General features: G+C 32.2%; 2 protein-coding genes across 3 annotated transcripts; both read left to right on the forward strand.

Annotated features, from left to right (window-relative positions):
• Window positions 1-35654: 35654 nt before the first annotated feature.
• On the forward strand, window positions 35655-43893 carry LOC132752534 (uncharacterized). 2 transcript variants are annotated; one of them, XM_060742864.1, is made up of 5 exons: window positions 35655-35814; window positions 39721-40131; window positions 40907-41028; window positions 41578-41765; window positions 42706-43893. In XM_060742864.1, exons 1-5 carry the CDS (start codon window positions 35766-35768, stop codon window positions 43082-43084), a joined length of 1149 nt encoding a protein of 382 aa, XP_060598847.1. In that variant the 5' UTR covers window positions 35655-35765; the 3' UTR covers window positions 43085-43893. The 2 variants fall into 2 exon arrangements, with proteins under 2 accessions (XP_060598847.1, XP_060598848.1); XM_060742865.1 differs by having other exon boundaries at window positions 39721-40110.
• A 9058-nt stretch (window positions 43894-52951) lies between these two features.
• On the forward strand, window positions 52952-57959 carry LOC132752536 (uncharacterized). Its single transcript, XM_060742869.1, has 6 exons — window positions 52952-53025; window positions 53402-53471; window positions 55080-55112; window positions 55527-55670; window positions 55905-56048; window positions 57951-57959. Exons 2-6 carry the CDS (start codon window positions 53430-53432, stop codon window positions 57957-57959), a joined length of 372 nt encoding a protein of 123 aa, XP_060598852.1. The 5' UTR covers window positions 52952-53025; window positions 53402-53429.
• Window positions 57960-72089: the final 14130 nt, after the last annotated feature.

Below are 72089 nucleotides of genomic sequence, written 5' to 3' on the forward strand. Positions count from 1 at the left end.
CCAAAATGTCGAGATTACAAGTCCCGCACTTTAACCGACTGAGTGGCAACGCGTTTTTATAAATAAGTCAACCAGTGCAAAATTCTTAGTAGAGTCCTTCAAAATATTCACTATAGACCTCTATAAGGTGTTACAATCTGCATATGTCTTCTTTAAATAAAGTTATAATAATAATAATAATAATAATAATAATAATAATAATAATAATAATAATAATAATAATAATAATAATAATTTTCAATGTTTACAACCAGTATACAAAAGCACAAGTAGTACAGTGTATTTAAATGATCTGCTAAAATTGTATTGCACGTGCAAATCGTGCGAAAATAGACTGTTGGTTAGAAAAATCGATAATCTTTCTAACGGAATATTATACATGTACTTTCACGTGCATATCATGGTTTAATTGGGTTCATGTCACTAATTAAGAAATGCCCCTCGTAGCTGTTGGGGGCTTTTATTTTCGGATATGAAAAAAAAATCATTATCTTAAAATATTTCTATTTCCAGCTTCTTAATGAGGTGTAAGAATGCGAGATCTGTAATGTAATAAATCACGAATAATTAATCTTTAACTTATTGCCTGGACATATTGTTTAGATAATGCTTATTTAACGACGAAGAAACGTAATTAAATTGACAAATTGACATAGTTATATCTTTTTTTGTCATAATTATAGTCATATAAATAAATAAACATGTTTTGATATAAATTTATCATTTATTATTATAAAATATGAGCTGCCACGATTTGAATGAAATATAAACTTTATACTTTTCAATTCCCATCAAAACCATGTTATTTTTAATTTGTTTTTTGAATTAAGAAAAAAATGAGAACAGATACCAATAAGGCAAGGCGATGCTCACAGAACGCAGTTACCGACACAATCCAGTCACACCAGTATGGCACTCAGAAGGTACAGAACCAAACATGGGAGAGGACACAAGGGCGGTGAAAGGAGGAAAAGGAGAACTATTTTAATAAATAACCATAATTTATGCTGCAACAAGATATGTTCTTTTCAGTCGAAGATGATACCAAAAATCCTATGTTTGAATATAAAATATTAGATATATACATAAACATTTTTGTTGGCCGAAAAAAACTGGTTTGATGTCTGTTAACTAGTTCACAGTATCATGTATAACAGTAAAGGTCACGCTCGTTTTTCATGACTTTCTTCAACGCGACATAAGTATAATATGCATCTGCAAGCCTTATTTAGCAATTATAGTTTATCATGAGAGAAAAATGACCTACAAAGACGTATGAAATATAAAACAGAACCATTAATCACCACACAGTCAATTGTGTATGTACTTCAGGGACTTACATTACCTAAATAATTGAAATAGTTCTTAAAAACAACCACTTTGCCGTCTGGTAATTAGACACCAGATTAAAATAACAAGGCGGTCAAAATTTAAGATAAAGGCTTAGATTCCAGGAAGCATACTTGTACGTAAAACACAGATAATTCATGTTTTTGTACTGTTTGTTTTAGCTTGTTTACTTGATATCAATTTATTTAAGATGATTTTAAATAAACGCAACAGGTCTAGTACAACCAATTACTTTTGTCTACTTAACATATCCAACCGTATAAATCTAGTTTGATTAAAAGTTAATCAGTCAAAACTTTGATAATTTAACCTCATTTTTTTCGGTTATTGTTCCCATTTTCTGTTGCTTTTACCCTTGTAACAGCAGTAAATCAAAGTGCTGCAGCACTTAATGCGACGGACATGCAACCGGGGAGACATTTAGGGTTATTTAGAAAAAAAATAAAACACAAAATATAGGAATCTATAACAGAGAAAATTTGTTCCATACAAGGAGCAATATATTTTGTGTCCCAATCTGATATAATCCAGATTTTCTACTTTCAAGCAGAATGAAATATATGCCTAAAACCCTGGTCAAACTTGTAAATCAGTGTCATTATCGATTTATTCCAAGAAATGATATGTAAATGGAAAAAAAAATTTCAACGACATATTTCTAAAATAAAACCATGCAAATAGACTTCAAGCATAGGAAGAAGCAATGATGTGTCCGACTTACGATCACACTTTACCCTAATACATTATACCACGGATAAATCCGTGATTATACATGTGTGAATGTTATTTAGAATTGCTTCGTGTTTTAACATAGTGGACATATAGACAATAAAATATAAGTCATTTGTATTTTTATTTCTTTTGGATATGTACGTCTCATTAAAAACATCTTTGGTTAAAATCATCAGCAATTAATAGTCACCGTATTTTTTAGATTTCTTTTATTTGCAAGGGCCAGAGCACATCGTTTTTATTTTAATCTAAATGTCACAATTTTTTTTTAAAAGCACTATAGTGTTTAGTTGTCCTTTTCATTTTCACACTAAATTACATTTTCAACTTGTTTGCTTCTTACAATTGTATAGAATTTCTAAAAGTATTGCATGTGAACAAAGTAAGTATCCGCTGGTTTATAACATGTATAATGTGTACTCCCTACTGTCCGAAAATCAGCACAGGTAAAGCAGAATCTATTTTTAGAATAGCGAAGGTTAACTCATATCGTGACCTAGAAAATGTATCTAATTTATTAATAACTGCTGAATATTCAGCTAAACCCGCGGTATGAGTCACGAAAATAGTTCTTCTTTTATTAATGCGCGAGTTATTCTAGAGTCCAAAAAACTTTTGATTTGTTAATAATAATGTTTTGTATAATGTAGAAATATTTATTTCCTACTAATAATTTCTTGGAACTCAGAGCTTACACCTTTTTTATAGTATAATTTGCTGTCCTACTTTTTCGACAGCGGTAAATCGTTTCGGCAGTAATTTGCATAATTGCGCAATAATACTACGGGACTACAACGTTTTTATCAATCATATACGTCCATATTTTAACTTGGATAACTTAATTTGAAATTGAAAAGGCTAAATATGGAAGATTTTAAGATATCCCGACATAGTATGGGAGTTTTAAAGGATCAAATTCATGTACTTTTTCTTGGGCTGTTAATCGGTTGAGGACACTTTGCGCGAGTGTAGCAGACGAAATCCCATGTAGATGACTTAGCTCTGAACGCGCCTGAGGGCGCGTCCGTCGCAAAAATACCGTTAATCGTCATTATGCACATGTTAGTGTTCATTAGTAAACATTTACAACGATCGTTTTATTTAATGGAGTAAATGCTTACAGATAACTCTTGTTAAGTTTTTGAAATTATTTTTTTCCATAAAACTGTCGAATTACTAGACCGACTAAATTTAGCCGATTTACTAAAGTAATTGTGTTAGAATTTATTTAAAATACTGCAATTCTTTTGGACAAACATTTATTTCTAACATTGCTGGGTTATCATCATTGTCTTTTAAAACGCTACGTGATAAAAGTCATATAAACTTATGAAAACACAACATGTACTAGGGTAATAAGCATGACGCAGCCGTCAGAAAAAAACTGGCAGCAGGTAAAACTATTATAGTGAAATATTAAATAAGTTGCCTTCCCAATGCGACAGGAGACCAAAACATAGAATAAGATGGGTTTTTTTATATTTGAAAGTATGTCAAATAAAGGTAATTAAAAATCTGGAAGGAGGTTATCCCTGGAGAAGTATTGAAAAATAGAAACAAAAGTTAAAAAATTGCAGATTCGGTTTTAATGAATCATGAGAGAAAATGGAAAGTGCAATTTCTTTCAACCCCCCTTGCACCTTCTTAAACGGTATTCAACCCTCATCATTGAAAGAAGTTAACACTTAACTTTACAAGGTCCTTTTGGATTTTAACATATCATAATTATATAATTAACAAAAGTCTTTGAGGTTTATTTTTTAGCAGGTTAGAAACATTTATAAATATGACGATTCTTAATATTTATAAAGAAAGAAGTCTATTGTTTGAATAAGCAAGTTATACAAATTGCCAAGTTATTGCTATGTTTCTATTTAAAACTTTGTGTGTCATGCATGCATTGTTTTGACTGCAAATATATTATGGTACTAAATGTAAATTTAACATTTATTTCGTGTACAGTGTTCTTTCTTGCATAATAGCAAGTTCATGACTTGACTTTAATTTATTCTTAAAAATTAAAATAGAACATGTCTTATATGTGAGTAACCACAGGCGAAGGTCTATGCTGACAGACAGACAAATACCCAGTTAATTTTACAGCACTCCAATACAGATGTCAAAGGCAAAATGTCAATCAAACAGACATATGCCAACAAGTAAATACACAGTTATTTTTACAGCACTCCAACACAGATGTCAAAGGCAAAAGTCAATCGAACATAACATAATGTAATTAATTCTCTTACATTATGTTATACATTATAAAGTAAGCTGGTATATTGTTTCACATTGCAATCAATCGTCGACAACAGAATTTAAATTTAATTATGTATGCAATCCATGACCATTGTTCAAGTAAGCCAGAGTTATCTCAGCACTGCGCAATGATGCAATATGGCAATTTTACAACACTTATCTCATCCCTAACATGTTGATCGACCTACTTCATTTTAAACTGGGTTGGTATGTAATTTGAAATTGTGACCAATTGTCAATAGCAAATCTTCATAATGTAAATATCCATAATAAAGAAGTGTATGTTTGGTGGTGGTGGTGGTGGTTTTCACTCCGGATCACGACATATTGAATTTACCGGAGTGCAGTTCAGCCACTGCATTGTTCCTGGGCAGCTTGTCAAGTAGTTAACCAGTACTAGTTGCGTTATCTTTCGAAAAGAACTGATAACTTAAACTTACTTCTGTTTGTACCAGAGTTGAGGTACAGTAGAAAGGATTTCATGATCAATCACAACGAAATTGACATACAGCGTCCGGAAATCGAACCAGGATCGCCCGATTTACAGTCCAACGCTCTACAAATTGAGCTAACCGGAAAATACATTCTTGTTTGACCGATTGGTTTCAGACAAATCTAAATCGTTGCTTCACAATGTATCAGACATAAAGTATTATGTTTGTTACAAGGGAACATTTGGGCTTTAAAAACTATATAGTGACTATTTTTTTAGAATTGAAATGACGTTGGTTCAGTTAACATATAGTTCAGCATGGGACAAGACTTGCATTATGATCTTTTGAAATATACAATATTGATAATTTTATGAAGTGGTGTTTATAAGTAAGCATTTACAAATTTAATTTTGTAAATGCTTACTAATAAACGCTAATCAATTTACTGAGTAGTGTTTGATATTATTTTAGTAAACAGTCGATTTATTAGATTGTTTAACAGTTTGCCGATTTGACAAAATAAATGTGTTGCGATTCCTTTGAAATACTGCAAACATATTGGACAAAAAAAATAATTTAAAAAAATTAATTAAAAAAAAATCCAACAATAATTTCTACGAGGATTTTAATAAGTGGCAACAATTTGATTTAACCATGATTTGCACGTGAAAGTACAAGTATAATAAACCGTTGGAAAGATTATTGATTTTTCTTTTACCAACACTCTTTTTTCGCACGATTTGCACGTGTACTTAATATTTGAGCAGGTCATTTAAATACATGTGGTTTTATATACTGGTTGTAAACATGACTAAGATTTACTAGCCTGATTATTTACCAAAGTAAATGTGTTACGATTCATCTGAAATACTGCAATCCTCTTGGACAAAAATAATTCCAAACACTAATTTCTTAATAAAGCAGCAACCATATTTGACATTTTACGACAACTGCAGTCTGAATATGAAATATATTCAACCACAACTTGCAATTAAATTGTTTACTTCGTTCATTTATTTTCTTCGTGATGAAATATGCTTTCATCTCACCACGTTTTCGGTATGCTTACTGTCCAAGTGTATGTTATTTTTTGACATTTAACAGTAAAGAATTTCTTTAAAACACGTCGCAATGTTTATTACCCCGCCGTTAACGTTTTTATTCACTCACGATTCTACTTTGTTAACTTTTTGCATTAAATAATAATTATTCTAACAATAAGGACGTGCCTCTCTAAAAATTTAATGTCAGTAAAACGTGATGTATAGTCCAGACAATTTTTTATATATTTTATATACATTGTTCATTATACTATTTTGTCCGTTCAGTGGCAATTATCTTTGTTTATGGGAGTTTATTATCAATAACAGGATCAACAAAAAATAGGTCACTGAAATAAAACATTTTAGGCGGTTAAGCCTAGAAAAAATTGTTAAAAGCAATATACACATTCAAATCTTCTTTGCATTTTATGATTGATTGGGCTTTGATTTTTAATATGCTTAATAGAGCTTAAAACAAAGCACAGTAGTTTAGGAAGCATTTTGTTTAACACGAAACTTAAATCATTAACATTATTTCAGATAAATTCAGATAAATTCATCTTTTCTTATTCTGTTTCTTTGTTATTTTTTCAAATACTGACTTGTATATTCTAAGAGGTACACCTGGTACGGAATATAAATTTTTCTGCAAAAGTAATTTTATGCTGCTTTATTAATTAAAAAAACGAGTGATTAAAGACAAATGGAGAAATCCTGAACAAGCACTTGTTATGTACAAAAGTATACTTAGATTCTGCCGTACAAAATGATTCTGATTAGCCTTTTTTGACAATATACAAAGATTTCATTTACGAGCCTGCAGCAACAAATGCGAATGCAGCAACAAAGAGATTAACATTTAACGATAATCTGCTAACTGTGACAATAAAGTTGCAATAATATTAAGGTGAAACATAATATACTTTGAGTAATTGTATTGAAAATACTTGTTTCATATCGTTATCTTTACTAAAGTTTAGGTTTGCCCATCTGTGTGTTCTACCTGAAACATGACTTATAATGTTATTATCCAGAATTTATACTGTAAAAAGTTGCCCCTTACTTCACTTTGCTGTTGTTATATTTTTCTAGTCCTTTGGGATCATTTATTCCAGCATGTAAGTTTTAAAGATTGAAGAATGTTAAGCCGGTGCTAGGAGCGTGAGGGATGTTGCGCTTTTTCAACACCCCTCATGAACAGACTCGATCAAACCTAGTCTCCAATTTTCATATAATACTGTTGTTTTACAGCTCTCGGGGGATCACCCCTTCTCCAGATCTTTATAACAATTTTAAGCTAATACCGATAATCTTATGATATTACTATATTGATTAAACATATTTCATAATATTCGCATAACTTTAGTGCGATTTAAAATATGCAAGGGTCGGTCAGGGAGCTATGACAGCTTATAATTGCCCTTTCCAAGCAATTGTGTGCTTATGGCGATAATTCTTTCATATTGCTTTATTGACTAAAATATATTTCATAAATCTTTGAATAACTTTAGTGCAATTTAAAAGATATAAAGATTTACAGCTTAAAATTGCCCTTTCCTTTGATCATATTTTGTTTATTCTTATGTTTAAGACTGTGAATCTATGACATTATTTAAATACATAAACATTTTGACAATATCTCACATTTGATGCTGCCAAGTACTTGTAGGTGCAAATTAAGAAATAATGAAGTTATGTTATTATTTAAATGTGTGCTTAATAACATTGCAACCAAAAACAAGTGTTTTTCTATTGTTTTGCTGTTTAGTATAACCATCAGTTTCTATTTACATAAAAATGTTAATTTTATTCTAACTTACACACACGGATTTGTTGTTAAATTCATACAATTAAGAATAATGGTTAAAGTGCGTAAGTTAAAACTGACGTTTCCGTCATGGAGGACATCATGTCATGTTATAAATAAAGAACGTCACACGAAAAAACATAACGTGAATTCTACATATTCACATTATTTTTCAACGACTTTCCGTTGCTTTATTGAAACAGTTTTCCTTCAAGACGATATTTGCAAAATTGTTTTTACAGCCACAAACATGTATCCCCTTTTACATTAAGTTAAAGTATGACATGATGAAATATACCGTTTTAGACATTTGGTATTCACAACAACAACAACAACAACAACAACAACAACAACAACAACAACAACAACAACAACAACAACAAACTAGCGCTTGCTCGTTGATTGGCTACATTTTTTTTTGGGGGGGGGGGGGGGGGAGAGGGTGGTGGAGGAAAGGGGTGAGCCCTCATATCACGATACTCTATCTAGTACAAAACAAATGGGATAAAATAAAATAAAATAAAAAAAATATCTATGTCCACAATACAATTTTCTTTCTAGTGAAAAAAAATGTGGCAGACTTAAGAATATCAATATACGAGGTTCACAGCTTAGAATTGTAAGATGTTTTCTCATTCACTCGCTTGATACCTTAAATATTCAAGAATTAAAGGTAAAGCATGCAAGTATCTATTATTTCAAAGTTATACATTGTATTGCATTTCGGTAAAATTAAACATGTTAATCAGAATCATGAATTTATATTTATGCCTAGGTTACACCTAAATTTAGCAACACAGTTTATTTAAGGTCACACTATTAAACATAGCATAACAATGTTATTCGAACAGATATAATGTCTTTGTTTCATTGCAAAAGTTATACAATAAACTAACTCAATAGGCCATTGTATTACCTGCTTGATAATGTGTTTGTACTGTCTTTTATCGAACTTTTTTTTTTAAATGTTTAATGTTTTCCTTTCTTTGATCCAATTATTTTTTGAAACGCTAAATTATGTGTAGGAGTTACAACGAGGAGAATGTAAACAAGTTTATTTTCAGACTTTAAATCCTATATGGACCAGATTTCTTTATTAATTTAATAGTTGCATGTATTTTGTGACAAACTATACTGGCGAGATAATCGTCCCTTGGTGGTTAACTAATTAACATTATTTAAAATGTTTACCTTAGAGATATAAATTAATGTCAGAAGTCGGATGTAGTCATCATGCAAATTTCTAAACTACATGTACGAGTATATGTTATATACATGCTACGTTGAGACAGTTTCAGGTAGTATTTTGTTTTCAAACGACATTCTTAAAGCTGAAGCACTTTTCTCCCAATTGTGTAATAAAACACACTTTAGATGAAGACAAAATCTTATTTCAAAATGTCCAAAAAATTCAATAGAAGCGCTTTTTGTAAGAATTATTTTCAGTAGAATGAACTTGGCCGGTACGTACACTCATATTCCTGTTCGTGTTTGTCGGAAGTATTTGATATAATATAATGAAAGTTCATATCTATTTAAGAAAATATTTTTTATAATAAAAAGAAGACGTGAATATTTGTACAACAAATTGATAAGTCAAATGAATAGCTTTTATATGGTTTATCAATTATGCCTCTGAATGCAACGAAAATCGACATGTCTATAGTTTGTTAGTTTTCCAAAGCTTTGTAAGAACGCAAATGGACGCTAAATTCTTAATATTCATAAAAATAAGTAAAAAAGACACCAGCGATAATTGTTTAGTTTGGCTTTTATACGTTTTGTTAACGTTTCTTCGGAATTAAAACAACAAACCGGGTGTAACATCAAAACATATCCTTGTAAACTTTGTCGGATTTCCAAGGTTTGTTAAATAAGGTTAATTTTAGTCGAAACCATTTTTACGAGTAGTTTCCATTATATCAGTGAACGTCATAACTATAACGACATCATTACATGTATGGTTGAGTGGCATATTTGAAAATGTAAACTGAAAACTTGAAAAAAAATAGTAATGTGAATGTCCTCTTTCTACGTCTAAGGCAAAGCTCCTGACAGTGTGATGTGCTTAGCTTAGAGACGGGAAGTTGATATACTGACAGTGTGATGTAATTTTTTTCAGAGACGAGAAGTTAATATGTTAACATAGTAAATAAATTAGTGACTAGTTTTTGACATTAAGAAGAAAAATGTATGTCATATTTCGAGAAGCCCATTCATGTTTACATCTTGTTTTGGCAACACTACAACTGTGTTTACTTTTTAAAACGTTGTGGTTCATGGCAAAGGACGACTTATGTCGATAGACTGATAGCAAATTTTCTTTAATTTTACCAATTAAATACTTGTAACACCCGAGGTTAGCAAAAACCATCTTTCATGTTTTGGCGCCATTTGACATAAACTGTGCTGGCTCGCCGTAAAACCAAACCAAACCAGATAAACAAATATCTAATGAATATGAAAGGCTTTGAAAGCAATTCATATTTCACAAGTGCCTTCTTTATCTTGTTATTTACACTGATAGTTTGAATAAATGAATTGCTATTATTCAACGCAAAACCTGTTTTATGGAACAACAACATCAACAAATGTAGTGCAAATACACATTAGTGCAACTGTTTGTTCGACACTGTGTAATAGCCAACTGAAATATCGATGCTTTAGTTATGGTACAAATAAGTCTTGTAGATATTGCGTTGAAAAAGTTGAAAAGGAGAACGTTTTTCTTTACGTTACTTATGTCTCTATTTTAGTAAGCAAAATATCTTAAGTTTAATTGGAAACCGAGCAAGTGTTTACCAACTGTTGATATATTCCTATTATATATACATTTTTATTCTTATAATAAAAAAAGAAATATTTGTATTTGTATAAATGTAATAATTTGTCGATTTATTTTACAACATATGTGTTGATCTTACATAAAAAAACTGATTAAACAATACCCGCTTCCAAGTTAAATATCCTCAATCAAAGATACCCATATCAAATCCATATTGTTTTTCTCAATAAAAGTGTTGGTGGTGTCATATAAAAAGGTGAATATACATTGCTGGGTACAATAATGAATCTTTCTGATTTGTAAAAGCTGAACAACCTGTATAACACTCGGCTTGCGCATTTATCAGCTATTCATTCGGCCCATACAATTCAGTGCTGTACACAACAATGTGCAATTACCTCTGAGCATGAACAAATACAAAGCAATTGGATTACCACTTATCTTAATCTCACTCACTGTTTATTTTTGAAAGATGCCATTATCTAAAAAAGTTAATAAATACAAATATATGACAAAATTTTTGTTTTATTTTGGTTTTTTTGGGGTTTTAAAGGGTTACTTTATACCCCGGGAAAAGGGTTCCCTTTTATTTGGGTATGTTATCAGAGGACGGTTTGAATAGTCAAGGTATTATAGAAATTTAAAACATTCTTTCTTGAAATATTTACAACATATAATGTCACTATGTTCCATGTATTTAGACACTGCGTAACGAAAACGTGAGTAAATGAAAATATATTTAGAAAATATGACAAACTAAGTTGTGGACATAAACAATTTTACAACCAGTTGTCGTTGAAGATGTTTAGTATTTTGACTTTAATCATCACAGCACGTCAGATATGAGTGTTTTTATCAAGGAATAACAGTAAACGACTTTTGTCATATAAATACCATATAGTATTTCAATAAATCATGTTATATAATTATAAAGCAATCTTTAGTTAAATACCAATTTGGATGATTATTGACACTTAATTTACATTCTTTAAAAAAATATATGACCAAACTATTTTCTGTTGTTTCGAAACATGCGACGTTATAAAATTTTGGAAAAAGTGTGATCCATCGAAAGCATTAACCACAACAAAAGTACACGAAAATTGCAGACTCGGTTTGATTGAGTCGGTACATGAGTGATAAGCCTGTTTAAAAAAATGAAACAGGACAAAAGCTGTTTTGTTCAGTGTGTTGATAATATCCGTTGCCTGCAATGTCTGCATCTACTTTGTACGTAGTTTTCATTGCTCTCTAGGATTTTCAGAATGTTTTATTTTCAGAATGTTTTATGGCATGATTAAATGCGTTGTTGCAACTGAACATGTTGTTCTATTCTTCATCTCATCCTTGCTATACCTTAAGGCCTTCAACTGGAACAAGGTGGGGGCGATAGAAATGTCACCATACACTCGATAAATCATCAAAGAGTATTTTGATTTTTTTTATGTTTTGGAAGTTCCCCTTTACCCCTGAAGAGCAATGTTATCGAAATCAAATAGTCAAAAATCAATAACATCTCTAATGCACCCTAGCACCGATTTAGGCGGAAAAGGAGATCTTCAAAAGCGGTATTTATACATGTATTCAACACAGATTTCGAGTATTGGAACAAATGATCCAGAAGGATCGAAATATAAAGCAAAACAAAAAATAATAAAAAAAAAAATAAAAAAAAATGGAAAAATAAAAATAAAAGAAAATAAATACATAACTAAACACTAGTGAGACAAAGTAATGACTTGTTGTTGTAAGTAAACATTTCATCTGCGTAAACAAAAAGTCCTATCCGAGAACACTAGTGTCAGGTATGTCTTTGTTTGAAATTGTTCGCATCAATTAAAGACGCCTTAGACAAATCGTTCAAAGATTTAAGCTATTTCCTGACGTTTTAAATATACCTTGTCACTGATGTAATTGTTAAATGATATAAATCTATCATATCATGTTAAAAACGTTCATAAATATACCTTATAAATAGTTCATAAATCATTCAGTTAACAGGATAATTGTAATCGTTACAAAAACAACAATTTTTACCCTTCAAATTGCTTTGTAATGTCATGTTTTAATTAAAAGTTTACTCTATACTGTCATTTTGAAAGAGATATTTTAAAATTAATTGATACGTCTCAAGGCTGCCACACTGATTTAGTGAATTAATATGTCGGCTAAGCAATATGATAATATTTTAAAATCATCGCATTTTGGTTTGCTCGAGCAAAATGCTTTTAACATTGTAGGTAATTTCAGTTCTTATACAGTACTTCACTAAACATTATGATAACTTTACCCACTTTTCATAGCTACTGTAGACTGTATCATTAATAAAATTAATGATAAGTCTGTCAGCATCAATTTTGTTTATGTCATTTACCTTAGCAACAAAAATGTAACGGTTCAGCAAACATGAATTAAAGCCGTAATGTATGTAGCCAAAATAAGACAAAAACATGAATGGTTTTCACGATTTTATTCTCAATTGCTTTGCTGTGCAGTTATTAATGTGAAGTGCTAGACATTCATTTACTTCACTTGATTACTATGGTGGCTGATTCCTGCCATTTCACATCTTCTTGTTCTCGCCCCCAAAAAGCGAAGCCAAAGACACGAAGACACGATTTTTAGCTCACTTTTATTCGGAGCTTCGCCTTCGAACTTTTGTGGGGGCCGAACAATAAATGAGCCCGGCACAAAAACGACAACCAACATAAGGGTTTGCGACCAGCAATGGATCCAGACCAAGCCTGTGCATCCGCGCAGTCTGATCAGGATCCATGCTGTTCGCTTACAAACCCTATAACAAGTAGAGAACAGCATGGATCCTGATCAGACTGCGCGGATGCAAACCCATTATGTTGGTTTTATCGTGACGCGGCTCAAATAAATGCGCAAAACTAGTCTAGCAAGCTTAGGTTCGATAGTGTTTGGTAATAAAGCTTATACAAACATATTTGTAAAACATTTGAACAAAATGTAAAGTAAAACGTTCATGTTCAAGTTCCCTCTAATCTTATTTTTTTAAACGTTTGTAGGTTTACGATACAGTAGTATAAAGAACATGTTTAATGAGAAAAGCTTTACAACTTAATAATTTACAGGAATGACACACTTAATTATTATATAAATGAAACAGATAAAAAACATGGACCCAATTTTTCATTCTGATCTCTACTTATATGTTATTATGTGATATAATGCTTTCATGCCGGAAAAAAGTAAAGTCATAATTTATATCAAAAAATCTTTAAGATTTATTTTATATTTCATACTATTTAGCGATCACCTTCTGTCTTACTGTAATTATCTCATGTTTTTCCTTTTTTCAGCCGTACATCGTGATCATGATTTTTATAAATTGTGTCCACAACTTTAGGACGGAAAAAGATTAGAATAATTTATATAATATAATGATTTGAAGAAATTCTAAGTAGGGGGGCCTCGAAACCTGTAGGCAACCTTTGAATACTTTCCGGGGTATTTATCGGGCGGATTTTAAATACATGTAAGGTTCCTCTTTAAAAAGTGAAATTTAATAAATTAATTCAAAAGGTTTCACTTTGCCCAAATTTCCTGATTTTTTTTAGTTAGGGTTAAGTTTTTAACGAAAACCCTTTTATAAACCTAACGATTCCAAATCAAAGTCCCCGGCAATTTTTTAGGGGAAATTTTTGTTGTTAAAAAAAATGTTCCGAGGTTTTCATCATTTTCCCAATTTTTTTATTTTAATAATTTTTTTTCAATTTTTCTCTCAAAATTTTTAGGGCAGCCCATTCAAAAAAGAAGTGTAAAAAAAGTATCCATTCCTAAAAGAATGATTAAACCGGTATTCCTTTTAAGAATTAAATTTTTTAAATCCCCATCTATTGGCCTGTTCTTAATTTTTCCTTTTCAATAATTTTTTTGGGTTTGTATCTTTCAATTTTTCCCGCATTTGGGATTAAAACTTTTTTTATTAAAACTTCAAAAGGGGGAAAACCGCAAATGCTGTTGCGCACCGTTTGCATTTACACATAGACACGTTTACAAGACTCCTATTGTTCGAGATAATTTGACCTCTGATTGAAGACAATTGGAAATTTGCAATTTATGCAAATAAAATTTAATTTAATCGACATTTGGCATCGGATACGGTACAACAAATGTATATATTAACGTTTCTTCTAATTTATTCCAGATGTCAAATGGTATACTTAAAAGCGTCTGATTGAAACGTTTTACATGTATTTCATAACATGAATGGCAACGTTTAATATGAACAATATCGTTGATATCCAACAACACAATGAAAGGCATTAAAAAAAAAACAATAACAAAAAACAACAACGTTAACCAGTGGGGCACCGCACAGCAACACCTATTCGTACTGAATAGAACGTGTAAAAACTGATCATACTTAACAGGACAATTATTTTTTTTTATACTTTTTTAACATAAAAGAATAAGTAGGTTAGAATTTTTATGCTTTAAAATAAACAAAAGCTTTCTTATTTCTTAGTTTTTTGTACTGGTACAATTTGTAACAAGTTTGACAACATCAATTGCTATTATTACATGTGACAATCAATTCTGTAAAAATGAAATAAAACAGTAATGTATAGTGCCAAAATAAACCAAAGTCATGATTGTTTCTCACGAATGGGTTTCATATCTTTGTACTAAGTATATCCTTGTACTTAATACAAATTAAATGTAAAAGCCCAGAACCCTAAATTTTTATAGTTGCTTAAATTTAAAAATTTTTTTGTTACGGGAGAATGAAATAAAATAAAATTTGGGGGAAATTTAGCAATTTAAAGGGACAGGAAAACATTTTCCTTTTTTATAATTAAAATTTTTTCCTTTTAAGTTTTTTAAAATTTTTTAATGTCAAAAGTTAAGAAACTAAAAACACTTTAAAAGTTTGGGGATGGAAAATTTGTTTTTTAAATATAAAAATTTTTTTTTCCTTCCAAACTGAAAAAATAAACATTTTAAAATTTTAACTTATGGTTAACCCTTGTTTTTAATTTTTGACCATTCACACTTTTTAACCTTTATTATAAATTAGGGGAGGGTTTTTAAAATTTAAAATGGGGTAATTTTGGGGACCAGGGCGCCCCAAAAAAGCAAAACACGACCGAAGGGAAAAAGGGAAGGCTTCGTGTTTTTGTTTGTTAAACATTTTTGTTTCACAAGTTGGATTTTATTAAGCTTGAAACAGTTTTTCCCTTTTTAAAGAACCTTTTTTTCGGGGGGTTTTTTTTTGTCACGAAAGAAGTTTTTAGTTTCTTTTAAAAAGGCCCTTTTTTCCGGGGTTAATGAAATTTTCAATTTTTTTGGTTAATTTGTATTTAATGGAATATAAAATTTGGCATTGGGCTTCTAAAAAAAATACCAAAAAATTACATATAAAAATTTATTTTTGTTTTTGTAAATTTCCTTTTTTAAATTTTGAAGGGGGCCCCAAAAGTTTTTTTAATAAAAATTTTTTTTCTTCCCCAAAAAAAACCGGGGAATTAAAATCAAAAGGGATTTTTTTTAAAATTTAAAAAAGTTTGAAAACGATTTCAAATTTTTTAATATTTTCCTTTTTCCTTCAGAATCCCCTTGTTTAAAACATCGCCAGTTTATTTTTTGTTTTAAAAATATACTCTTGTTAAAGGGAAACCCCGTGTTTTTTAATTTTTTCAAAGTAAACCTTTTTGGGGTTGTTCATTAAAATAAGTATAATTTAAAAAGAATTTTTAAGAGATTTTGGGAAAAAAAGCGGTTTTTATTTTAAAATAGAGTTTTCCGCTAAAACCCACAGTCTTTTGTTTATAATAGCAAAAAAAACCAATTGGTTGGTTTTTATTCATGGGGTTTTCCAAAAAAACCCCAAAAAAGGGGGAATCCCGGGGGGTTTTTTGCCTTTGGGGAAAAACCCTTTGGAAACTTTTGGGAAAATAATTCCCTTTAAAAATTTAAAATTTTGGGGTAAACTGGAGGATTTGCCATAGGGAACCCGGTGGCAAAATATAAAAAACTCAAAAAAAAGCCACACACCTATGTCATGAAGAAAACGTCATGTGTGCATGTATATTTTGCACGATTTTACAAGAAAAAAGTACGTCTAACGATTTAACATGAATAGCCAGCGTTCAAGATTTGAAGTGACGAATTTTTGTACTTATACTTGTACGGAAGCTGTATATAACTAACGTTATAAAACTGACGTGTATGGGTTGACAACTGTCTGACATGGTAAGTTGCTTTTAACCTTTCATGATTCAGTTATATCCATAGTAACCCTTTTGAAATATGATAAATTCAGATACATGTGGTTTTGACCCCATGTGTTGCTTTAAGTTTGTGCAGCTCCCAAGGTTAGCCAAAATTGTCTTTTTTGTTTCGGCGCCATATGACCCAAATTGTGTTAGTGCTCCGTAAATGCAAACAAAACAAAATAAAAATTCGGACCATTATCTAAATTTGTCTGGTGACAATGGATCGTAAATTGAAATATTCGAAATGCTTTGGGTTTTCAAAACATAAAGTTTGTATATTTTTAATAAAATTAAACGTCAACGATTTTCCCTTTGAAAGCAACGTAAAAAACGCAGAAATATAATGATTATATAAATATTACTATACTGAATTTTGCCTTTTCCAAAAGTGAAAAATTTGGGAACAATGTCCCTAATCCAAATGTAAGCCATTTAAGAAGGGTATGTCATTAAGCCATATACATTCACACAACAGAATTGTGCGTTTTATATCTAGTTAGAAAATATATACTTGTACTGAATCAATTTTTGATACCTGTATAATCAACAACATTTATTTATTTAGCAATTAAACATAACAATGTTTTTAGCCATATACATGTATACAATTGACATAAACTGAAAACAATGACACGAAACATCATTATATCTGTACATATACAATCATTCTACTGTGCAGAAATGGCCAATGAACACCCAAATATATCATATACAATTAGACAGTGTCAACAAACACATAATACAGATGGCGTTTCACACAAAAAATGAACTATTTGATACGTCAAATTAGTCACGTGGAGATATCACCCCGTAAATGAAAAACGTTGATGACGCATAAACAACCTCTTGTTAAGTACATTAACTCGGATAAAAAATTACAATTGTCGAAATGTATCGGAAATATGATCGAAGCATACAAAAAGGAAGTATTGATAATTTAATTGAAATAGAATGTGTAATAAAATTCATCAAATTAGTAAAACCATGAAAATGAAATAAAGTTATTGTATTTTGTAGTGAAATAATTTATTGAATAACTATACAACTTTAAGAGAAATACATTATAGTTACAATTGTCCCTTTTGAATAAAAATTAAAATATTATCATAGAACATGTGCCAAAATAACTTTATTTTTGAAATTTAAAATGAACTGAAGACCTCATGACCTCCGAATATTAAAGTAAAATAGAAGTATTGGCTGAAGCCAATTTCTGTGAATTTAACTCAATATACCGTAACATATATCCTATTCTTTCAGTCAATGTATGTAGAGGAAAAACATAACATAACACAACATAATAACAATATTAAAGTGAATAAGTCTATAATGAAAGATCAGTTATAGAAGGTAGATTATGTAACACTCCAGGGGATGAATTTCATTTCTTATTCGAATGTCCCCTGTATCAATATAGAAGTCTTCATCTACTCATAAATTTTCAAAGTCGACATATGACCTCTATTGTGTGTGCGTGACATAAAACCCAACCAAAATGCCTATATTTGTCTTAGACAATTTATTAGTAGAATAAGATTGTCAGCGCATCTATTACTTATACAATTTTGTAGTTGTAGTTCAAACAGTATACCAAGAAATAAACGTTTTTGTATATACTGTAGTTTAAATGTATTGAAGATGAATACCATTGTGTTTTAGTATGCCCTTGTTACAATGGCCTTAATATGCTTTAAGAGATTTAACTACATCAGACCTAGCATTTACAATTTTTTATTATTATTAAAAAATTATGATAAGTTGGTTATTAAATACTTATAATAAGATGATGATGATAATGTAACCCAGTTCTTATATTCGAGAAGCATTTGACAACAACAGTTGCACATCGTTGAATTTTCACGGTTAAACCTCTGCATAAATATTGTGTAGAAAAATATTATGATGGCAAAAATTGGTTAAGTTAAAGAAAAAAAAAAAAAAAAAAAAAAAAAAAAAAAAAAAAAAAAAATATTGAAAACCTTTTACTTTGCTAATATTTGACTATAATATTGTTACGGTCTAGTGGGTCGGGGGACTCTTAAGTATGCTGGAACTGTATATTGGCACTCAGGCTTTCAAGGTATTAATGCAATCAGATACAGAACTGATGTGCTGTGTAGCTCTCCAACTCATCTGATAGTAATCAGGCAACACCGTTGTAAACAGTTATAAAATTTATTCAACAGTTTAATACTTTAAATAACAATTGTCAAACAATCATTAACCATTAATATAGTAAACAGCTCTCATAATAAGTCAAGACAGCTCACAAATAAATAATTTAGTACTGTTACGCCTTCAAAATAATATTTAGTACTGATGAACTAAAAAATCTCCATGTTACGTGTATCAGTTTTACTCCGCGGTGACAATAGTTACCAGATTTTCTTCAATAAACAGTGTAGTAAAAATACTAAAAATACTTAAATGTTATATCATGTAAAAGTTATATAAAATTCTAATATCAGATGTATAAAAATATCTAAGCTCTGTATTCAAGTCAACTAGATATAATTCTAGTATTTAAAATAAACTTGACTTGTTTGTTACTTAAATTTAACATAAAATTTAAGATTTCAGCAGACAAATTAACGTACGTCTACTACCAAGAATTTCTAGATCTGAACTTTTTTTGTGACCAAGAATCTGCTGCTTTTATACTAGGCAGTGGTAGAAATGACCAAAAATGGGTAAAATACCAAGAATTGGTAGAACCGACCCTGAATTGGTAGAATGGTAGCTACCCAAAAATGGCCGATACCAAAAACTGGTAGAAAAACTCTACCAAAATCGGGTAGAAAGCTAAAAATTTAACAAGACAAAATGGCTTAATATCCAAAGAAAACATCAAGACTCATGAAGTTTAACATTGAATATTACAATAAATATGGTACTTCACTCTACCTCACTACGAACATAGCAACGTTTAAGGTTTAATACACAGGTTTAAGATGAGTCATCAATATTTGCAGTGAACTTAATCCCAGAATGCACAGTAAACATGGCGTATCGAGTGCAAAGTTTACAACTTTCTACAACAAAATTAAGTGATTTAAAGTGTTTTAACAACGGAATTAAATATTCAGACTTGTCTTAAATGCTGCAGTAACATCCAGTTTTAGGATGACATAAATGGATTTAACAGACATTACGGAATAAACACGTTATTACATATAAATACAAGGAAAAATAAAGAGGCATGTGGAAAGCCTCCGTAAACAACATAAACAATGGATAAAATCTGGAAAGATGAATGGCAAGCACCATTTGTTTTATATGCAGGCTGGCTGGTCAATAATTATCAGATCGGAATGTATATTTAATGTATGGTACATTGCCAAATACTTCACATGTTCACCGAAATCTTGTCAAACTATGATTAAGTCTACAATGTTGAATGATCAGAAAATAACCAGAAAACCAGCAAAATATACTGGTGGTACACAACAAATGTGCAGGTAATTTATCTTTAACATGTTAAAAGTTATAACACAATTGAATTGTTTATGTTTGCGGTAACCGCACATATGTTAAAATAAATAATTAACTTTCCATAAAACTGGAAAAACATTTAAGTGTCACATAATACCGGGGTATTACACTACCCCCACGAACATGTGGCTAAACTCCTGTTGCCACACATAATCTATGTAACATCAACGTTACACTCCAAAATGTCATTAAGTTTGTTTATAACAAAAATTCTATGGTGTCGTGTAACGACACATAACTGTTAATGTAAAACACACTTTGAAATCATATCAAAGTTCTTATAAGTTCACTTAAAAGAGTTTCATCACTTTCCAGAACTGTTCAATGGAATTCGCGTACGAATTTAAAGTAAGTATAACACCAGTTTATCGACTTGTTTTAGCACTTTAAATAATTATTAAATATCACTATATTTTAAAACTTTATGTGAAGAAATGTCCTATTAATGTTTCTTTTATTTCAATTGTTGAATTTAGATATTCATATATTCGGTAGATCCGATTGAAAAGAACCATAAAATTTCCTACCCGTTTTGTGTCCTCCTACCATTGACAGACACAGAACGGACCTGTCGAAACATTATGACAGGCGAAATACCCTCTCATTGCCATATAACGCACCGGCAATGAGAGGACCTGTGAAACAGGCGTAATATAAAATTTGACTTATATGTCGTTAAACACATTAATTCCTCTTTACTTTCTTGACAACACTTTTTATGTTTTCTTTTTCAGCAGACGAGTTACGTTTCCTGTTGTTAGGGGACCTAGACCTTGCTGGTAGAGGAGGTGGTCTATCATAGTTGTTACGTCTGGCACATGTTCTCTCGAGGGAAGCAAATGCACCATGGATGTTCCTCAACTCCTCTAATACAGACCTCAAATTTCTGTTGACTGCATGGAGTTCTCTCCCATTAGAGTGGATAGCCATTAAGATGTTGTTCAGTTTGTCATCAGATGGAGGAGTCTTGACTGTCTGAGATGAAGTTGAACAAGATGTGGTGGGTTTTTCCTTCTGTGGGCTTGAGCTCAACCTGCGACCCTCTTGGAAAAGAGGATCAGACGTATAGGACCCATCTAACAAGTCACTAAGAACATAGACAGTTTCATCCTGGAGAGGTGTATTCTTAGCTGACGACACAGTTATACGGTGATCGGGTGTTGAGTTTTGCGGGAATGTTGCAGGTTCAATAGCAGCTGGTGCTTGTGCCAGATTTGGTAAAGTAGGCAACAAGGTTGTATTGCTGACAAATGGAGGCAGGATGGAAGTTGTTGAAGAAGTTGTTAAGTTATTTGACGGCAATTTGTTACAAGCTGGTATGTGCAACTGTGTGTCGAATGTCAATACAGGAGGAGTTATATGTTGAGAGGAAGTTGCACTTGCTGCAAATCCTTGAGTCCAACTAGCTAATGGTAAGGTTGACTGGGTTGAGGCTACTACGGTGGCTGAAGAGGCACACTTCTGAGGCTTCATCAGGAATGGGCTCTGAGCATTCCTTGCAGTATTTACAGGTGTTGATATCACTGCCGGAGGTGTTAACATTTTCTGAACTGAAAGGAATCCCCTATTTGAGTTTTGGTTTGGCGTATGCAACTGTCCAGGTGGAGAAGGCATATCAGTTGTTGCCAACCAATCAGGGAGCACAGGTTCCTCCGGGTCCTGCGGATCGAAAATGGAAGAATCAATGTCACCAAAATCCAGGTCTGGCAGATCTGTCCCCAGTAAGACAGGCACTATCATTGCCTCTGCATTTACGGGATTCTCAGCCCTGTTTAAGACTGAAGCCAAATTTGTTACTCCAGATTTAAGAACTTCATCTTTATGCCTCTGGTAACTATTTAAATGGTTTACTAGGGTCTTCTTGTCTGTACAACGGAAGTTACACAAGCTACACGAGAAAGGTACCCGGTCCATAGGAATATGGTACTTCAGTACATGCCCAATTAGCCGACCCTTTCGATCTTCTTTACCACACACCTGGCACCGGTATCTGCGATGTCTCATCTCTGGCTTTCTTCCAAGCATATTTCTGCAAAAGAACCACCAACATAAGTACATGTATGATATATTGAGTTACATTAATCTGGCACCATTGTCACTGTGTCGCACGAACTGCTTCGAATATCGAACACCACGAACAGAAGAATACATCGAAATGCTTTGATATGTCACACAACATGTCGATTAATAAATGTTTGTACTGTTATATATTTTTGTTTCCTTTTGCGCAAAGTTTGTGATAATTACTTACTATTTATTACCAGATTTTACTATTAATTTAAGAGCATTTATTTTTATTGTTTATACCCATTGTTAAAGTAAATCTACATAGTATGCTGGCATACAAGTTTATTCATCACATGTTTTACACAATATACCTTAGCAACAACTTCTTAACTTACTGGATCTCTTCGCACTGACTTCATAACATGAAGTTTCGATTATTAATGATAACACTTTCAAAAATTGTCTTATTTCAGCCATGCTGCTCGTTTGCTTAAACATAGTTAAAATAGTCTTTTATACACAGAACATTTACATAATTTCAAAATTAATACACTTTTGTTTATTTTACATAGTTTAACAATGTATCGAACAAAATTAACTAAATTATAACACATTGTTGTCATTTCAGAAAGGACTTCTGTCATTACTTCTGCCTCTTAAGACGTTTTGAAACATTTACGGTCCATTTTGGAGGTGTCGTTCCCTCGTATGGCTTTAGTTTGTTGTGATGAACGACCTTCGAATAGCCATCTCTGTCCATCTGTATCTCGAAATTCAAGGTAGATATCTTCTGCTTGATAACGAAAGGCCCTTCATATCTCTTTTCAAGCTTTGGGCATATCCCGACTTTTTTATTCTCATGGAGTAACCAAACTAAATCTCCTTTGGAATAATTATTTAAAACTACCCGCGTATCGTATACCTCCTTACTACGCTTTGCACTAGACTGCAAATATTTTCGGGCTAACGCGTGTGATTGTAACATGCGATTCCTGAGGCGTTCAACATGGTCACATAGCAAAGGTACATCTGTGTCTTTGGTGTCTTGTTTGTGACCGTAAACTATATCTGCTGGAAGGCGTATTTCTCTACCTAAACTTAGAAAATTTGGACTGAAATGTGTCGACTCGTTTGGTGTTGACCTATATGCACCAGCCAGACAACCAAGATACAAGTCCCAATCCTCATGTTCTTCAGTCAGATAGGCCTTAATCATTTTAAGAAGGGTTCTATTGTATTGCTCAGTTTGACCATTGCAGCGGGCGTTTCGAGGGCTGGTACGAGTCTTCCTAATTGACAACAAGTGGCACAACTCTTGAAAAATTCTACTCTCAAACGTTGCACCTTGGTCACTATGGATCCTCAAAGGGGCTCCCCATCTTGAGATAAAATCATTTGCGATTCGTGCTGCACAGTCCTCTGCTTTTTGGTTTGGAACTGCCGCAACTTCAACATACTTGGTGAATGCATCAGTCATTACAAGTATATACCTATTGCCTCTAGGTGTTAGCGGCAAAGGTCCCATATAATCTAATGCAAGTGTGTCCCAAGGAGCACCACTTTTGATGTGACCCATAGGAGCTTTAGGGGTTTGAGCCGGGGGCTTGTCGGAAGCACATGTATCACACTTTGCTATAAACCATCGAACGTCTTGCTTTAGGTTGTACCAATAATATCGCTGTGATATCTTTTCTTTAGTCTTTCGAACTCCGAGGTGCCCTGAAAGAATACTACTATGCATCTGGGCGAGGATATCTTCCTTAAGCTGTTTTGGTAGTATAATCTGATTAAATAATTCTGTATTATTCCGTTTTCTGAATGTCTTGCATAACATGCCGTCTCTTAAAAGGAGATCCTCCCAAAGCACCCAGTAATGCCGACAAGCTGGACTTTCAGACTCCATGTCCTCTCGACGTGGCCTGTTATTGTCAATTTTTGCGGACGGGATAGGTCCTATGTCGCTATCCAGTAGCTGTTTAGCGGAGATGTCTTTCGGTTCCTCGTGCCAGCACCAAGTTTTCCCAACTTCATCACTAGAGCCGGGAGTCTTCGACGTTCCTGGCTGGGGCTCTTCTTCTCCACTAGTTGTGTTTCGTACAGTGTATACTTCGCACTGTGGAAATCTTATACCAGTATTTGACTTGGAGCTTTCGCGACTGTGATTAGGGTTTTGTAAAGACATCAACTCAGCGCGTCGCATACATCTAGGACAAGGACCGCATTTCAATGGCTCACTCATGTCCACTTGTTCGCATGTACAATCTCTAGGTGTTTGGCACCTGGACAACGCGTCGCAATGATTCATCTTACTTCCTGGACGGTACTCGATTTCAAAATCATATGGCGAGAGAATCTCAATCCACCGGGCTATTTTACCGCTAGGCTCTTTTAACCTAAATAGCCACACCAGCGCTTGGTGGTCAGTACGTACAACAAAATGCCGACCCAATAAATACTGGCGAAAATATTGCACGAAATAAACTACCGCAAGTAGTTCTTGTTCGGTAATACAGTAATTTCTCTCGGCCTTGTTTAAACCACGACTCGCATATGCGATTACGCGTTCTCGACCTGATTGCATCTGTTGTAGGACGGACCCTATCCCAGTACCCGACGCATCTGTATCAAGATAAAAACTACCAGCCTCGTTTAAGGGATAACCCATAATTTCAGGACCCATTAAAATGTTCTTAATTAAATTAAAAGCAACTTCACAGCTCTCGGACAAAACAAACGATACATCTTTCTTTGTAATGTCAATCAGTGGGCGGGCGATTTTTGCAAAATCTTTTACAAAACGAACCAGTTGCCACAAACTGTTTTACTTGCTTGGCATTATTTGGACGAGGCCACTCTGCAATTTTTAATACATTAGAGGGATCAGCTAATACACCTTCGCTAGAAACCACATGACCTAAAAATACAACTTTTGTCTGTAAAAGGTGACACTTATCAGGCTTAAGCTTTAACCCTGCTAATTTAATACGTTCAAGCACTTGATCTACTCTTGAAATATGTTGTTCAAAACTGGAGCCATAAACAATAATATCATCTATATAGACAAGACAGGTTTCCCATTGCAGCCCTTGGAGTGCAATTTCCATAGTACGTTGGAATGTACTAGCTGCATTACTCAATCCAAACGGCATACGGGTCATCTCAAAATGGCCATATTTGCAACAGAACGCGCTTTTTGGTATATCATCCTCCTTTAAAGGAATCTGAAAGTAACCGCTGGTCAAATCAAAACTACTAAATAATGAAGCTCCAGCAACTGCATCCAGACAGTCTTGAACACGCGGAAGTGGGAACCCATCTGGTTTGACAAGCGCGTTGACCCTTCGATAGTCAACGCAAGGTCTTACAGCTCCTGATTTCTTTTTCACAAGGACGATCGGAGAAGCCCAAGGTGAGGTGCTTTTACGTATGACACCCTTTTGTAACAGGTCTTCTATCGCCCTTTTCTCGTCTTCGGCATAGGCCAAAGGGACCCTTCGAGGGCGTTGTTTTACTGGAGGAGAGCCTTCTGTATTTATCGGATGTTCTGCCAAATCAGTCAGGCCTATATCCCATTCGGATTTTGAAAAGGTGTCTTGATATTTTGAAAGAAGTCCTGCAATGACCTGCTTCTCATGGTCTGACCTACCTTCAATTGCCTTACAATACAAATCTTTAAGATGTTCAGGTACATCTTTTTCTGTGCCTAACTCAGATTGTGACGCCGCGATGTCGCCAGCTGGATTGACTATTTGAACTCTTCGCGCGCTTTCAAAATTCATTTTCTCTTCAGCATGTTCAGCTTCAGTTATTCTGCTGACTACTCTTACTATACGCTCTGCTCGACCGATTTCTGAATCTTGCCTTAGCGTATGTTCGTTATGAAACGGATTTAGGATACGAACCTTACAAGTGGGACCACGATTGATATTTACTAGGGTTCCTGCCATATGCAGTGGATAACTTTCTTTGAAATGTGCTGTAGGTTCTATAATAAAGTCCGCATCGAGCCTATCATCTTCTTCAAAACGTTCAACGTAGACGCTGACTAACGCTTCAGCTTGGCCTGGTAACTTCACATCGTCCGCCACAACAACTCGCCTTGCTCGTTTTTCATTTCCTACTTGAAAAACAGGTATTTCTACTCCATTTAATACTATTTTATTTTTAGACAAAAGTATATCGGCAGGCTCCCCGTTACTTCCCCTCAGAATGTCATACCCAAGCAAAGCATCGTCTTCGATCTCTGCAACCAAGACATTCTCAAGTAACCTCAGTGAGCCGAGAGTTAACTCAAACTCTGCTCTACCGATACCTCGAATAAGTGCACCTCCGGCACCAACTATATTTACGGAGTGATCCAACACTGGGCGTTTGGCCTTTGGAAGTTTATCGTACACCCTCATGGAGATGATTGTCTTAGACGCCCCGGTATCTGCCGTATATACCACATCTTCTCCATTTATGGTGCCCCTCAAATAAATCCCCTCTGAAAGCCCTTTTCTCTTCCCAGTATTTATCTTGTTTGCTTGTTGTTGCTCTTCTTGTAGCGGACTCTGTAAGCGTTCAGTCAGCTGGCCCTCACCACTTACTGGGACCTCCCTTTGGCCGCAAGGGCAGGTCCTTTCATGTTTAAAGGCTGCTGCATGTTTATTTCTTCCTTTTTACTGATATTAGCCCTATAAACTTGATCTGGGCATTCTCTGGCATAATGGCCTAAATTGTGGCACTTATAGCACTCAACTTCTTTCTTGCTGTATGTTTTCTTATTATTTTGCTGTCTGCTTTCAAGTTTGTCAATTCTTTTAATCAGGCCCTGTATGAGATCATTATTTGGATCTCTAGATACCTGATGTTTGGGCCTATCACCTTGGTCAGCCTTATGATTTCTGTATTTACTGTGGGGCTTACTCGTATCGTCCTCATTAGTATCTGGCTGTACAGCTCTGCGGGCTTGAAAACGTCCTCTACGCTCTCTTGATATGCCTTTTATCTGCATGTAGCTCACTGCAAAATACACCGCTTCGTCAATATTACTTGGTTCTTTGTTAAATTCTATCTCAAATTTTACTTCTTCATCCACAAGGCCATCCAGGAATTTCTGCACAAGGTCTTCTTCTCTTGCTCTTTTACTGCGGTAGCTATGTGCCTTATCATAGAGTCGTTTTAAGTCTGCCGCATAGTCTTCAAATGTTTCATTTGGTTTCTGCGTTCTTCGACTGAACTGGGCAGCATAGTAGCGAGGTGTTTCTATCGTTCTAAATCTGCTGTCCATCTCTGCTTTAAGCTCTCTATAGCTGTCGGTGACACTTTGATGCAGCTGGGTGAAAACGAACTGCGCTGCTACGCCTTCCAATCTTGGCAAGAGCTGATTTAGCATCTCATCTTCAGACCAACAGTTTCTTCTAGCTATTGCTTCGAATTGGGCTATCCATGTTTGCCAATCATTCGTGCCATTAAAAGGCGACATCTTTATGACTGGTTTATGAACTTGACTATTTAAATACTGTTGCCTATAATAATTTGTACGCTCCGCTTGATACGGATTTTGATACTCAATGCACTCTGGATTAGGAACATTACTGGAAAAACCCTCATTAGATGTGTAATTGTTACTTATATTGTTACTATGGTAACCGTTATTTGGACCCTGGTAGTTGTCATTAACTATACCTTGACTATGTCTTACATTTTGACCCTGCAAATCATTATCTGACCTTTGCCCTATATGTTGTCTGTGATATTGTACATTTTGACCTTGATGGTTACCTGGTGTACTATTGTATACTTTATCTTGGCCCTGGTGGTCTGCCTTTATAGATTTTAATTCTTTAACAACATCTTTAAGTATAGTAGCCATACTCTCAATTTGATCATGAATACCTGCTTCACTTATATTAGATGTATTAATAGCCTCATCCACCATACTTACATCAGTAGACCCACAATCAGAGACCGCATCAATATTTGCCATGCAAATATCATCTTGCCCTTGTCCATTTGGAACATGAAAGGTAATCTCACCCGAACTATCAACAGGTAAAGGACTGCTCATCTTTGCTGATGTTTTGTTAAACAACAAATATTCCAACTAAAGTGTGTTGACCTTCTAAAATTTTACCGGTAAAGATGAAATGAAGTTTCTCTTCTAAGACTAAGTTCGAATCGCTGGACCTGCTTATAGAATAGCAGATCCCACCGCTGCCACCATAAAATTGTGTTACGGTCTAGTGGGTCGGGGGACTCTTAAGTATGCTGGAACTGTATATTGGCACTCAGGCTTTCAAGGTATTAATGCAATCAGATACAGAACTGATGTGCTGTGTAGCTCTCCAACTCATCTGATAGTAATCAGGTAACACCGTTGTAAACAGTTATAAAATTTATTCAACAGTTAATACTTTAAATAACAATTGTCAAACAATCATGAACCATTGATATCAGTAAACAGCTCTTATAATAAGTCAAGACAGCTCACAAAATTACAAATAAATAATTTAGTACTGTTACGCCTTCAAAATAATATTTAGTACTGATGAACCAAAAAAATCTCCGTGTTACGTGTATCAGTTTAACTCCGCGGTGACAATAGTTACCAGATTTACTTCAATAAACAGTGTAAAAATACTTAAATGTTATATTATGTAAAGTTATATAAAATTGTAATATCAGATGTATAAAAATATCTAAGCTCTGTATTTAACTCAACTAGATATAATTCTAGTATTTAAAATAAACTTGACTTGTTTGTTACTTAAATTTAACATAAAATTTAAGATTTCAGCAGACAAATAAACGTACGTCTACTACCAAGAATTTCTAGATCTGAACTTTTTTTGTGACCAAGAATCTGCTGCTTTTATAGTAGGCAGTGGTAGAAATGACCAAAAATGGGTAAAATACCAAGAATTGGTAGAACCGACCCTGAATTGGTAGAATGCTAGCTACCCAAAAATGGCCGATACCAAAAACTGGTAGAAAAACTCTACCAAAATAGGGTAGAAAGCTAAAAATTTAACAAGACAAAATGGCTAAATATTCAAAGAAAAATCAAGACTCATGAAGTTTAACATTGAATATTACAATAAATATGGTATTTCACTCTACCTCACTACGAACATAGCAACGTTTAAGGTTTAATACACAGGTTTAAGATGAGTCATCAATATTTGCAGTGAACTTAATCCCAGAATGCACAGTAAACATGGCGTATCGAGTGCAAAGTTTACAACTTTCTACAACAAAATTAAGTGATTTAAAGTGTTTTAACAACGGAATTAAATATTCAGACTTGTCTTAAATGCTGCAGTAACATCCAGTTTTAGGATGACATAAATGGATTTAACAGACATTACGGAATAAACACGTTATTACTTATAAACACAAGGAAAAATAAAGAGGCATGTGGAAAGCCTCCGTAAACAACATAAACAATGGATAAAATCTGGAAAGATGTCTGGCAAGCACCATTTGTTTTATATGCAGGCTGGCTGGTCAATAATTATCAGATCAGAATGTATATTTAATGTATGGTACATTGCCAAATACTTCACATGTTCACCGAAATCTTGTCAAACTATGATTAAGTCTACAATGTTAAAAGATCAGAAAATAACCAGAAAACCAGCAAAATATACTGGTGGTACACAACAAATGTGCAGGTAATTTATCTTTAACATGTTAAAAGTTATAACACAATTGAATTGTTTATGTTTGCGGTAACCGCACATATGTTAAAATAAATAATTAACTTTCCATAAAACTGGAAAAACATTTAAGTGTCACATAATACCGGGGTATTACAATATGTTTATTGTGAATGAATTTTGCAGTGAAATACTGGTATAAATTATGCTTGAATCATTTTATTTTGTATGCAGCTGCACTTTGTACAAGTCTGAAATAAAGTATTTGTTATGTTTTATTATGGGTTTGTGATTGTTCTGTTACATATTTAGAAAAAAATGTTAATCAAACGTATATACAAATCATTTGTCAGGTTGTTTCTATAGTTAGTCATATTCATAAAAACACATAAAAACAACAAGGAAAACAGAAAACAACAAGAACAAAAATAACAAACAACAAACACAAACAACAAACAAATAAACAAAAAACCAAAACAACGGACAAAACAATAAACGTTTTATCAGACACTTAGGACAAACGGTGATTGTCCTCTTCAAACGGGGTTTCCCGCAATGCTCTTTTAACACTACCTCTGTTTTATCAAATACGGACATAATTTGATCTAATTTGCTGTCAAATTTCCGATAGACAGTGTAACATCTGTGTAACCATAATGCAATACACACATCATTTGTCAATTTGTTTCTATAACTAGACAGTAACATAATAGCATATCAATCAAATTTGAAAGCAGAAAACATCAATAATAAAAACAACAACAACTACGACGACAACAACAACAACAACAACCACCACCACCACCACCACCATCAACAACAACAACTGAGTATACGGGTAGTGTTTTGAAACAAAAGAATGATAAAACTGGAGCCTCGAAACCTTTGTCATCGAGAATATAGTGACTTGTCTTTTGCAATCAGTATACAGCCAAAAGTTGCTGATAAATCAATGAAGCCAGTCAGACGAGATTCTACAATCGCAACTTTTCGGCCATTTCCGTAAGTATTCGGATAAACATAAGGATATTATGAATCTATTATTCATAATATCCGATTTAGGACGTTTTGATTGGTGATTCTATACTTATACATGCGTTACTTAAGTAGTTGAATCTCGATTAATTTCAATATGATAATCAATAGTTAAGGACAATCTAAAAACTTATGTATAAAATGCTTTATTTAAAATCAAACTAAAAAGAATGGAGAATCGCTTGAGTATTAAGGGTCATTTTTTCCTCCGAATAACCTTCAATTTCACTCATTTACTAGTCTACATATGATTCACACTTATTATACCAAGTCAAGTCAGGACAAATATTTTCCTTGCAAAACCATACACATGTTCAATAACCAACAAACAGAAATGTCTCATTTACACTTGCGACGATTTTCCTACTTTTAATTTTCAAGCTGGTTTCGGGAATGGTTCTAATTGGATGAATTTTGCAGTGAAATAAAAAATAACATTCAAAATGTAACATATCTTTATTAAAATAGTAAAATGTATTCGTTATAACATGTCCGGAAGCTAACAAGCATTCAAATTGGTATAAATGTGTTGTTATTGCGGCTTTGCTGTCAACAATAATTTTGTTTTATCAAAAAATCACTGACATATTAAGAATAAATAGATACAATTAAATGATTAACTTAATCAATGTTGTCACAATCTGACATTTTACATTAATGTCCCTCACGAAATATTTATATCTATTATTCAAAATGTGATGTTAACCAGTAAATAATACTTAATGTAATTGTTTGTTTTTCTTGTTTTATTTGGGTAACTCTTAACCTTTTTGACCTTGGGAAACGAGAAACAAAAAAGCAAAAAGTGCGTGATGGCAATAAAAAAATAACCGTTCATCCGAACAAAACATGACTAAAAGTGAATATTAAGACATTTAGTGTGAAGTAAAACACGCATTTCTTTTTTTACCGAGAAACGTGAAAAAAATGTCTTTATTAAAAGGTCAGCGACACACATAAAAAAAGAAAATGACGACTGGATAAAAAATGTTGAGATTTATTTATTACATCGAGAAAAAAAACGGACGGGGTACTTTCTCCTATTTTCTAAAATTTACTCAACAAAATCATCAAAACATGAATCAAAAAAGTCAATCAATACGAGTACTAGATATGATTAAGTCTTCAAATGATACATGAATTTGACAATGGTTAAGTGAATATTATATGTAACCTTTTGAAAAATATCGAAAAATATTGAAAAATATCCTAAGATTATATTTCGTCCTTTTATTTGCTAAGGCATTCATTCGATTTACGCTCCTCTGGGTAGATTAAACATTTAGTTTCCAAATAAAATATCTTGTGGAACTATGTACTACAATGCCTATAATGACAAAATTGAAAATGTTGAAAGCACGGTTTGACTTAAACAGATATAACTTTAAAAATATTAACAGAAAATAGAGAAGTTCGAGAAAAACAACAACAAAAAGCAAACCCATCAACCCCAATCAACCCCATGCGCTGACATGTTATAAAACGTTTCACATCCTGCAGTACAGGAAACGGGAATAGGACATTTTAGCAGTGTAAATAAAAAAAGCAGTACATTTTTGTAAAGTAAGAGTATGACTTGCTTTAATTAGGAATGTATTCTTCTCATTAATATTGCACCTATTTTGTGACAACCATCTTTGCAAATCCAAATCCACTCTATTAAATCAATGCCTTAATTGTGCACGCTTAATCATGTTAAATCATAGTAAAATGCACATTATCTCTATTCAAGTGTCAATTTCAAATACATTTAATATAGATTATCAGAAAATAACAGTTACCGATTGCTTTGTAGTTATACAACAAGTCTGCACAAATATTCTATTATTCTGCCAAGTCATCCACTAATGCTGCATATATCATAACATGTTCCCGTTGGCCTTGTCCCTTCTTAATTAAAAACACAACAAACAATAGCAAGGATCTTAAAATAATCATTTTCAAAATTAAATTTGAATACATATGTATATTGTTATGGCGATCATTTGTTTGTGTCCCGGAAGGTCGCTATTTTATGGTCATGCCAAACAGCAGTATCAGTACAAAAAATGTACATGTAGTACAGAGATTATTCTTATACAAAAGTTTACGGCCAATTTGGACACCTTTTGCTAAAATGAGAGATTGCTAATTATGTATTGTAACCACTTAATATTTCTACACGCTTTTGTGTTGCGTAGTTTGCTGTCGTCACATGACAGGTTCACGTGACATTTGATTGACAGTTTTATGAAAGAGTTGTTTATCAAATAATGATGATACAGACGTTGCTTCAGCGAAAAGTTTGAAAAGGTTAATCATAGACACCTTCTCAGATTCATTATAACTGTCAATCTAGCCAATTTATTTTATGTATATTTATGAAAGCTCGATGGTGAAACAAGTATATTATTCTATGTTAATCACTTTGGATGAGTCTGCTGGCTTAAACTATAACAAGTACTTACGGTATGTAAGGATAGAAAAGGGCTAGAACACACGATGATGATGAGGAACGGAGGAAACCTTCTCCCCTTCACTATAGTCTATTATTTTATTTTCATTCATGACATACTAATTCATTTCATTTTATAAGTTATCGAATTTCACTATACTTGGTTTATTATATTGTACAGATTTTGGAAGATTTATTTTCTAGCTTTATATTTTTACTTAGATATGCATTCGTCAATCTTAACAACAGCAGAAGAAATACATTCCCCAATCATTTATAAATATATTTAGATATGTATTCGCCAATCTTAGCAACTGAAAAGTACATTCCTCTATCATTTATAAATATATTTAGATAGCTTTCGCCTTAATTAATACAGCTTTAGAATTCATCGATTTATATTTAAGGATGATTGAGGATATTTAAGGTTGGAAATGTGCTTGTATGTAGCCTTTATAAATCTATGATATATAGTTTTATATTGTTCTAATGTAATTTGTTGTAAAGCACAGTTGAACATTTTTTTAAAAAATGATAAATATATTCTTTAAAAATAATATACATGTAGCTATACACTTTTCAACCGTCATTCTATATTGACAATGAACGTTTGTGTCACTATTGACAGCGCTTGGTCAAACTTTTCCGAAGTTCTTTAGTTTTGTACTTCTCTTTACAGAGCGATGCAGGGTGCATGTTTCATGTCGAAGTTTCTCTGGAGTTGATTTATCTGAAATGTGGAGATACTGACAATTCTTGATAAGAACATAACACATTAAACACAAAAGCACGCGAAACATTATTTACTTAAGGCCATGGTAGCATACATAATGATATATAAATGTTGTTAATTCATTTATTTATATCAATTTAGATAAAAATGTCACATTTGCTTATTTAATTGCGAGAGTAATATATTGTATATAAGTGAAACTTAACTATATTAGAAGTTGAGCGTAATAAAAAACACATTAATTACATGCTGGTACCTATCTGTTAAGAAATATTTAACATTTTATAATAAATGCACAACGTTAATAACGCTGCCTCTGTCGTGTACTTTCCAAATATATCCTCCATGACAACTATATGCAGCAATGTTAATAAAGATATGCAGGTGTTTGTGTGAAGACAATGCAAACAAGAATGCAGCATGTACAACAAACGTGTTAAATGACAGTAAATCATCTGAGGGCAATAAACTGGACATGTTTACTACAAGTCCTTATGACACCTACGTAAACTGACCACTCTGCATTTTTGTTGAGCCAATAATAATATGCTTTATTCGAATACTTGTAAAATCTTACATTCATAGGAATGACACCAATTTACTTTATATATAGGAAATAATCACAAAATACATAACAATCGGACAATGAAGAATTGAATCATAATAATGTTAGTTGACAGATAATTTGCAGAAAAATGTGTCGACAAATTTCCGTAGCTATTAAATACAGATTTTGATTTTAATAAATGGTAAAGCTATAAAATGCAATGTTACGTGGCTAAAATATACTTAGACAACTCTAACATTGCATTACAAGGATGTACTGATTCTAACAAGATGACCATAAGTACTTTTGTGTTTCGTAATGATGATAATTATGATAACAAAAACTAAACCAATGACATCAACAACAATATCAGTAATAATTAAAACATGTAATATTAATGATATTGACTAAATATTACTAAAACTAAATAAGCTAGATAAACTAACGATGATTATGAGGATAGAGATGATAATAGATGATGATAATGATGATGATAATAGTGATGATATATGATGATGATGATGATGATGATGAGTTCACTCTTTTCCAATCTATGTTTTTTACACGAACATTTGATTTTGATTTTGAAATTTCATTATAAGATATAAATTTCGTATGTCTAGAAAATTGCACCCACTGCATTAGCATCTACACCAGTATAAAATGAATAATAATGAAATCAACGCCCCTCTAATCTCTGTTCAGTAAACTGAATTATTGTACATTTATGGGAAATTATTATTGGTACATAATTACAATTTTATGCCAATAGCATACCTTTTAATGTCTGTGAATTCATATAAATTACACCTGAGGTGCTTGTTGTCGTTTATAAGTCAAGATTATCTATTTGTATAAACAATGTACAATAATAAAAAAACATATATTTACCATGTTTGATCGATTATTGATTACAGAATAAAACAGTAGGCTGATTTATAATATATACATATTCATCACATGCTAGACAAGATGCTTATTATGCAAATGTTTCAGCTGTAGCTACACAGATATCTATCTATTCATAGTAATTAAGACTGTTCATTAATTAATATACAATATGAGACCGAAAATTGCATCAGTCGCGACGAGAAGTGTGATATACCTGACAGGTGTGTTCATGACAAAATGACGTCTTGAGGCGTAAGCCAGGGCGCTGTTTATAAACCAAGCTTCTTTACATGAAAAAGGCCAGTTACATGTACGTACTCATACAGGCATGGAGTCTTTAAAGGTTTTTCTTCTCCTAGGCTTGTTTGCACATCAAGGTATGGATTTCTTCATCAAAAAATTATATAGAATATACTTAAAATATGTTTGTTTTTTCCTTTTAAAACGGATTTTTATTTATTTGTTGTTATAAACTTATGCACTTGAAGATTGGGATTAATGATTGTTCCTTATAAATTTTTATTATTATTTTGCTTTTAAAATGGATTTTTTTTATTATCTTATTTTTTTCTATTAGATATATACATGGAGATTAGGTTTCATTATTGTTTTTTCCTAACAAAATTGTACGATTTTTCTATTTTTTTATATATATTAAAAGTCCGTATTGCAAGTTGTTTCCTTAAGATGACTACCGGTATGTGTGCTATTACTTTAATAAACAATACATATTAAAAAGCTTTAGTTTACATTCTTAAATACTAATGATAGGTACAAAAAAAGAATGTCGCTAGAAATCGATTTATCTAAGGACATGATTTTATCATTATTCAGATGCATTGACTGTTGTTTTTTTGTTGGAAAAATGAAAAAAATAACCGTAATAATTTGATGTCTGATAAAAAGAAAATTCGATTGCATTGTGGATATTAATTGAGAAAATTGTGTGAGTTGAGTAAAAGGATGTTTTATATTTCTTTCTCGAGTCTCTTTTCTATTTCATAGTTTTAATAATGTTTGTTAAATATACGTTAAGAAAATTTTCTTTTTTTTCTCCATTTTTTCATAATTTTTATTTTCTTTCAACATTCAGCAAAAACGCATGCAATTGACGAGTACTGGTATTTTTGTATGAACGAAAATTAGCTCGCATATTGTTATTTCTTGTTTAAATTTTTGTCTTACATGATATATTTTCTGCTTATTTTTTGATATGCACAAAACATCTAATATGAGATTATTTAATTTTCAAACTGTTGAAAATAGATACAAGTTAATAACTGTAATTCATATGTATTTTGATGTTCTTATCATAAACTAAAGTACTGAATAAATGTATGCTGGTTTTTTTGAAGTATGGAAATTATTGCAGAAATTTTCATTCAGTTGTGTGAAGTCAATACTTGTTACTATTGTTCGCGCGATTCGCGACCTCTTTCATTTCCAATTTTATAACCTTATAGTAGTATTTTCAGATATGCATGATTACGCAAACTTAAACCTAAAGTTTTCAAATGCCATAAATTTTTATCGGACAATCTTTTGGTCACATACATATTTATTTTGATAAGCTAATTAAATCAAAGACAAAGTCGACTAAAAACACCTATTGGGTTTAAGATCTTCAAATAATATTTAAAATGGCAGCGACAGACCGTCATGACATGAATTACCCTTTTCTCTTTCCATTCTTCTCAATATAATCGAAACCCGTCCAGGTACGGTAAAACTAGTAAAAAACTCATCCAGGCATGGTAAAATTAGACGAAAACCCGTGTAGGCATAGTGAAACTTGACGAAAACCCGTAAAGGCATAATGAAACTATATGAAACCCGTCCAGGAATAGTTAAACTAGACGAAAAAAACTCCGGCATGGTAAAACTAAACGAAATCCGTTCAGGCAAGTTAAACTAGACAAAAACCTGTCCAGGCATAGGAAAAACTAGACGAAATCCGCCCAGGCAAGTTGAAACTAGACTAAACTGGACGGTAAAACTGGTGGATTTTCGCCTGTTCGAAGTTATATTCGGCGGAGATTCAAGTCGTAAACTTGTAATAATCATTATAGATATTTATTATGTTATCAAATTTGCCTGGAAAGCCCATCAAGAAATGACATTTTTTATTTCATTTCTTATAATCTACGCCAAATTGATTATTTTTTTATTTCATTTCTAATAATGCTATTTTTTCTGCGCCTGTCAAAAATAAAGAATGAAGAATAATATATTATTATCTTATATAATTCATGCCTATTAAGCTAATATGAACAATTTAATTGAACTTTATTTGAGTTAATTATTTGAATTACTTTTTAAATCAAGTATTATAAATGAATGCAAGTATTATAAATGAATGAAAATGATGCACTTTGTCAACTCTTGAAGCTAAATGATTATCTTGAAATACATGTATACATTTCAAAAGTAAACAACAGACTGTACTTTACAATCCTTGCACGTTAAATTTTGTAATTACAATTTTGAAAGTAATTTCATTAAACCACACAATAATTTATTGACGAATAACATGGATATATGTAACTATGTGAATATTTTGACTTTTCTGGACTAAAAATAATTTAACGGCATGATAAGGATTGCTAAATTTACGTTTCGCCATAATTTAGTTACATTAAAAACACATAACTTAATAATTAATTAACACATCTAGAAAACTACATAACGCATGACTAATTTTGACAGTATACACAATGCACTATTTTTTCCTGCGGAGTAATTTATGTTTTGAAAGTCGGGCTTTTAGACTGCTCAGCAAAAAAGAGAATACATTTTATATGAACAAAAGCATTCATTGTTTCAATGATGTGTCATGTAGAGTTATTATTTAACATATGTCATATTTCTGTCTCCTCACCTTCGTCAATTTGACAACTTGTCAAGTCTTCTCTTTACCGCGCGGAGTGATACGTTTTTTTTGTCACGTGGAGTAGCGTTAACAGCGGTAATCACGTCGTGCTAAAAATAGAACATTTAAGAACAAGCAATTTATTATATTATTCACGTAAAAGCATCAAATTTAACACATAATGCATATGTATTTTTTTCCCCTTTTGTTTATTAGGTCTTTACCATGGTAAACATAATATAAGCAAAATGCTAATTAGATGAAATAAATTAAAATGTACATGTATATATGCTACTGACAATTTACTTAGAAAAAAAAGGACAAGAATAAAGATCAACAAGGTAAAGGCAACGTTCACACAGTGCACTTCGGCATTCATTTTTGGTTATTGTCTGGCTATGTAATAAATTTGAAAAGGGGTTTATGCTATTTAACATAAGTATGCCTTTTGAATACTCTTCATATCATTTCTTTATTACATTAGTATCCGATTTCTATTTATAGAACATGAAGTTATATATAATATCATATACATGTATATTCATTATAGAATCACATCAAAGACAGTAACATATCATACAGATTTCATACAGTGTACTACTTTGTATCAAAGCAGAGGATATTTCATTAATAAAAGAGAAATTAAATTATTTAGGGGGGCCCGTACTATTAGTGCATGAAAGGGCGGATGAAGCATAGGATAAACACAAAATCGAATTATTATGCTATTGCACATACAAAATGAACTTTTGTAGCAAATGTTTCATGAGCATTTTCTTTTAATTGTTTATATAGGTTTATAAGATAGGTTGATTAAATCGAAATTTCTAGAATTCCATGTATTTATATAAAAACATATAGTAAATTAATGTTTATATCTTATATGTAAGTATAAGAAGTACTGTAACTATTATTTATAATAACGCAATTCTGTGATTATATTAATCCATGAATTTGAAATAATCGTCTGCTGTTAAGTTATCAGTTAATTCTTTCTTAAAATAATATACATGTATAGTTAATTTGCGCGCATAGAAAAAGGGAATGCAATCTAAAGGACATTGCTCTTACATCTTTTTTTTTAAGTCGCCAACTTGATTTGCTGATTTTATTTCAACTGTAAAGGATAACGTGTAAAAAGCGCTGCCTCTAATAGATAGATCCCTAAGGCCAAGTGCGGAAGCACTTCTGAAAAGATCTACAGAGCATTGCTTAGTTATGTATTCTAATTTTAAAGTGGAACTTTCAGACCCGGGTACATCGGCAACTTGCACCGCTTAGATCGACCGAATGTATCGCTTTAAAGTCTTTATTAAAAGAACAACTTTTGACAACATCTAGAACATACGATTAAAATAAAACAACAAGCATTATCAAAACGTTTTAACGATGGTTTCTTTCATTTTTATTTCAGCGATATGTCAGATGAATCCGGCGTTATTGGCAATGATGGGCGGCGGTGGCGGAGGACGGGGAATAAACCCCATGGCTCTCGGTATGGCCGGTGGTGAAATGGGCGGTGGCATGCAAGAGATGATGATGATGCAGGCGCTCGCCGGAGCAGGAGGTGCAGGAGGGTCTGGTGGAAGTGGTGGGATAGATCCTATGACAATGATGATGCTAGGAGGTGCTGGAGGTGCAGCGCCATCTAGCGACATGATGCAACAGATGATGATGATGAACTTGTTGAGAGGCAACAATGGGGGAGGTAACCAAGGAGGAGGTCAAGGACAGAATCAAGGCGGCGGAGGCATGGCAAGCAATATAGCAAACCTCCTGGCTGGTCCAGGTGGAAGCAACTCTGGTAGGTTGCAAACAAGAAGTGGTAGGTTTTGAAAATATATTAACACTTTCTGTTCCAAATGCGTATATAAAAGTCTCAAGGAAAAATGATGCTGTAAGTAAGGTAAACCTACCGGTGCTTATGTAAAAAAATTGTTTGCATCTATCACGTCATATTTGCTAACGTCATTTGCCTTACATTTGCTAACGTTATTCGCCTTGCATTTGCTCACGTCATTTGTCTTGCATATACTTACATCAGTAACCTTACATTTGTTTACGTCATACGCCTTACACCAGTTTTCATAATTACCGTTTTCCTCTTTTAAAAGCATAATATATGGTTTCATTCTTTTTCTTGTTGATGTAACATGTACTGGATTCACTTGGAGCAAAACACCGCTTTTCATCGAACGAATTAAGTGTTCCATTTCATCTTCTTTAGACAACCTCTAAGATCCCGTCACAGAAGCTGCTTATGTTGAATCTATTATGATTTTAAAGACTAAAATAATACTATTTTTGCCTAAGATTTATGACGTACGTAAATGACGTCATTTTCAAAATACTACTTAATACTGTATAGATTCTTTCAAGCGTAAAAAATAATATTCATAAATTTTCAAAACTATCTTTATAATGATTACTGTTGAGTACAATGTTTATTCGCCCAATTCATACCGACAAGCTTTCTGCATGTTATCTCAAGTAAGTAAGCAATCTTCAATGCAAGTAACATTCATCGGAAACAAATGTGGTTTTTTCTGGCCTTAGGTACAACTTAAATTTGAAATAAAATATTCTTCTGCATGTTGCAGATATCACCCCCGGCCAACATAATGCTCTCTGGGGCGCAGTTCAAATGAGTGGAAACGCTCAAAGAGTCATGGACGCCATTTCACAACCAACAGACAGAATAGCCCTTGAACGAGATGGACTCGTAAGTTTGATTTTCTTCTTCTTTTTTCTCTTGTTTATTCTTTTAAGAATTTAAAACATATTCAGTAGACAATAAAGATCCGCCAGAAACACTTGCGCAGTAATTCAACCTAGATGCAGACTTTAATATTTTTTCTCTGTTTTATTGAAGTACAAAATGTGATTTTCTACACTATTTATTAAAAGTGACATATTGTCTTAACACATGTCTCTCAGGATTGGGAACCCGAGAACTGAAAAAACACCCGAGGGCGGGTATTGTAAAATTTATTGCCCGGGTGATATTCAATTCCAGGATGATAGATCGAAATAACACTATGTGACGTCATATTAGACCATAGAGTAAACCGTTTACGTGAGGTATAATAAATAACTTTACAGACCATCAACAAAACTCCCTTTTATAGATACGCAAGAAAAAATCGTTTTTTTACTTTAGTTGCATAAAATGGGCATTTATGCATAGACATAATACATGCCTTTACATTTTGATATGACTTTCAAATTGTTTATTTTCTTCAGAAAAATATTATTGTTTTTATAATTTCAGCCCGGTTTGAACCCCATGATGACCATGTCTATGTGTCCGAGACCAACACAATGTACTTTTACTTTCTGCGAAAATGCTGAAATTCCATTTACCGGCGATACTTTCTACGTGTGCAGAGGTTGTCCTAGATGCCCGATGGATCCCGCACAACGCAACATGATGAATATGATGAGCTCAATGGGAGGAGGGTAAGTAACTCTTATCGTCGGTGAATTGTACAGAGTTATCTTTCTTAAGATAATGCTTGGTGAAGCGTAATGAATAACGGTAACTCTGTTGAGTCAAGTCTTACATTGTTATTTTTCTTGAGCTAAAAATAGTATCTGGAAATAATTGATAACTTCAGTTAGTTAGTTTATTGAATATAAATTAATTTATTGTACATAGATTAAGCATGATTCTAAATCTTAAAATAGAAATGCATGCAAACATTGTTAGCAACGCAGAAGCTCGATTGCTTAAACTGAAGGGATGGGAGTTTAACTTGACCAATTAACACCGTTAATCGTCTCTTCTTTAATTCCAATTTTGCTTTTTGAATTGACATTTTTACTAATCTTATTCAACAAGATTTTCTCTTGTTTTTTTTCTTTAATAACATTTCCTTTTATACTGAAAAGCATGTATGTTGTTCATTTTTTATAACAATATAAATGAAAATAGTTCGACCTGAAATGGTCAGCTGTGGTACATGGAAGTAATAACTGGAATTGGGATCTCTGTAACCCAACGCAAGACGTTTTTTGGCACGTTTAACCGTCACAACTATGTAAATGTGAATACGCGACAAAATAAATCTGCATCTTAGAAAATGTAATAACAATAAAAATCCATCAAGATAAATATCCGTATTTTTCTCTTTGTTATTTGCATGCCGGAAATAGAAATATTGTAAAAATAATATGTCATATTTACAATGTAGTGTTTTAATATGTAGAAAATTGAATATTTGAGCATAGAAATTCTGACTATATAGCACCGTGATAATAAATGTAGCTAAACCAGCATGCTCCTATTTTCTAATATTCTCTTTAAAGTCTTGCAATGATACACTAAGTATTAGTATCCCCACATAATCTTGCGTTGGGTTTGCTTTGAATCATTGAGCATGCTATTTCTCTTCTACAGAGCTGGCGGTGGTCAGAACATGGCTCAAACCATGATGATGATGAGAGCTATGGGTCAAGGTGGTGGTGCAGGCGGTGGCGGCGGCGCTGCCGGGCCAATGAACCCTGCAATGATGATGGCTTTAATGAACATGCAACAGCAACAGCAGCAACAACAACAACAACAACAGCCAACACCAACTGTAACATCGTTAACAATACCAGGATCACCAGTAGCTACTCCTGCAGCGCCACCATCTAGACCCCAACAGCCCAAAAGGACACCAGCTCCAACTAAATCAAAACCAATTCCGGGTCCCCGTCCACCAAGGGAATTCATTGAAGCCATGAAGGCAATGAGCGCTCAGATGCGATCACAAAAAACAACACCAGCAGCGTAGTGATATATTACATAAATAATCCAAAAACTATTTTAGAAAATGAACTTATTTTTTCATTGCTTTTCTGACTGATATATAGATGTATTCACGTACGCGTGAACTACTTTATAGTATTGTAGAGAAGATTGATGTAAAAAGTTCATTCGCACTGCTATCTGGAATAACGCGGAGTAATTTCGCCATATATTTTTGCATGTCTTATCATTGCTATGGATACAGTGTAGCCATGAAGCATAATCATGCTCTCATTAGTTTATTAATTTCTTGGAAGTTTTGCATGTTTTAATGCGGGTAATGGTTTCATGAATAAACAAAGGCAAATAAGAAATATTCTTAACATTCATAATAATATAAAATTTGATTTGTGTGTCATTCTTACAGCGCAAGAATGGGTGGACTTCCGGCCTAGATGAGAATCACGTGACTTCCGGTTGTGCGTAATAGACATATGTAGCTAAATTTGATATTACCTTGACACACGCTGACGTCTGTTGTGACACAAAAAACGACGAGTTGTCATTAAAATGTCAAGATTATGTGTTTGTTTACAATGCGCAGACGACTTCATAAAATTTCCATACCAAACAAAAAAAACCGCCTGTCATATTATCATTTTATAGCAGTTGAAATATGAGTGTCAGATATTTATTTTCTTACATGTTTTATTTGCCTTAGCAATTTCCGTTGACATTAAAAAAAACAGAAGATACTGCTTGAAATTTTATTGAAATAAGCTTAAGTGACATGAATTGTTTTATATTATATGTTTATTTCATACGTTGTTGAGAGTAAAATGTCAAATAAACAAACATCTTCTTTTTTATATGTTAACAAAATCCAGCTGAAGGTATATATAGAAACATGGCCTTGACCACGCCCGCAAAATTGTTGTAAGATTTTTCTTCCGGTCAGATAGGCAAACTTTATAATATCCATAGTTATCATTTTCATATCCCTCCCCGTGTTCGATTCACTAACTATATCGTAAGGAATCGGTACCAGCGGGATACCTGCACTATTACGCCGGGAATTTTTTTTCTGGTTTCCGAAATGACTATATTTTCAAACAAAAAATAGTGTGTTTAAGTGTTGAGTGAATTATTCGGCCGAAAATGTGCAGTTGTAAAAAATGTGCAGCCGATTTGTTTAATAAATACATTAAAGTGTTATGTATAATAATTTCTGCCAAGGAGCTGGCTTTGAGGCTTTGCCTTATTAGTATTAAAATGGGTTGTACGATCACGTGGCATTTGTTTACGGGAGTAGTTAGTCATCGCACACATGAATTAAAAGTTATTTTTGCTATTATTCGTTATATCTTTCGATTTTTGAATAATAAACATATACCAGGAACATATATGTCGATTCAAATGCTACAGATTTTAACAGTATAGCTTTTTTACTGCTCTTCATATGCTTGAAGAAATTGTGACACAATAATACTGCATATTTTCATCAAAATATTGCCGCATAAAAACATTTATGCAAGTATAACAAACAAAAAAAATCTAAAATTTTCACTCTTGACATCAACCACAATTTCAGAAGCAAGGTTAATACATTTTTTATGTAAAATATCACATTCAACTTCAGGCTTATTCGGTTAAAAAAACTCCACTCAAGACAATATATGATATATCGATAAACATGTTATTATTCAAATATATCTTAACTGAAACCCATACAATAAAGAATTTTTTTGGATTGGTCTACCATGGGCACATTTTCGATTAGAATTTCAAATATTGATAATAACTATAGAAATATATCATTCGGATATTCTTATAAAATATTGCTTTAAAAAAAATTTATGACAAAGTAAAGTAAAGTAATTTAGAAGTATATGCAAATTTATATGGTGAAAAATAATATTTTGTTCTAAAACTTTTTTTATGTGCTATATAAATATAATATTATCGGACTTGCCAACAACATCCATCATGTATAATTCTTTCGTGGTTGCTGTTATGCCTGATACGGCCCGGCTAGCCAAAGTTCTAGCCGTGTGTGAGTCACGTACGGCTAGCCAGGCGAAAATTGTATTGTCTAGTCATAAGGCTCTTTTCAAAATTATATTCGTATTTTTTTGTAAAAATGGCGGAACATCTTTATTAAAGTAAATATACGAGGACATATGCGGGTTCATCGTTAAACTCCTCGTTTAAAGACGCAAAATAACATATGCATTTGCGATTTTCAAATAATTTTGAAAAGTGTCGTACGGCTAGACAATACAGCGTGCCCGTGACTCACGTACGGCTAGAAATTTTGGCTAGTCGTACTGGCCCGTGCGGCTAGCCACTTCCGTACCACATACACTTGGGGTTATGTGCGTGGCTCCCCTTCTTGATCCGCACTTGTATACACCATGCCTATTTTTATCGTGCAAACCGTACGTCAAAATATTTTTGCATATTATTACGTGGTCACATGTCTTGAACATAAAACTTGTTTTCCGCTATTTTAACCACGTTTAAAAAAGTCCCTAAAATATCATAATTTCATAGGAAATTGAAGCGTTGGTAAAAAATTGACTTTTTTAAAACGTTATGAAATTCTATTCAAACTTGTTCATGTGTTAGACACTTAACCGTCTCATACTAATATAAGCACAAATTTAAAACTTATTCTTGTAATAAACAATACTTTTAGTTTTTAATATTCATTGGCGGGGAAGGGCGGGGTCCATACTCCAAGTGTCTGTGTTCCGTACTAAATACTATCAATACACTTTTATCGTATTTAATACCTTCCATTATAGACCAATTCACTTTGATCAAAATACGTGTTACGTTATTAAAATGTTTGAATTGTTTTACAAGTTAGGACAGTACAAAATGACTGAAGAGTCGTTGTTTTTTCTTTTAATTTTTTCTGTTCATTAAAACTGCATGCCTCCAGATGAGTCAAAATGTTTCAATAAAATCAAACTTGAAAAATATGTACTACGATTTTGGGAAAAGTAAAATGATTCAAGATTCAAGTAATATTTTACATGTTATGTGCGGTTAATGACTGATTTTTAAATAGTTACAACTATATTTCTACTGCGTTACTAACGCAATAAGGGCAATTTATGCATATTTTGACAACATTTCGGTAATTTATTTGGGTTATAAGTGCCATTGATAATATGCAAATTACTCCATTTTGGTTATTTCACAATATTATAAATTCAAAAACATTTTCAAAATTTTCATCAAAATCAGCGTGAATCTGGAGGCGTGCTGATTTAATAGCATGAAAATATAATTGTACATGTATCATAGTTTGGGGACGTTTCTGTAAAAAAGGGTCAGACTTAAATCGTATACATATATATGCACTGTGCGTAAACTGGAGTGCAGGTTTTAGTAACCTGCACTCCAGGGCATACCCATTGATAGGCTTATGTTCTCCGGAGTTTAGTTATTGTGGCGACAAAAACATGGATAGTGATAGAAATATTATATTCAGGTGTTCGTTCATTGAATACTTTTTCTAGAAATATTTTTACAACAGGGAATGTGTATTTTTGTGGATGATACAAAAGGGAAAGAACATAAAAATACTCGGCAATAGCATCGTGTTTCGATGCACTTTCTATTACATATATCTTTATGAACCGATATAATTTTCCTTATAGGTCAATTATTAAGATAATTATACCTCAAGTAAAATTTTTCTATATAGCTTAATGTAATGTGACGTCACATGGTGTTATTTCAATGAATATTTTTTTGGCAATAATCCAATGGGGCGAGTAATCCATACAGCCTTAAGAAAATGTAAAATTCTACTTCTCTCCCCTGATAAATAGATTAATGAAGATCGGCGAAGTTGCAGTGATAAGAGAGTGTTGTTAATCAATCGTTCATCGCATACCACACTTAAACATGAACATGTCAAGAGACTTTGCTAGATAGATACCGTGTTTGCTTAGCAGTAAAGAAAAGGAATGCATATACGACCGTCAAAAATTACTCTGGCGACATGAGGTCGATCAGCAAATTCTGAACAAAATTGTTCCTGTTGATGAAACCTGCCGGCTCCACTTCTATGACCCGGAAGATAAAAGACAAACACGTTTGTGGAAAACAGCTGTCTCTCTACCACTGAAAAAGCAAAAGCAAAAGAAAAAGCAAACAAAATCCATGGGAAAGCACACATTTATCATGTCTATTGATAGAAATGGGGTACTTCCTGGTCATACATTCCCACTTGGTCAGACGACTACTCTAAGGAAGGTCAAATGCTCCTACATTATTTGAGATTGTTACAGTAAATAAATAATAGTAATGATAGATACTAAAAATTTCCTCATACACAATCAGAATAATATCCTCAGTCCTAATCACATTCCTAATATTAATTCATCTAACTAAGATCGATTTTCATTAATTCGTTCATTATAAGGTACATTTAATCAGACGTGATCTCCTAAATGTGACGAGATGGAAGCGTCCAGCGTTAATTGACTACATGGAGAACATTATATTTCATCAAGATAATGCATCTTGCCATAGATCTCGGGAAACACAACTTGAACTGGATGTGTAAGATTTTCAGAGACTTCCCCACGCGCCATGCAGTCCATAGCGCCCTTAGACTTTGCAGTGTTCCCTTGTTTGAAATCGCAATTACGAGGCCACATATTTGAAAACTTCAGCGAAAAAATCTGGAAACAAAATGATCCCTCGGAAGCATTAATCACAGCAAAATTACATGAAAATTGCAGACTCGGTTTCATTGAGTCTGTACATGAGAGATAATTTATAATATCCCTCACTTCCACTAGCACCGGCTTGAGCGGTACTCAATTCTCAACACTTAATAGTGCTGGCATCAATGATTCCGAAGGACTCTTCAGTCTACGAAAGTTGCAAACATTGAAACAATCATAATTATCCTTCAATTCATTCGTTTATATTCTAACATGTTCTGATAAAAAGGTGCGATGTCATTCGAAATTTCCTTCCTGGCCTTTTTTGACTGATGAAAATGAGTACAAACATATTCTCGGCTTAATGAAGATAAGTAACACTGATTCCTGACATCGCAATATGCCCTCAAATGGTCAATTTGAAGCAGCACAAAGTAGTGTAATAGTTTACCCGCAGAGAATTCGTCGATAAAGGAAGTTTTAAAAAAATCGGTCACTGTACAGCGACCAATGGGACCTAGAGCAAAGCTATACCATCGTACCGAGGAATCACGGTCGCTCCCACAACCTCCTTGGGCAATACAACTCGCCGACTTTAAACTCGTATTGCGTACCGGGTGTTCATTTACTTATCGTCCTAAGTCGACTTGACAATATCCGATAGTTTACTTACAACAAGAATGTTTAAATATGATTTTAATATTAAGTTCGAGTTAGAAAGATAAAAAAGGAGAGCGGCGTTAACTGAAGGCTGTCACAAACATTACGCATAGATTTTCACATGACAAAATGTAAGAAATGCAGGGACATCGAATCTATATGACCCTTAAGCATGACCAATTAAGACCACAAGGTGATACTATAAATGCCAAATATCAATGCAACCAATCATACTGTCCTTCTGGAAAAGAGTTGGCACTTTAACTCATTCCTAGCATATTTAGATATATTGGGAACACTTTTGTGACTATGGACATCTAAAATATGACAAAGATGAATGAAAAGAAAAGTATACTAGACGCAATCTCTTGAAAACCAAGCAACACAGGACCAGAGACACGGAACAAAACAGGGAACCTAACAAGAAAGAGAGAAAGAGCACAAGGACAAAGCAAGGACGGTGCGTACTTATACTGAATAATGACAATACTTAATAATTTAAAAAGGCAAATCATAATAAAATCTAAAACAATTAAAGCGTGGATCCTAACTCTATTCAGCAATGGTCTGATATAAAACAATCTGGATATTATTTGGGTTTTATAAAGTTATATCCTCTTAACCGCATTGCATATATCTGCTGCGTACCTTTTTGATCCTAAATATGAAAACAAAGACCAACAAGGAAGCGGGCATTCAATGAACGCATCCCAAAACAAAACCATACCACATTGGAACACCGGCAAGGAGTCAAGCAGGTCGCCAAACGTAAAGCACGAGATGATACAAGGACAAAGAGCGGGCGTTAATATAAATTAATTCAATATAGGAAATCACAGAAACCGACAAAGATATCAAAGACGACAATTTATAAAAAAGGCCAACAAGAGGATGAATGTAAGGGAAGGGACCATAGGGCAAGTTAAGAGTGGGTTGGGAGGAGTTTTTTTTTTAAAAAAAGGGAAAAGGGAATTTCTACCGTTGACGGTATTTCTAAAATCTTATCATGTTTTTTACAGTTTTGTTCATTGCATCAAACAACTTCAGTCGGTGCGTTCTTTTCTTTGATATTTAGATTACTGTTAAGATAATAATCGAATTGATTTTAAATGCTTTTGTATTTTTTCTTACATGTACAGTTAAACTTGCCACAGTGGCTCACTGAATTAAATTCGACCCTATTTAAAACCAATGTAAAGTCACTGAATTAAACGACTGCCTGTCTGATGCGACTAACGGCTGAAATAATTGGATCACATGACGATTACATGGCAGAATTAATCGACTTTTATGAATTTTCGTTGTCAATGATATTCCACTAGAGCGGGCAATATTATGTCAGTTTAGTCAATTAAACATAATAATGATTTATTTTGAGATCATTTATCTTGGAATAAATAAATAAATAAATAATTTATTTAATCATTCATTCTCTCTTAATTAAATAAACACAAAAATGCAAACATTGAAGATTAAAATAAAATCTAAGTGAATCTAAAGAGAAGTTCTAAAAATTCTTTTGTAATGTTATAAGTTGCCAAAGACATAATCTCTGTTATTCTCGGTAAAAAAACAGTAATGTGCCAGAGTGTCATTAAAATAAATTACACGTCACTTGCCGGGAGTGCGAAAGAAACTTTCAATGGAAGCAATAAAATCGGACAATTGAATGTAAAAGAATTTTATACATTGAGCACAATGTAACTAAATCTTAACAACATGATAAGTTAAAATCAACATTTTTTTCCAACCATTTTGACTTAAAATAAATTAATTAAGAGAGATTATCTTATTTCACAAACAAAAACTAACTCACACATATAATACACTTTTTCTGGCAAGGAAAGTACTGTCATATCTGTTTTTTGATTGTGCCAAGGAAAGTCACATATGGCAGATTGACTGTATTCCTATAAATCTTGTTTTAATAAGTTTTTCAATCAAAAATGGACTTATTAACTTAAATTGTCGTATTAACTGACTGTATTTCTGTTAATCTTCTTTAACAAAGTGTTTTATCCAAAATGGTCTTATCAACTGACTGTACATGTATTTCTGTTAATCTTCTTTAACAAAGTGTTTTATCCAAAATTGTCTTATCAACTGACTGTATTTCTGTTAGTCTTCTTTAGCAAAGTGTTTTATCTAAAATGGTCTTATCAACTGACTGTATTTTTGTTATAATAATCTTTTAAAAAAGTGTTTTATCTAAAATGGTCTTATCAACTGACTGTATTTTTGTTAATCTTCTAAAAAGTGCTTCATCTAAAATGGTCTTATTAACTCACTGTATTTCTGTTAATCTCCTTTTAAAAAGTGTTTTATCTAAAATGGTCTTATCAACTGACTGTATTTCTGTTATAATAATCTTTTAAAAAAGTGTTTTATCTAAAATGGTCTTATCAACTGACTGTATTTCTGTTAGTCTTCTTTAACAAAGTGTTTTATCTAAAATGGTCTTATCAACTGACTGTATTTCTGTTATAATAATCTTTTAAAAAAGTGTTTTATCTAAAATGGTCTTATCAACTGACTGTATTTTTGTTAATCTTCTAAAAAGTGCTTCATCTAAAATGGTCTTATTAACTCACTGTATTTCTGTTTATCTTCTTTTAAAAAGTGTTTTATCTAAAATTGTCTTATTAATTATTATTATTATTATTATTATTATTATTATTATTATTATTATATACCACATTTCTATAGCACTCTTTTCATAAATAATAAATGTTCAAGAGTGCTTTACATAAATCTGATAAAACATAATCATATATATATATAAGACATAAGGTACAATATTAATTAAGTAAACCTATTAAACAATAATGATAATCTAAAACCAGTAAAGGATGGTAAGAAATACAGACACATTTAGTTTAAAATCAAGGCTCAATTAAACAAAAAAAATCCTATAAAAGATTTGAACGAAATAAGATTGTTAAAAAAGTAACAAACAAAAGAAAAAAAGAAACCAATTATAAAGTAAAACCCTAAGACATAAAATCAAACACTCGATTTACACTGATAATATAGCAAAAGTAGTACATGTATGTTGTTTTATGAAACTAACGTCCATAGAACTTTATGAAATAATGTGTTTTGAGTGTAACTGATTGTAAGTGTTTAACTGACTGTGTTTCTGTTAATCTTCTTTTAAGAAGTGTTTTATCTAAAATGGTCTTATCAACTGACTGTATTTATGTTAATCTTTTGCAAAGAAGTGTTTCATTTAAAATGGTTTTATTAACTAACTGTATTTCGGTTATTCTTCAGTTGAGAAGTGTTTTATCTACAATGGTCTTATAAACTGACTGTATTTCTGCTAATCTTCTTTAAAAAATATTTTTTAGCTCCAAAAGTTATCAATATTATAAGAGAAATTGTGAATTATGCTGGTGTTTGAAAACGGATAACTCTGGTTTATCAAATCCACGTTTTAATGTCCTAGTTATCTGCCTAAATGTGGTAACGTTTTTTTTTGTCGGGCAGTATAAGTAACAATGAAAGAAGCATTAGCTGTTAAAAAAAATAACAATTTTTAAAGGTTTCCCATTTTGATCGTATGATCTTACCATGTACATAAATGACGTACACCATTTGTTTTAAAACAAAAGACATAGGTCAAATCATGTACTTGTCCCAGGGATTTTTTTAGCAAAATTTGTTGAAATTTGTTATGCAAGCATTGCATTGGCCAACTAAAATGGGATAAATAAATTATTAAATTTATTTCATTTTTTTATAATTATGTCCAAAGTAACCGTTTATACAATAACAGAAATTAGTTAATATATTTTAACAAAAACATGCATGAAATAAATTAAAGAAAGCATTAAAGCACTCCGAACACAACAGAATTTAAAGCTGATGTAGATTTGATTGAGTCTGTTCGTGTACGCAAGTGGTTAATGAAAGCAAGTCTAAACGTTTGCAGGATTTTATATCTAAAAAACAGACTGTTTATCAATAGACAATCACGGTGTTCTTTTACACAAGTAACTTAGCAGTCAAAGAAGATTTGAATGAAAAAATCCTAAGCATCATTTTTGAACGCAAATTTGTTTTTAGATAAAAACCTAATCGATTGATATAATCATTTTGTTTTTGTCAATTGCTAGTTCAACAATCAAATTGAATATGTAAGATCTCAGTTTATTTGTTATCATAAACTAAACTTAAATTATATTAATTGTATACATTTATTTTGGAATCTTTTATTTGTGTTAACGTGAAGTCTTATTGGTAAAACAATAGATTATATATATCTTGATGACTTAAACTTTGAGTATGAATACAATACATTGTTTTTGTTAAACAAATAGAAAAGCGAAGAAGGAATTTAAAAGACAATTAACTTACACAATGTATTCAATGGGGCCTATCCGAGACTCGGAGTTGAATTTCAAACACTTTTTGCATTTACAAAAGACAAAAACATCCCATTCATTGGACAGTATAAATAATCTCAAAATAGTATTTTTAACCCGGGAAAATCTTATATTCAGTTAAAATTAGTTTTGATCTATCTTTACTAATTTGACAAAAATAGTGCAGGAAAGCCGTTAATAAATCCATGTAACTTCAAAAAATCGAGTACCGTGACGCTTGTAAGCACATTTGGATTTTGTAAAGGATATTTGTAAGTATGGTATTTTCTTGTAAAATTCTTAATAATTCAAAATAAGATAAATGTAACAAACACACATAATGATTACGATGACTTTATCTATGATAGATAGGCCATGTATGTTATATCATTTTTAACTTAGCTATATCACAGGCAATGTGGTAAGATGATATTCATAACATTCAATGGCTGACTTTTAATGGCGTCTTCATAAGAAGCATTGGATTAACACTAACAATCAGTACGTTTTGTGAGTAATCATGTTAATGTTGATACAATATCAATCTATCTTTCAAAGGAATTTAGGTACTTATCATCAGTAACATCTCTGCTTTAATAGGTTTTTGCTTCTGTGCTTTGCTACTTTTCAAATCAATTACTTTTTCAGCTTAAAGACTTTTATTGTTTATCGTTCAATGTCTGGGACAACAGAGACTGAAATGCAGATACAAATCGTGGTATGTTAAGTTCCTTTTCTCATTCAGAATATGTTATGCTTTGTTGTATGTCCGAAAGATTTCGGGTATATTATACGCCTAGTTGTCCGTCGGTTAGCTTTTTTGTGTTTACCCTGTATCGACTGTGAACCGATGGGAAGGGAATTAAAACTACTTGACAAAAATTGTAATCTCAGTAAGACAATGTGCAGATCGAAATCAGTTCATCATTCTGGTCGTCGTGTTTTCCCTGGACAAGACAGTCACACAATAGGTATTCAAGGGTTCAATGTCATAGATTTATAGTTAATTTTGCTTGATAATTTAATCATTGTCTTTTTGTTATTTCTGTACTTCAATTCTTGTCTAGGGTATAACATTAAATTAATATGATGCATCAAATAGAAACTTTATGGTACCCAAGAGTCTGTCAAAATGCTCCCCAAATGATGAGCATATATTCGCCGTTCTGTCAGTACGTCTGTCTGCTTTTCTTGTCCGAAACATATCTCTGAAATAAAAACATGAAATTTGTAGGAAGATATATCTCATTTGGTAGATGTGCTGTGCTTAAGAACCGTTACTCTGCATTACCTAAATTTGGAGTAGCTGTCCTTTGTTCATTTTTACAATTTGAACATTGTCCGTGACATAACTCTGAAACTTTAAGAGATATCGACATGGAACTTTGTAGGTAGGTATTTCTTATTTGAAAGATATGCAGTGCAAAAACCACAACTTTGTCTTACCGAAATTTGGAGTTATTGCCCTTTGTTCATTTTTACTTTTTGAACTTTGACATGGACATAACTCTAAACTATAAGAGATATCAACATGAAACTTTGTAGGTAGATAGATCTTTTTGGGAAGATGTGCAATACTAAAGAAATATAATAGAATTGCCTAATTTTGGAGTTATTGTCCTTTTTCATTTTTTTACTTTGAACATTTTCGGAACATTCGGATACTATAAGAGATGTTAACAATAAACGTTCTAGATATATAGGTCTCATTGGGTAGATGAGCATTGCAAAAGACCAGTGACTTTGCCTAAATTTGGAGTTATTGCCCTTTGTTCATTTTTTCATTTTGTACTATGTCCGAAATATAACTCTAAAACCGTAAGATTTTTTGGTAGATATATCTTATTGTGAAGATATGCAGTGTAAAAGAACCGTAACTCTGCCTTGCCTATTTTTGGATTTATTGCCCTTTTTTCAATTTTACACTGAATTTTGTCCGGAACATAACCGTGAAACTACATGAGGTATCAACAAGAAACTTAATAGTTAGATAAATCTCATTAAATAGAAGTACAGTGCAAAATAAAACGTAACTCTGCCTTGTTTAATTCTCGAGTTATTGCCCTTCGCTAATTTCTACACTTTGAATATTGTCCAGGACAAAACTCTGCAAGTATAAGAGATATCAACACGAAACTTTGTAGATAGAGAGATCTCATTTGGAAGATGTGCTGTGCAAAAGAACCATAACTCTGAGTTGCCTTATTTTGAGTTATTTCCCTTTGTTAACATTTTCGGGACATGGAGTTATTGCTGTTTGTTGATTTTTTCATTTTGAACTTTGTCCGAGACATTGCTTGCTAAAATAAAAGTTTAATTGTTTCAGACTCACGGAGAAGCTTTTTGTCCATCAACGATGGTAAGTTAATGAAATATGTTTAAAGAAAAATACAATTTTGCAAATATATGTTCAATCACTAAATCAATTTTGATGCTTAGCCAAATTGTATTTGCCTTAAACTGGATATTTTGAAGTCAAATTCATATGCATGGCAAAAGCGTTTGTCCAATGAAGATCTTTTTCAAAGACCACTGCAAATAAAAAAGTACTGTAAAAAAATGAAAGTTCTCATAAACAATACTTCATTTAAAAAAAATACTGATGAATAAGAGTTCATAAAAATGCTCCGATGAAAGAAGATGTACAAATGTCATACTTTACTTTTAAAATGAATATTGTTTAAATTTCTCAGTCTGATAAATCTGTTTTAAATGAACATGTTTCGAAACCCGACATTATATATATGTATTTTAATTTATGACTGGTATGTAGACAAAGGATACACCATTTGCGAGCCGGAAGCTACTGCTGGAGGAGATAACAAATAACGAGAGAAATGAAATGGAGGAAGCACAAATGGAGGAGAATGAGATAAAAGAGGGGCATGATGATGTTGAGGAGGAACAGGACAATAAGGTAAGGATAGCAATCATATTTTTTATGTTTTATATATTGTTTTGAGTGTTATATTAAACTTTTTATTCATATTTGTTTCAAGAACATTCTTTATTAATTTTTCATTCATATTGTACAAAAACAATGTATGGTTGGTATTATCTGATTATATAAGTACGAAATCAAAACTTAAAAACAGAAACCTTATGGTAAAATGTTTCGAAACCTGACATTGTATATGTGTTTTAATTTAAGGCTAAGGATACTCCATTTGCGAACCGGAAGCTGCTGGAGGATGATACAACAAATAACGAGAGAAATGAGATGGAGGAAGTACAAACAGAGGAGAATGAGTTAAAAGAGGGGCAGGAGAAGGTTAGGAAGGCGAAGGTTAATAAGGTAAGGATGACAATCATCAATGTTAGAATGATAACTATTTTTATATGTAGATATTATATTGTAAACTTTTTCTAATATTTTGTTTCTAATATTTTCTATATGTTCGTGGGCAATAATAATTAATTGTTTATTCATATAACATCAAATGTATAATTAAGAATGGAAAGTGATTGCTATGATTTGCTTGCTCAAATAAAAGTTAAATTGTGCCAGATTGTCGGGAAACCTTTACGTATGTCAACAATGGTAGTTTTATGAAATATATATATAGAAAATAAGATTTTTTTTCACGAGATTTTAATTACCCGTCATTAGCGCTTCGATTTTATAGACCTTATTTTGGCAATATTTCCCCGTGTTTACCGTCAACAACCTCCTTTTTGAAATAATACATTATACCACAGATTCATAACACAAGTGTTTTTTTAGATTTTGTTAATTTGTTAAATAGAAGTCTGCTCCTCGAAAAGATAAATATGTGTCACTTTTACCTACTTCTCATTAGCACGTGTTCCAAATAACATCTCTTATTCATTATTTACGGATGTAAGTTTATGAAATATTTGTTGAAAATAACAATTTTACTTGTCGGTATCAACATTTAATAATTTTTTAGTTTGTTTGACCCTTTTCGTGAAAAATTACCTTTATGTTACTTTGAGTACATGTTTCCCGATCCTGGTAAAGTGTATCTGTGATTATGAAAAAAAGACAACTACTAAATAAATGTTTATTGTTACAACGGTATTTCAATCGTACTGTTGTATGTCGTTTAGCTGGCTTCATTTTGTAAGTTCTTACATGTCTTTTTCTCTTCTGATTCTAAAAGACTATTAAAACAATATGAAGATTAGCGATGGCAAATTAAAAGAATTCAATCTTACTTGGGGTCAATAGATCAAAAGTCACATCATAGACACTTTAAGTTCAACATGTTTGTGTTTAATATCTTTTCACATTTAATTTGTTTCAAGTTTACATTTCGAAATAGCTCTCTTTTTAAAACTTTTAAGTAGATTGCCCATGATAAGTTAATAAATTCCATCTATTTGAATAATCGTAGGTTAGTAAAACTTGCTAGGTAAGTCCGATATAACTAGAAAAATCATGTTCTGGTAACGTTAACAATTTGAGTGGTGTGATTCCTTGGTTTATATGGGCACGAGACATGGCTGCTTGTTATGAAAATTTAATTCTATATTAGATTGAATCATGTTTTTTTTCTCTATATAAACGTCCATTTAATTTTTATATAAAGACAGGGTTCGTTTATAAATCAAAGATTACTAACCAACTAATTAATAAGGATATTTGTTTTTGATAATAGGGACATTTATCTATATCTATCTTTTAACAATTATTCAACCTTCATTCATTGCTTCTTTGTATGAAAATTAATTCTAATTATTTTAACATTATACAACGATGTTTATTTGAATATGTACCATTAATATGCTTATGTAGCATATGGTAGAATAAAGAATGGAATTAGATCTAGAATTAGATCTTCAGTTTATTAAAAATGTTTAATTAAGCATAGCATGCTGTTAAAAATTTCTATAATATTTGATTTTTCAAAGAGTTAATTTTAGAGTTAACAGTTCAGTCCAGATATTTTTATTCACAAATGTAGTTTCAGGGATTATGGTGGTCTCGTCATTTTAGATAAATAATTTATATCACAATTATTTCTTATTTTCTATTATAGTGAACACTCGAGCAATAAGTACATGTAAATTACAAAAGTAGTGTTAACTATTGTAAAATGTATAATGAGGGAAAGCACGGTTCACAGGTCTGAGATATCTGGAAAATTAAACTAGAAACTTTGTTAGATTAATTAGGAATTTAGACGTGCCCGCGTTTCAGAAAATAATCTCAAGATTATTGTATTAATTTTAGAATGACTAATGAGATTCCCTGGATTCAGTTTTTAAACCCATTACTTAAAGAACATTTTGTGAAAAATGGCTGTTTTCATTGAAAAAGCTCCCGTTAAAAGTTCAAATTGCTATTAAACTACAAATGTTGACTGGACCTTTGCCTTTGTAACAACATGCTCAGGCTTAAATTTCCTGTTACCATGGCAACAAGGGAACATCTCAAAATTGCCAAAAATCACTATTTTGCGTTGATTTTTTCCATCAAAATTGATTTCAAAGTGCTGCAACTTACCAATGGATTGAGATAGAGTCAAATGCTTTACAGCGTTGGTTACACGTTACCTTATGATCGATCTGAGGTCATTTTTAGGCTCTCACAAGTCCAAAATTTTCTTGGCGATGAGGGGGACTACCGCCCCCTTCATCCCCCTTCTGGCAACTGCCTGTTATATCTTTTGGTTGGGGTGCCGCGCCGAAAAAGTGCTCACTTTTTCAATCAACATTTTTCAAACGATAACATGTGTTTGGGGCCCAAACAGGACATTATATTCACTTATTAGGCTTAATAGATGGGGGGGGGTCGAAAGTGTGTTGTTTCGTGTATATATGAGGTAAAGAGTTAAACTGACTAATTGACATCTACCTGTGTATTTTACAGGAAGTAAAACCGTTCTCAGACGGACTTCGCCCGAAATTATGTTTCATTCAACTGTGTCGCGCAAGGACTGAACACAGTCTTGAAAACATGAAAATTATAACAAGGCACCTAGTTTTCGAAATAATTGGATAAGTTGCAATACTTACATCAATTCGTTTTTAAGTCAGTTTGCAGTTTTTCACAGTGAAAAATATAGCTCCCCTTTTGCAATGCTACTGTTTGAAATAGATACGATATGGGCATTTTTAGATTGATGGGGAGTACCATTTAACTCACAATGTTTGTTGTTAACTAGTATTTATCACGTATTTAGCATAACGTCCATGTAATTATTGTGTAAAGCCCGGAATTGCTTATGAATCAAAGGGAAGCCTTAAAATAAAAACAAAAATATCCTATTTGAAGTATTTTGTTCAGTATTAAAGTCCTTACAATGACGATGGCAGATATTGTTTCTTGTGAAATTCATGCTTTGGTTACATAAACAAATCTGTTTGTAATAATAAGTCATAAATATGATATTATTCATTAAGTAAGCTCTTATGTAGCTTTTGGTTTCGTATGATGGTAATAGAACAATGAAAAAAATGTAAAGATGATTGCCCATGAATAGTTAATGATTATTGTAAATTCATATTAAAGTAAATGAATAATAATGAGAAGTGATGGCAAAAATAAAAAAAAATAAAAACAACAACAACAAAATAAACCAAAAAGACATTGTAATAAATGTTTAAGTTCATTAGAACAGTATGCGGACAAAAGAAAAGCAATTTCATTAAAAATATTTGCCATTGTCAATATCAAAGAATTTACTATAAATTTTGATGAATGAAATTTGCATGTATAAAAATTCTTCCGGTGGTATTATCTAATTCTTCAAACATTTTATATTTGTCGAATGTCGATAAAATCGATTTAAGCTTAAAGTATCAAAATTAATGTAAAACAGACCGATAATATCTTCACATATTTTTTGCTTCGGTAACTGGTGCCTAAGTATCTTGTGTTTTTAATTTGTTTGATATTACGCTGATTTGTTGAATTATGTGATTAATTCAAGAGTAAACCGACATGTTTTTTGTTTGTTTTTATTTTCTGTAACTTGGCTTATCTCAACTGTCATTTTTTTTAACGTTTCTCAATAAATAGGAGAATTTTATTGCTGAATAGGTAGACATTTATCTAACCTTTCAGACAATTATTCAAACGTCATTCATTGCAACAAAAAAGTATTGAAGTATGTTCAGTATTTCTGACTGATATAGTCTCCCAAAAAGTTCATGCTTGAGTAACGTAAACAAATACAATTTCCATGGGGGTGATCCATTGGTGTTTATGCGCTACACCGGATGTGGCTGCTTAATATAAAAATTAAATTGTATATTAGATATAATCATGTTTTATATATATATCAAGTGCTTGGCAAAACGTAATTATAACAGAAAGGTAGATTTTGTTTATAAATCAAAGGTAAACATAAAATAAAATGAGCTTGTTGTAAGTGTTTAGTTCAGTATTGACAGATATTGTCTGTAGAGACAACTTAACCAGGAAAAAAAACGTGAAAGTGTCCTTACGAATTATTTCAACACATATTTGTTTTTATTTCACAAACCTTAGAGGTCGGACTTAGGATCATGTAAGTTAGACAGATACAAACCTGTTTGTAACAAGTAACAAGTCATAATGTTTCCCAAATCTTTGTGAAACATGTTGTTTTTTGCCTTCGCCGTCTGTCTGTTCATCTGTCCGGTCGTCTGTCTGATTGTCCGTATGCATTAAGCTTGTCCGGCTTTCAGAGATCTAACTACTTGTAGGATTTCAACCAAACATTACAGGAGTGATCATTATCATTCCTTGTTGTGCATCTCACCGACACATTCCGCTTTGCTGCACAAAATTGCCGCTAGAGCTATGAATAGAAAAATTTTGTTCGGCTTTCACAGGTAAAACTGCTTGGGGATTTTAAATAAACTTCAAAGGAGTAATCAGAAGCATCCTAGTAGTGAATATCGCCAGCACGTTCCGCTTTGCTGCACAAAATGGCCACCAGAGCTATTTAATTACTTGTCTGGCTTTCACATGTCAAACTGATGGTCGGAATTCAACCAAACTTCACAGGAGTGATCAGTACAATCCTTATATGTTGATATTAACGGCGCATTAGGCTACGCTGCATAAAATGACCACCAGAGCTGAAAATAGAAAAAAATCTTGTCCGGCTGTCACAGGTCAAACTTCTGGTGGGATTATAATGAAACTTTTCAGGTGTGCTCATTATTATCCTTAGTTGTGCATATCGCCGGCATGTTCTGTTTCACTGCAAGCAATGGCTGCCACAGCTTGAAATAGAAAACTCCTGTCTAGCTAAAACAGGTCAAACTGCTGGTTGGATTTCGACCAAAAAGTCACAGGAGTGATCAAATCAAGATATAGTTCTGGGAGGCATATGTTTTTCTGACAAAACCCATTATTGTTTTCTATGATTTCATCCATTAAGTAATCTCTTGTAGCTTTTGTTTTCGTATTTTGACAAAAGAACAATGAAATAATATAAAGATGATTTCCAATGAATAGTAAATGATTTCAATCTATTTTGAGGCCATTAGAGCAACAATGAAGGTCAGAAATCAACATATTTTATGTTTTTATTTTCAATGTCTCTAATGTACTGTAAATTAAGGTTTATCAACGTTTTTAGAGATAAATAGGACGATTATATTAATCATAGGTACACATATGCTTATTTAAATTATCAAAGAATAAAGCTGATTTTCATGTTAAATACTAGTAGATAAAATATTAGGAAACCATAGCATTAGAGTGCACTATGTTTTTTTTTTAGAAAGACATGTTTTGCTTTGTTTATTAGGAAAGCTAAGAATGATACTAAGTCCTTTCCATTCTTATGTATTTATGGAAATGTTAAGTACTGCAGCTGTACCAAAGCGCACAACCCTAAGAATAAAACATGTCCACAAAATATAATGTATTTAATGAAGTTTGTAAAAAAATATTGACAAAACAAGTCCACAAAATATATTTATGCATAAAAACTGCACATCATGAAGGTTAACATTAACAGAGAAAGAAAAATATATTAACGGAAAAAGCATGGGGGCAAGCGCTCTTGTTGCATGTTTTTTTGTTAGTGTGACGTAAATGCCCTTATAGTTCCATTATAGAAACATAGATAGATAGATAGTTTATTCATATAAGACGTGTACAAAATGCACATGGTCACAAAATACATACATTCAAATATAATTAAACATCACGTAATCATCAAAGTTAACATTATTTAGTAGCAAAGTGTCATACAATGATAAAACTACATCTTTGGACTGCATTAACAAAACATGGAGAATGAAAAGAAATAAGGTAATATTACTAACAAGATAACATTTTTATAATTATGTCTGAAGATTCGGTTGATTTAATTCCCTGCGTTTAAATGCTTGTGCTATAAAATTTCCCAAATTTAACAAGACTTTTTTCTTTTTAGAACTTAATAAATCAATAAATTTGTACATGCTCGGATTTTTCACATAATATTTTGGTATGAATTTGTTTCTCAGGTCAGAATATTTTTTGCATGTGATTATAAAATGAAATTCATCTTCTATGTCATTACCGCAGAAATAACATAATCTTTCATTTCTTGGTTTTCGATTACACCCATGTCTAAGAGATTCTATAAATAGATTATGCGACGACACGCGCAATCTAGTTATGCTATTACGTATTTTAAACGAATTTATTTTAATCAAGTAATCCGATATACCAAAGCTCGGTTTTAAATGTATGTACAAGGATTTCAGTATTTCATTTTTCTCAATATCTCCAAATAGTTTCTGTAAGGCACAATCCGTTACTGTTTTCTTGAACAAATTTACAAATAATTTGAAATTTATGTTTTCATGATTTACAAAAACAGAGCTAAAACCATAATCATCAAGCAGTTTTTTAACATGGAAAACCCAATTCTTTCTACCATTATAATACTGCGCCAATGAATGTGTATAAACTGATTTTAATAGCATATTATCCGTATTGATAATCTTGACCCAGTATTTAATAATATGTACAAAACGAAATACATATAAAGGATAGCGACCCAATTCTACATATATAGCTGCGTTACTTGTCGATTGTTTTACACCAAGGATTGTTTTGCAAAACTGTAGATGAATACGCTCTAATTCACAAGACTTAGTAAACCCCAAAATTGGACAACCATGATTTAATATCGATCCTACGAATGCATCAAAAAGTTGCAATGAAATATCCGGACGAATGTTATATCTTTTGATATTATTTAACAATGTGTGCATCGCCCTAAGTGCTTTGCCTTTTAGACATTTTATATTTAAAGCGAAAGTACCAGTGTAATTCAACGTTATTCCCAAATAATTGAAATCATCAACAATTTCTAACTGTTCATCATTATAAATGAAATGTTCATTTCTTTTAACTGGCCCTCGTTTCCTAAAAACAACAACTTTGGTTTTTGCAGTGTTTACCTCTAACCCCCATTTTTCACAATATTCGCGTAAAGAATTCAGTCTCGATTGTTGATCTTCTACAGAATCGCCACATATTACCATATCATCCGCAAATAACAAAATTACAAGACAAATTTCATTAATGGTTAGGCCAGTTGTATTATCTTGCTGCAAAAACGATTCGATGTCTTCAATAAATAAGGAAAAAAATGTCGGCGAATTTGTCTGCCCCTGACGTAAGCCCACCGCGATTTCAACAAAATCAGAAAATTCATTATTAAATTTTATACTAGACTTTACAATATTGTACATGTTTCTAAATATTGTTAAAATTTTACCATTTAATCCTTTTTTGTACAGTTTAAACCATAACGCGTCACGGTTCACCGAATCAAATGCTTTTTTCAGATCAACGAATGCACAATACAGACGTTTTTTGTCGTTCAAGCTTTGCTCTATTAAATTCTGCAGTACAAAGATTGCATCTACGGTACTATGATTTTTTCTAAAACCGAATTGCGCATCTGGTAATTTTTTTTGACTCTCACACCACTTAACGACTCGCGCATCTAAAATCCCCGTAACAATTTACCGAGATTACTCAATAACGTTATACCACGATAATTATTGACGTTATTCACATCACCTTTTTTATGTAGCGGTATAATGAAACCTTCGGCCCATTTCTCTGGAAAGACACCTGAATCAAAAACAATGTTAAATAAATCCGCTGAATGCCCGTCTAAAATGTCAGCTGCATTTAAAAAATATTCATTTAGTAAATTGTCAGCTGGACATGAAGCTTTGTTACGCTTTAAACGCCTAATTCCTTCGCGTACTTCTGTAATAGATATACGCTCATTTAATTGTTTAGATACATCATCATCAGAACTAATATTAATTTCGTCTGTTGACAAACAATTTACAACTTCATCGATACATTGTACCTGAATATCTTCAAACATTGACGAAAAATACTGTTTGAAATCATCATTAGATAAGTCAGTCTTGTTATTATCGTGTTTTCTAAATAATCGCCAGAAGTCACGGGGTCGCGCATGCTTCTGTTAATTGTTTAGACATTTTTTGATAATGTAAATTTTTCTTTTTTCTTATTAATTGTTTATATGCATATTTTGCATTATTCAGTTCAATGTGATTTTCTTGAGTTTTATTCCCATTAAACTTATTAAGTGCCGCCTCGTAAATAGATCTTAATGATCGACATTCATGGTCAAACCAAGTTTTGTTATTATCATCAATAGTCGGTCTATTACAATTTTTTCGGGTTTTCTTAAATAATGGGTCTGCTATCTCACGAATAATACCAGTAAATTTATTGACTATATTGTCAACAGAAATCAAATCACGATTGCCATGATTTAATAATAACTCGTTAAAATCGGGCAACTTGGCAATTAAACCGCGTCTAAAGTTTTTCTCATGGTCGGCATTCCATTTGAAATACGTAGAGATCAAATTTGTATCAGATTGACTTAAATCACGTATACGATCACAACATATTAAAAAACGCAATGATGCATGATCACTGAAAATACTGAAATTGTCAACGGTAAAATCGTGGATTATGGAAAAATCTTTTTCGCGCACTAATAAGTAGTCAATTGTACTACATGAATTGTTATTCAAGTACGTGAATTCACCTGAGTTGAAATCACTACCAAGACGACCATTTACTATTCTAAATGTAGTAGCCTTACATAGATCAAGTAATTGACTGCCGCGTGAATTACATGTTTTGTCCTTTGAGGCCCGGCTAATGATTCGGTCAGGACAATAACTTTCAGGGTCAATATCTGGTACAAAACTATCACATACAATATAGTCTGGGTTTAAGCCTACTCTAGCATTATAATCGCCAGCCAATAGTACTCTTCCTAACTGCTCGTATTCATATATATCATTTTGTAGTAAATCAAATAAATTAACATTGTAAACTTTAGCTGCAGGACTATCATCAGTCCATAGGTATAAACCACATAAATAAATACCAGAAGAAGATTGAAAAAATATTTTATCTAACTTCAACCATAGTATACTGTCAAAATGATTTTTCACTATTTCTATACCTGGAACAATATCTGATTTTATGTATATAACTATTCCACCACTACATCTTTTAGCATTCCTATGTCTAAATTTCCTGAAATAATTAAAACAATGATAATTTGGTAACTCAATCTGGCTATTTATACTGGTCCAAGATTCAATCATAAATATTATATCATTAGCAAATAATTTGTTCAAAAATGAGTCATCGCACAACTTTTCACTAGTCAACCCATTACAGTTCCAGACTAACACACTTATTCCATTCTCCGCACTTCCCTAGTTATCCCTCACTGGCACTCCGTCAATGTATAATGTGTCGTATGATATCCAGGCCTTCTTGTTTCTCTTGTGGGCTGCTTTCATTTGTGGTATTAGTTGTTTTCTTTTCTCAATTATTTCTGGCGGAAATTGCTCATTTATATAATAAATGGAGCCTTTGAGATTTTTGCTTTGCTTTCTGATGAATTCACGATCTTTAAATAAAGTAAATTTACATACAATACTTCTGGTAACGGAATTTCCCTGTTTCGGTGGTCCCAGTCTGTGGGCTCTATCGATGCCTATGTCTTTGATTTGATCGAAACTAATTTTCAGCTCCTTACTCATAAAATTACGGAGTTTGCTCTCCGTTTCTTCCGGTCTCTCATTAGGATGTTCCGTTATGTTTGTGAAGATAAGGTTATTCCTCATCGACTGCGACTTCATGTATGTCAGCGATTCTTTAATTTTGGTATTCTCGTCAATCAGAGCATTGATTTTATCGCGTCCTGAATTGTCTACAAATTCTAGGTTTTCAACTCTATCATCAAGCTTCGTTATCTTTTCGTTCATTTCAGTGCTTACATCATTCACTTTAACCCATAGTTTATTCATTTCTTTATCCATTTTATCAACTTTTTCTTCCAATTTATCTAAAGTTTTCAGTTTTACATTAACTTATGTCAGCTGGCCTTCGATTCTTTCTAGAAATTTCATAACATCAGCAATACTTGGCGAGTTCGATTGTTTAGGATTGGTAGCCATATCGTTAAGTGGAATTTGTGAACTGTTCATAAATACTTCAGAATTATCAATATTGTTATCGTTATACAAAACTGAGTTTGCCTCTTGTAAAAGTTCACTTACACTGATCTTTTCTTGGCTCCCTGGAGAACCTCCTACTTTACTTTTTTCGGTCTGTTATCACTATTACTTCCACTACTTCTATTTTTCCTTTTTTTGCGTTTCGAAGCCTCCATAACAAGTCACATACACAAAATACTAAGAAAACTTTTTAAAATTTTAACTATTCCATAAGATATATTTGTTTTATTCCACTTTTCTTTATTATTTAACGCGCGGAAAAAACACAACCGCTCACCATGACATCACGTGATCAGGAAGTGTCATAACTGTCATATGAAAATCTCACCTGCTAGTGAAAAGCATGACGAAACCGGTTTCTTGATAAGAAAAACAAATAAATTAACTAATCAGATGTAGACTTGATTCATGAAAACTGTTAATGCAATTTTTTTTGTGTATTAACATGTGCAGAAGTCCTTAGACTTATTAAGCTCTAACGTAGCTATCTTTTGTATGATGATAATTGAACAATTAATAACCTGAAAAATGAATCCAATCTATTTGAAGGTCAGTAGAAAATTGTCCATGAAGGGCAATTGTTTATTGTTCATTCATATTGAAGGAAATGAATGATTAATTATGAGTGAGAAGTGATAGTAATAAATATTACTAAATTTTGTGGTCCGGCTGAACCCCAAAGTTTTAAACTCATTGGAATAAATGTTTCAGTTCATTAGAAAAGTTTTTTTTGACAATGTAATTTCGTTTTGTGTAACAAAGGAAAACTATTTCATAAAACAAATTGCTTATAAGTATTTGCCGTTGTATAATATCAAAGAATTTACTTGAAATGTTGATGAATAAAATCTGCATGACTGTATAAAAAATCTTCCGGTGCTATTATCTGTTCTTCAAACATTCTATGTTTGTCAGATATCGATAAAATTGACTTAAGCTTAAACTGTTAAAATAAATGTTAAACTGACAGTTATTTCTTTACATATTTTGCTTCGGTAAACGGTGCCTTGGTATCTTGCTTTTTTTAATTTGTTTGATATTACACTGATTTGTTGAATTATTGGATTAATTCAAAGGGATATATCAGATATTTTGTGTGTGTGGTATAACGTGACTGATTTCAACTGTAAATTTCGTTGTTTATTTTTCTCAAAAGAAAGGAGAATTTTATTGCTGAATAGGTAGACATTTATATAACCTTTGTGGCTGTCATAAAAAATGAACATAAATGATTTCATGATGCAAGTAGAAACTGGTCATGCAAATTTCGTAAATATCTAACTCAAACTGTTAAAGTAAAATATCTAAACGCAGTCGCTGCAACTCGATGCCCTGCAAGATGAATTATAGTATATCAAAAATAACTTATACAGGAAAATACATACATATATACAGTACGATTTAGATTGCAAAGATCAGAAAATATCGCCGAACTTGAAGCCCTTTGATTTGATATGGTATCGAATTTTACTATTTTGGAAATGCAACATTATTTTATGCGTGAAATCTTCCAAAACGTATTTGATATTATTTTCTGAAATATAATCATGTTAGCCTTTAGTCGTTTACACAATAATTTAAATCTATAAATATCTGTATTAATTGTTACATTGTCCTTGCTTAAAATCCGCGGTTTAGACTGATGTGATAACAAAAGATGTTGTGAATCAGGTATGTAATGCTGCAAAATATCAATAGAAAATGAAGATTTAATTTGAATCAGTTTTTTTATTATATGTTTTTTGCGAAAGAGTATTGCCTCATATCCCGATTATTATATATACGTACCCATTGGTTAACAATGCATTTAAGTAAATTAACGTATTTTCTGACGCACGGACTTTTTCTTTTTAAAAACCTATGGTACCGATATAAGTATCAAAGTTTAAGATAATTTTGACCGAAATTATAGGATTTTTTGCTTCGGTAAACCGTAGTCATGAGGATTGAAGTCATTATTTTGTTTTTTAATTTGCTAGAAATAACATTTCTTGAATTCTATGTTGTTAATACAAGAATATAAAACTCGACATGTTTTTGATTTTCAACGTCACTTATATGATATGTCAACTGTAAAATCCGTTGTTTAAAATAGTAGAAATTTATTGATTAAAAGATAGACAGGTAGCTATTTTTTTAAACAAGCATCCAATCATCATTCATTGTTTTGATTGCCTTGAACAAAATAGCTTTATTTTTCAGGGCAGCTATTTAGATGAACAATTTGACTTGGAATGTGACTCCTTGGTATGTAAATTTAATTCTATTTATTCAGATGCATCAAATTATAATAACAATGCTTATTTTTTTTTTTATCTTAGAAAGAGTAAATAATCAAAATATGTGGAAAACATAACAAATGATATAACCATATTTGGTTCCATTTTCTCTTTTTATATCAAGTGTTTGGCATAACATCCATGTAATTATTATAGAAAAACAGATATAAATCAAAGATAAGCATAAAAATAAGATTGATGTGCTAAAAGTGTTTAGTTCAGTATCGATGCACTTGTAGTAATGATGACAGATATTGTCTGGAGAGAGATTGCTTTAGTAACGTAAACAAAGACAGTTCTGTTTGTATTAGACAAGTCATGTTCTATGATGTCGCTCTAATGTAGCTTTTTTCATTTCTTATTATCATAAACACAGGGGTGGGAGTGTTACACGAAGGATGGAGTTCTTTTTTAAATGTCAGGGAGTTAGTTCTTGTGATAACTATCAAGATGTCCTAGAGTTCTTATGATAACTTTTGTTTTAGATTTGAATTCATAACGTATTTTATCCTGTAAGTCAACGCTCTACATCAACCTTTTTTTAGTCTACAAAATCTGCGTCAGCAAAAAATTCTTTAAATTTTTTAAAAGTACAAGAAACGGAGGTAAGAAAAAATATTGCTTAAACTGAAAAACAAACAAAACCAACATTATATTACCAAACTTTTGTGATAGGCGTACTACGCTTCATAATGATTTACACCCTTATTGAAGATAAAATACGCTAAAACGTGCCGAAACTTAGCACACGAAACACACTGGCAGTGACAAAAGTTATAATAAGAACTCTAATATATCTTCGCAAGAACTCATTTTAAAAATTGGGTATGAATTTATTAACCTGTGCTTTATATTGCAACTTTTCATTATAATTAGGTAATTAAGTATGGCAATGAAGAAGATCACAACTAAAAATGTCAGTATGTACGAATGAGCAAACAATTCGGAAATTTTACTTAAAAACAAGTTGATTTTAAACAAGAGGCGATAAAAAAATGACTATAAAGTTTTTTTCTGACACATAAAACAATGTGTAAGGCAAGGGTATTCATAGCCCATCAACCCCTCCCCCCTCATTTAACAATAGAAAATATCATTTTTTCATTTAGAAGTCATGCGGTCAAAGGTCAAGGTCAAAGTCACACTTAATGACCGATTTTGTTATCTTCTTTAATATATTATTCAATTATTCATTATACGATTTCCCCCCTTAAATTTTATGCATACATCGGAAGCACAATTTTGTCTCGCTCTGTTTTAACTATTGAAGTTAACGGAAAAACCCGTTAAATTCTGGTCTGCAGCTGACAGTCGTTCGTCAAAAACAACCAAATTTATATTGCAAATTTTTAAAACATATATTAATTTAATAAATGAATTTCAATGCTTAGTTTGCCCAATTGACATGCTTTTTTTCAAAAATGGATGGAGCGTTTGCCCGAATATGAAGAAATTTCAAAGATGACTGCAAATAAAAAACAACTGTAAAAAAAAGAAAGACATTCATAGACAATGCTTCATCTTTTAAATACTGATAGATAAGAGTTCATAAAGTAATGCTCCCATTGTAAAAGGTGTAAAAAAATTCATACTTATTTTTTTTAGATGATTATTGTATGAATCCCTCAGTCGGATAAAACTGTTTTATTAAATGAAATATATATATATTATGTGTTTGTTTATTTATTGATGGTATGTAGACAAGGGAAATTCCAATAAAAGTGGAATGCAAAATTTCGTTCAGTACCTTAAAGATAAAAATGATGTTTTAAAATTGAATACTTTGGATATCGCGTCTCATTAGAACAAATAATTATATCTAACATGGATCGTGCTTTTTATCTTTAATTTTTTTGCGTACTTACATGTAAATTTTGTTTTGAAATTAGATAAATACATGAGGACAAACAAACAAACAAACAAACAAACAAAACCAAAACAAACAAAACCAAAACAAACGTTTTATATTTTGATATAGTACTGTATTTTACTTTTTTGACGTGCTACATATGTGTGAAGTCTTCCGAAACAAATTTATATAATTTTACTGAAATATAATTAGATAAACAGGTTACAAAAGATATATGCATACCTTATGTCAAATAAACTATGATATCCCCATGTCTTGTTTCCATAAGCCTAGTCAATATATAACAAAGTAACATAAGCGGATGTTTTCCAGCGGAAATATGAGTGTCTGTGATAAAAACACATAGTGAGATCATGTACAGACTCAATCAAACCGAGTCTGCAATTCTTATGTTATTTTGTTGTGATTAATGCTTCCGAGGGATCACTTTGTTTCCGGAATTTTGTACTTCACAACAGCAGGTGTCAAGTCCAGTGTGGCAGCTGTAAAAAGTTGCCCCGTACTTCACTTCAGTCTTGTTATATTTTCTGGTCCTTCGGGATCATTGATGCCAACACTATAAAGTGTTGAGAATTGAGTACCGCTCCTAGGGGGCGTGAGGGATGTTGCACTTATTCATTATCCCTCATGTACAGACTCAATCAAACCGAGTCTGCAATTCTTATGTTATTTTGTTGTGATTAATGCTTCCGAGGGATCACTTTGTTTCCGGAATTTTTTACTCAGTAATACATCAATATAATGAAAACATTGTTTTTTGGGTGATTGATCCGGATATCTTCCCCAGGGTTATTTATCGGGTCTCGAGAATGTTCGACCGCTGATTGATTGGTGGTGATGTTAAGAAACAATATTGCAACGGTAGCGTTTCTATACTTTCACTATTGGTCAAACAAATATGAGAAAATTTCCAAAAACCAATTTGGCTTTCAAAAGGGTAAATCGATAACTGATTGTATATTTATTATTCTCCATTCTATTATTCTTAAGGTACTTAATTCTGGGAAAAAGCCATATTGCGCCTTTATAGATTACCAACAATGCTTTGATAAAATATATAGATATTTTTTATATGAAAAACTTGTTGCTGCAAATTTCAGTTCCAAATTTGTTCGAGCTATCAAATCGATGTATACTGTAGTAAAATCTTGTGTAAGGTTTAAAAATACATATTCCGATTTCTTCAATTGTGATATCGGTCTCGAGCAAGTAGACCCGAGCTCGCCTCTGCTGTTCATGCTCTTTGTTAGTGATATAATACAAAACATAAGCACTGACATAGATGATATATTTAGTCTAAATGAACAAAAATTATTTCTCATTCTATATGCAGATGATCAAGTGCTGTTTGCAATGTCCCCTGAAAGTTTACAGTCAATGTTAAATGACGTCGTTGTTTATTGTAATACTTGGGGTTTGAAAATAAGTACGTCAAAAACCAAGGTCATGATCTTTGAAAAGGGAAGAATCACATTTTTTTCTTTTTATATTAATGACACACAACTTGAAATAGTAGACCCTTTTAAGTACTTAGGAATTACTCTTTTTAAAAATGGCAATTGGTCGAGGACACAAAAATGTATTGCTCAGCACGCATCGTTTGCATTATTTAATTTGTTTCGTTTGTTTAATAACGCAGAATTTACTTTTTCAAAGAAATTTTACTTATTTGACACGTTGGTTGGTT

The sequence above is a fragment of the Ruditapes philippinarum genome, unplaced genomic scaffold (genome assembly GCF_026571515.1).
Source record: "Ruditapes philippinarum isolate M1 unplaced genomic scaffold, ASM2657151v2 ctg2907_1_1_1_1, whole genome shotgun sequence".
Taxonomy (NCBI): Eukaryota; Metazoa; Mollusca; class Bivalvia; order Venerida; family Veneridae; genus Ruditapes; species Ruditapes philippinarum.

Coding starts and splice junctions, on each gene's coding strand:
- LOC132752534 (XM_060742864.1), top strand. CDS start 35,766: ATGGAGTCTTTAAAGGTTTTTCTTCTCCTAGGCTTGTTTGCACATCAA. Junction 35,815..39,720: donor AGGCTTGTTTGCACATCAAG/GTATGGATTTCT, acceptor TTTTTATTTCAG/CGATATGTCAGATGAATCCG. Junction 40,132..40,906: donor TAGGTTGCAAACAAGAAGTG/GTAGGTTTTGAA, acceptor TGCATGTTGCAG/ATATCACCCCCGGCCAACAT.
- LOC132752536 (XM_060742869.1), top strand. CDS start 53,430: ATGTCTGGGACAACAGAGACTGAAATGCAGATACAAATCGTG. Junction 53,472..55,079: donor AAATGCAGATACAAATCGTG/GTATGTTAAGTT, acceptor TAATTGTTTCAG/ACTCACGGAGAAGCTTTTTG. Junction 55,671..55,904: donor AGGAGGAACAGGACAATAAG/GTAAGGATAGCA, acceptor TTTTAATTTAAG/GCTAAGGATACTCCATTTGC.